The following is a 72,089-nucleotide window of genomic DNA, read 5'->3' on the forward strand; positions in this document are numbered from 1 at the left end:
TTAATTAGTTCATATAGTATAGGTTGCATATTTCACATGTCCATTATTTAGTTGCATATAGTTAGTTCTTGCATTCATGCATAGTCACTAATGACCAATCCTATTCCTTTTTTCACTAGAAATAGTGCTCAAATCGGTTTGGGGAGGTTTGACCATAGGTGACCATAGCTTAATAGAGAACATGCATTACCTAGTGTAGTTTAGATTGCATTCACTTGTTATATATGACATATAGAATTGCGTTTAGTTAGAACATGCATTCATTCATATCATATCATTGCATTTGCATTTGTACTTCATTTCCATAAAACTTTAAAAATCCAAAAACATGTATTTCTTTTTTATTCCTACTCCTACATGTAAATTGAGGACAATGTCCAAAATAATGTGGGGGATGAGAATTTATATTCCAAAATACATAAAAATTGAAAAATTTCGAAAAACTCAAAAATATGTTATTTAATTTCATAAAAATTTGAAAATTTTAAAAAATTCCAAAAACATGTTCTTTCCTTTGTAGTGTAGAATTTTATATATTTTATATATTTGTTTGTTTGTTTGTCACTCTTATCACATTGGGTCGACTTTGCCATATTCGTGGCACGAAGGAAATAGAAGACGGAATGGTATGATCTTTCCAAATATCCTTCCACCTTTTTATATGTTAATGACATTGTGGCTACATTTTGATTGATGTGGTATGAACCAATGTGTTACTAAGAGTTTGCATCTAGATTATTTGGCATTTTAGTTGATAGAAGCATATGCATTAGAATTGTATATATGTTAGTTGCATCATGGCATGTAGTTTTCATGGTTAGAAATTTTTTGTGTAAATGCCTATATGGGCAGCTTGACAAGTGTATATAAGACCCTTATAGATAATTTTTCTCTTTGAGACTTTGTTTGCTAGAATACCCTCAAGACACCCTAGGATGTGTCATACTAGTATCCGTTGACCCATAGACTACAACCTAGTCATGAGTACCTTGTGGTGTGATAACTCCATGGCTACCGTTTATTCCAAGGTGACCTTTAATGCCAACCGTCCTTTCATTTCTATCATCATGTTTTGTCAACAAAAAGGAAATGGGCACAAAAATCTCCAATTTGAGTTCAAGTACCAAAGTGAAAGTGAAAAAAGTTTGCAAAAATTGCATCAATAAAAAGAGGAGCAAAATTGACTCCTATGCTTCAACAAAAGTACCCTTGCTACAAAATGGGGTTACTTTGAAAATGTTCAAAAATAATGCAAAATTGAAAAGAATTGCGAAGTATCAAAATGCCAAACATAAAAAATGGCAAGAAATATCCTTCAATGACAAATGCCACAAGAAATTGGGGGGAAAAACAAATCAAAAGCAAACTACCATTGTGAAACTCCAAGTATATTGACCTTTTATCCATTGATCTCATTTTTATTGCATGGTGCAGAGGGGACGACCCTTCTTCTTGTCTAGGCAAGAGGGGAATTCCGCGATCCTACCGTATTTCTAACACCATAGGGAGTCTACTCTTGACGAAAGCATCTAGCGATTGTGGACAAAAGTACCCTAGTTTGACACAACTTGGAGGTGATTTGTTGGTATCCTCTTAGGCTTAGTAACTTGGAGAAACAATATCTATAATGGAGTGTGTACCCTTACATTGCGTCTCTTTTAGATGATTTCTGCCACTTAAATGATGAAAGTGGCTATTCTTTTGTAGATGCATCCTTTTATTTATTTATGTGCTTAATGTTTGGATGCATCGCCAATTTGGCAAGCCCCACCTTGCCTTGCAACAAGGCATCTTACCTCATAGATGTCTTGTTGAGAGTTGAAGGGGCGGAGTGAGACCCGCTAATTATCTCACATGGGCTATATTATTAGGATAGTTTAAATAAGAGTCTTAGCCTTACTCACCTCTTTACTCAGGACGAGCAAAGGTTCGGTTTGGGGATATTTGATGTGACTTGTATTTACGCACATTTAGTCTCCTAACTAGCCTAGTTCCTGTGCTTTTTAGTATATATTAGGGTTGTTTCTTGTCTTTAACTTCCTATTATGCATGTTCTATAAGGTTTTCTATCCTTTGTAGGGGAGGAGCACTAACCTTGCCTAAACAGAGTGAAACGAAGCTAAATTGATAATATCCAATGATCAAGCATCAAATAAAATAAGGGATACTAAAGGCCTAAGTCAATAAAACAAGTAATTGGACAATGACTACGGATCCCCATGACCCACGAAGGATCCCCACGAATTAGAAGAGAGCCATTACAAGAGGAAATTGCTTGGAACCAAACCAAGACTTGCTTTTTTGGCTTTGAAAATATTCTAGATGAAACGACGTCGATAAATCAAGTGGTCTAGGCTTTTGAATCACTCCAATAAGAGTCCGGATGAGGAAATGACGTCTGTTTTACAATCCGACCTGAAACAGACAAGCTACCCATCGGGACGCTTGACCCCACTCCAGGTCGCCCGGATAGTCATGCAGGGAGATTTTCTCAATCATGGAGTCGTGGCGTTCCTCCTCGGAATTGCAAGGCTCTAATCCTCTTTTAAGGGGCTTAATCGTCATTTAAGCCCAACCTAATCCTTGTACTACTATATACACTCCATTTGTAATAATCAAGAGATTAAGCTTTCTTAGATTAGATTAGGAGTTGATTAGTATATATTAATCTTAATCATTCCACAAATTGCACTTTAACCTTTCCTTAATTATTGTTCAAGATTTCTTATTGGATAATTGAAGATTATTGGGTTATTATTTGGAGAATTGACAACTCTTCATCAATCAATCAAGTTCTCTTCTATTATTCTTTCTTTTCCATTTGTTCATCTTAAGATTGGTATAATTCTTTTACTCTTTACTTTATTGCTTATTGTTTTACTCTTCTATCATGTTTATACTTGTTAAGATGATTGACACCATTGTTAACATGTTTTACATGATAATTAGTGAGTAGTTTCCTAACTAGGGATTACTGGGGGATTAGGGGAGTTTATCATGTGAAAGATTTATGCTTAATGAGATCATATGAATGCTTGCTTATTATTTTCCAACTTATGCACATGTCATGTTTGATGAAATGCTTGATTGACAACCTAGCATGTTTCTAATATCCTTTCAACAAGACTTGTAAGACATAAACCAACTCAAGGCTTGTTAGACCATGCATATAGTTGATTAGGAAGAATTAAGTCGATTGTAGGTGTTATAAAGTCTTGACCGACTCGGCTCCGGGACCCAAACCTTACTAGAACTCATTTATGTTATATCACCATGAATAGGGAAAACCAATTCGACTTGTAGGTGTTGTAGAGTCTTGACCGACTCGGCTCCGAGACCTAAGTTTCCCCTAGAAATCATAAGATATACACTAAATTGATTCCAACAATAATAATTGCTTACATCTATAAAACTTGTTTGTTTGATCTCACCATGTTTCCCCTATGATCCCATGATTCCCTAGTATTGTTTTATTGTTGTTTACTTTTCATTGCTCTTATTAGTTTAGAATCATAAACCCAACCAATTGTGATAAACGTAGTACAACTACAATTAGATTGAACAATTTGAGTACCCCTGTCCTTTGGGTTCGACCCCGACTTGCTTGTTATGCTAGTAGTTGGGTATAAATATGTTTCAGAACGTACAATGAAACGCTCATCACTTGGGTCAAGGGAGACCACGGTGGTGGCCACTGGTGGTCGTGGGGTGGTGTAAGGAGGCGAGTGTGAGTGTTGTGTTGGTGATGTAAAACAACCACCAATCTGATGAAGACCGAGTTGTTTGATAAGGGCCTGATTTCACGAAGTATTGTGAGTGATATTTTTGTGTTTTTAGAGTTTAAATTGCAGCGGAAAATGTTAAGTAAAATGGATATGGATTAGCTAAGAAACCTCGCAAGATAACTCAACTAAAACTGAAATCTCCAACCAAGACCACACAGGAACATGGAGGGAAACAAAGGATATTTCAACCAAGAACACACAGTAAACAAGGTTGAAATATGGCGCCGACCTCGCAAGGAAGACAAGAACACTCGCAAGCGTTCAAAGTTTGAGAGAAAATCTCTACACTTGGGTTTATATTTCTGAAATTGGATGATTACAAATGAGGATTTTCGCCCCTTATATAGCAAATATGTGCTTGGGCTCCAAGGCAACATTAAATGCTAAAAACTATTTCCTAGGCATGCTTGGGCACCAAGGCATTATTTAAAATTATATAGAAAAAATATGCTAGATTTTTGTAAAAACTAGGTGAGGAAAACTAGGTGAGGAAGACTAAAATCATCCTCTAACTTGGGCGGCACTCTCCTTGGGCGGCACTCCTTGGATTAGCTAGAGCTCGATGTCCAACTTATCATTGTGACATAACTCGCATTTCTTTTAGCACCAAAATAAGGACTCGGATCAGCGTTAAGTAAGAGTGCGCTAGAGCTCGACATTGCTCCCGCATCATTCTCTCCTTCTTCAAAAGAATTTGTCCTCAAATTTTCATCATCCAAGTATGGAGATAGATCACCAATATTGAAAGTAGCACTTACACCACCATATTCATCAGGGAGTTCAATTTTGTAAGCACTTTCACCGTAGCGTTCAAGCACTCGAAATGGACCATCGGCCCTTGGCATTAACTTGTTCTTTCGCTTAGAGGGAAACCTCTCCTTGCGAAGATGTAACCAAACAAGATCTCCCACCTTGAATGTAGGCTGTTTTCGATGCTTATTAGCTTTCTCCTTGTATCTTGCATTAGCCTTCTCAATTTGAGCTTTGATTTGCTCACAAGTACGCAAGAATGCAGCTTGTCTTTCCTTAGCTTCAAAACTTACCGTCTCCTTCTTTGGAATAGGAATAAGATCAATAGGGAGATAAGGATTTATCCCATAAACGATCTCGAATGGTGCACGGCCAGTAGTCATAGACGGTGTACGATTATAGGCAAACTCAGCATGTGCCAACTTTACATCCCAATCCTTTGTGCTCTTACTCACTAAACCTCGTAACAAACTTCCAAGAGTTCGATTTGTCACCTCCGTTTGACCATCAGTTTGGGGATGGTGAGAAGTACTAAACAACAGCTTAGTACCAACCAAACGCCACAACGTCTTCCAGAAGTAGCTTAAAAACTTAGTGTCTCGATCGGAAACAATAGTTTTAGGAATGCCATGTAGACGAACAACTTCCTTGTAATACAACTCAAAGAACTTTAGAAGCATCATCAGTTTTGTGACATGGTATGAAATGAGCCATTTTTTAGAATCGATCAACCACCACCATGATTGAATCTTTACCTCTTTGAGTTCGCGGCAACCCAACAATAAAATCCATGCTTACCTCGTCCCATGGTTGTGTAGGAACTGGTAAGGGAGTGTAAAGCCCCTTAGTGAATGAACTTTTCGATACTTGGCATGTAGCACACCTTGCTATCACATCTTGCACATCCTTGAGCATCTTAGGCCAATAGAAGTGCTCTCCAAGGATATCATAAGTTTTATTGACGCCAAAGTGTCCAGCCAACGCTCCTCCATGCGCTTCTCTAACCAATAGCTCTCGAATTGAGCTCTTAGGAATACAAAGCTTGTTTCCTTTGAACAAATATCCTTCTTGCACCGAGAACAAATTAGTAGGACTAATAAGTTCATTTGAGAAATCAGGATCATCTTTGTATAATTCTTTCAATTGCTCAAATCCAAGTAACCTCGCATCAAGTGCAACAAGCAAACAATGCCTCCTTGAAAGCGCATCAGCCACAACATTAGAGTTTCCCATTTTATACTTTGAAGAAAAGGTAAAGGATTGTAGGAACTCTACCCATCTGGCATGTCTTGCATTCAACTTTTGTTGCCCATGAATGTGCTTTAGAGCCTCGTGATCAGAATGCAGAACAAATGGTTTTGGGCGAAGATAATGAGCCCAATGATCCAGTGCTCGCACAATCACATAGAACTCTTTGTCATAGGTGGAATACTTTAGCCTTGCTCCACCCAATTTCTCACTAAAGAATGCAATAGGTCGTTTCTCTTGGATTAGAACAACTCCAACTCCGCTAGCGTCGCATTCAACTTCGAACAATTTGTCAAAGTTGGGCAAAGCTAGAATAGGTGCTGAACACAACTTATCTTTGATCTCATCAAATGCCTTTTGTGCACTTGGATTCCACACAAACTCTCCTTTCTTTGTTAGCTCTGTGATAGGTGCAACAATAGAGCTAAAATTCTGAATGAACCTTCGATAAAACGAAGCCAATCCATGAAAACTTCTAACTTCAGTAGTTGTTTTAGGAATAGGCCACGATTGAATTGCTTCCACTTTTGAAGGATCAACGCTCACCCCTTCTTCTCCAACGATATAACCAAGAAAGGTTACACTAGGCACCATGAACATACATTTCTCGAGCTTTCCATAAAGCTTCTGTTCTCTTAGCTTCTCAAATACCTTCCTCAAATCCTCCAAGTGTTGTTCCTTATTTTTGCTGTAAATAAGAATGTCGTCAAGATAAACAACAACAAACTTATTAAGAAATGGCCTTAGGACCTCATTCATCAGCCGCATGAAAGAACTAGGAGCATTGCATAACCCAAATGGGATAACAAGCCACTCATACAACCCTTGCTTTGTTTTGAAGGCTGTTTTCCATTCGTCACCTTCTCGAATCCTCATTTGATGATAACCACTTCGAAGATCAATTTTCGAGAACACACGAGCTCCATTCAACTCATCAAGCATATCATCTAGCCTCGGCATAGGAAAGCGATATTTGATTGTAATATTGTTCACCGCTCGGCTATCAATACACATACGCCATGTCCCATCCTTCTTGGGTACCAAAAGAGCAGGTACGGCACAAGGACTAAGACTCTCTTGCACATAGCCTCGATCAATCAGTTCTTGCACTTGTCTTTGCAACTCTTTAGCCTCTTCTGGATTGCATCGATAGGCTGGTTTGTTTGGAAGTGTAGCTCCTGGAATAAGATCAATTTGGTGCTCTATGCCACGCTTAGGAGGTAATCCAAGTGGCAACTCTTCCGGGAACACATCACCAAACTCATTCAACAACATTTGGACAGTCTCGTCATGAACTCCAATTCCCTCTTCCACATCTCGAACCATAAGAACATAAGCTTGTTCCCCTTGTTCTAATGCTTCAACAAATTCTTTAGCATTCATAAACAAATTCTTATTTTTCTTCTTTACTTTGTTAGGTGACAAGGGTTTCAAGTGGAATCTGTTTTTACCCTGACTAACAATGTAAATGTTATCCCTTCCTTGATGAACAACTTCTCTATCAAACTGCCATGGTCGTCCCAATAGAATATGACACGCACTCATGGGTAACACGACACACCATACTTCATCTTCATAGGGACCCATAACAAATGAAAGCAAAGCTTGTTTCTTGACTTTAATCCCACTGTTTTCATTCAACCAATGCAGCATGTATGGTTTATGGTGATTACGAGTCTCAAGCTTAAAGGAATCCACCAATTCAGTAGCAACCGCATTTGTGCAAGACCCACTATCAATAATCAAATTGCAAGTCTTACCACGCACCTTACAACGAGCATGGAAAATATGCTCACGTTGCTCCATTTCAATCGTGGTGGATTGAATATGCAAGTTTCTCACCACGAACATCTCCTTATCGGTGTCATATGATGGTTCGACAATATGAGTGTGAACCTCATCATCTTCTTCATCTCCATCGTTCTGGACAGAATTGACCTCCGTCTCATTTGTCACCACGAAACATGGAGTAATCTCACCTAACTCTTGAAGAGTAAGCGCTCTCTTTTGGGGACATTCGTTAGCGATGTGTCCATAACCTTGGCATTTAAAGCATCTCCTAGCACCCATATTTTTAAAATCAGTAGCAACTCCTTTGCCTTTGTCTTTGGGTTCTTCCTTTTTGGCTTCCTTATTGAACGATGATGTAGCGCTTGACTTATAAAAAGGATTAACACCCTTAGAACCATCACGAGCAACCAGGGGTTTCTTTCCTTTGTCCTGCTTTTCAAACTTAAGAGCAAGCTTACACACATCATTAAAATCAAGGAAATTCTGAACTTCAACTCGTTGGGCCAATGAAGGACTCAAACCCTTAATGAACCGAGCAATTTGCATCTCCTCCCGTTCCTCAAGGTCACACACCATAATTAGTCTTTCAAACTCCTTAATGTAATCAGTCACACTTAAATTACCTTGAGAAAGAGATGTAAGCATCAATCACGCTCTTGTTCATAGTCTCTTGGCACGAAGCGTTTTTGCAAGTGCTTCTTCAACTTATCCCAAGTCTCAATCTTACTCTTTCTTTCACGCCTTCTTTGCTTCTTAAGGTTCTCATACCACAAGGATGCATACTTGGTCATTTTCAAGGTAGCAACCTTGAATTGCTTGTGTTCATCATAGCCTTTATATTCAAAGACTCTCTCTACTTGTCTCACCCAATCTAGGAATTTTTCAGCATCAAGTTCCCCTTCAAACTCCGGGATATCAAGTTTTAATCCACGATCATCATCATTATTCCTCCTTGGTTCAGGAATGGAATGATGGCTCTCATCGGAATCTGAACTTTCAACATGCCTTTTCCCCTTCTTTCTAAGAGTATGATTACAAATCTGATCAATCTTGTAATTCATTTGTGCCATTTGTTTTGTTAAGTCATCCATACGTTCCTCCCATGGTTCTTGATATGAACCATCATAAGACATCTTTTTTTTTTTTTTTTTTTTTTTCACGGGTGAACAGTACCAGACGTGAACAGTAAGATTTTTTTTTTTTTTTTCTTTTGATTATGCTTTTCCCAAGACAAACTTGTTAAGAAACAAATTTGAACAAAGCTCTGATAACCAATTTGATGTAAAACAACCACCAATCTGATGAAGACCGAGTTGTTTGATAAGGGCCTGATTTCACGAAGTATTGTGAGTGATATTTTTGTGTTTTTAGAGTTTAAATTGCAGCGGAAAATGTTAAGTAAAATGGATATGGATTAGCTAAGAAACCTCGCAAGATAACTCAACTAAAACTGAAATCTCCAACCAAGACCACACAGGAACAAGGAGGGAAACAAATGATATTTCAACCAAGAACACACAGTAAACAAGGTTGAAATATGGCGCCGACCTCGCAAGGAAGACAAGAACACTCGCAAGCGTTCAAAGTTTGAGAGAAAATCTCTACACTTGGGTTTATATTTCTGAAATTGGATGATTACAAATGAGGATTTTCGCCCCTTATATAGCAAATATGTGCTTGGGCTCCAAGGCAACATTAAATGCTAAAAACTATTTCCTAGGCATGCTTGGGCACCAAGGCATTATTTAAAATTATATAGAAAAAATATGCTAGATTTTTGTAAAAACTAGGTGAGGAAAACTAGGTGAGGAAGACTAAAATCATCCTCTAACTTGGGCGGCACTCTCCTTGGGCGGCACTCCTTGGATTAGCTAGAGCTCGATGTCCAACTTATCATTGTGACATAACTCGCATTTCTTTTAGCACCAAAATAAGGACTCGGATCAGCGTTAAGTAAGAGTGCGCTAGAGCTCGACATTGCTCCCGCATCAGTTGGTGGTGGTGCTAGGGCACGGTGGGGGACAGTAGTGGTCGGTAGTGGTGTTGGTGGTCGTGAATAGTGGTTGAAACCGTGAGTTGGTATAAGCATGCGGATTTGATTAAAGTGTGTTGGCATGTATGTGGGAGGCGTAATTATAATTAACATGTGAAGTTTTACGGAAAATGCGTGAAATTGTGAAGAATGTGATTTGGTTGATTTCTCGAAATTTTACCCTTGATTTCTTTGGCTGCCAATTACTGCCGGTTTAATATCTTTGCACAAATTTTATATGTGTGATAGCTTTGTGAGTTACCATTCATATGCCGCTGGTTTCTTGCTTAAATAATATACGGTTTAGGCGAAATAAATATTTTAGTGGACAGTGGTCATAATATTCCTGTACAGTCATGTTTTCGTCCCATGACTTTGTAAAAATTGCCATTTAAACGTTACTTATTGTTTAGGTATGATTCTAACTCCACTGTTTAAAAGATTCGTACATGTTTCTAAATTATTAAGTCATGTTGAAATATAATATTTTGACGATTCATAGTGATTTTTACAAGTTGACCTAAGATTCTGACAAGTTGCTACAAAATTTCCGTTTCGACCAATTAATTTGTAAAATTCATTATAAATTGATCTCATGAGCTGTGGCCTTGATTCTTTCTCCCATGAATTATCAACTCTCTGTATTTTCTGAAAGTATAAGTTCTCAAGAGGTAATTATGTTATTAAATATTTATGATTTTTGGAATTTGTAACATGTTTTCTTACCCTTGAAAATGTAAGTATGTTAAAAGTTTATAAGGAATTGTTTCTTGTCTCTTTCATCTTGGCATTTTGATGTTGTAAATTATTTGAAGTAGAATAACATGTCTAGTGATATGCGAAATGTATTGCCCTAAGCCTATATATATGTTCACATTAATTGCATCCATGTTTAAGTTAGACGTCGTTGGTAAGATGTTAAACGGACAAATAATAATCTAAATCAAACAAAAAGGAAGGGTGGGTAATACCTCATTGACTTAGGTGATCTTTATACTAAACCAATAGTTGTCTTATGATACAATGGGTATTACATGTTCTTGAAAGATAAATGGTTTATCTATTTCCGTTGTTTGTTATCTCGAACTTTGAGGACGAAGTTAATTCTTAGGGCGATAGAATGTGATACTACAAATGTTTCGAGTTATTATTATGACATCATGTGATAATATTGGTGTATTTGATAATAATAACTGGATAATTATGTTACCACAAGTTGGAATGGTGTTCAGTTGTGTGGATGTTTATATATATTGTTATAGTATGTATGGCGAACTTCAGGACGAAGTTCATTTTAAGGGGGGAAGACTGTAATACCCCGTAATTTAATAATGATTTTTGAGAATAATTTATGTAATTTAAATAATTAATTAATGGCATTTATAATAATAATTGCAAATAAGACGTTAATTAAGTAATAAAGTAAGTAAGCAAGACGGGAATTGGATTTATCTAGTAATAAGGCCTTGGGCCGTGTAATAAGATAAGTGGGTCGATTACATTAGACTTAGTATGAGTATTGGTCGGGATTTGAAGCGGGATTTAATAATAATAATAACAATACTAATAATACTAATAATAATACTAATAATAATACTAATAATAATACTAATAATAATAATAATAATAATAATAATAATAATAATAATAATAATAATAATAATAATAATAATAATAATAATAATAATAATAAGAAGAAGAAGAAGAAGAAGAAGAAGAAGAAGAAGAAGAAGAAGAAGAAGAAGAAGAAGAAGAAGAAGAAGTATAATAATTAATGGTAATTCCTATAATAATAAAGATAAGGCAATAGTTTCCTTATTGGCATCATATCATCTCTAAACCTAGACTATAAATACTAAGATATCTGAAAAATGATTCACAATGATAGAAGAAGGAGATTTAAGAGACGGAAGGAGCACTTAACGATAAAAGGTAAAGTTTGTCGTAATTTATGTTTATATCGTCTTAATAACTAAATCTATCGATTATACACCGTATTGACCACCGTGAACAATGCGGTTGACCATAAAATTTACCCTTTACAATAGTGTTTCTTGTGGGACCAACCGTGACCTTCGTTGATGACCATGGGTGGCTGAATTGGTGTCTAAAGGGGCGGTTGTCGTGGGATGTAAGACGGAACTTATAGCTTGCATGGTTGTCAAGTGTGGTGGTTGTTGCGTGTTGTGTTGTTTATATGGCTCTTGTGTTTTGCATGGGTGGTCGTGGGTTATCGTGTAGGGTCGTGGCTAGTGGTGGGACCCCCGTGGGTCAAGGGATACCACGGTGGTGGCCACTGGTGGTTGTGGGGTGGTGCAAGGAGGCGAGTGTGAGTGTTGTTTTTGTGACAACCCCATATACCAAGGAGCCTTAAGAAGACCTTCCCTAGCATATAAGGGCATTACCATCTCGGTTGCCCGAGGAAAATAATCATCAAAAGTCGAAATAAGAACATTTATAATTATTTTACAAGTGATATAACCAAACTAATGATACAACCAATACAACTCATCAAACACTATGAAGACTACTCCTGTCATGACTCGTGAAGACTCATCCCGCCAAGATCCAGCTACCATCCAAGACATCACCTGCTAAGACTAACTGCTCACCATAACGGATCACGGCAGACACAACAGAAACAAACAAGAAACAACCACACAAGGTCAGCAACTGAGGCAAGACACAACAACAACTATCCACATACTACACACACAACCAAGAATACACACAAACCATAACCACTCCAGCCAATCATCGTCACCGACTGTCCACTGGACCAACCCTTCCAGTAGGGGACCGCAGCCATTCCCACCTAAGCCCCGCTCATCATACCGAGCGATAACCCTGTCCCATTAATGTGCACATCCTCTCCCGTGGCGGGTTCCACGGAGGGCGAAACTAGGGCGTGAAGCCACTCCCGCAAGTGACTCCACTCAGCCGGGGACGCACCTCGAGAACCACAGACAGTCAATCACAATCTGCTGCACTACAATAACAACCAACGAAACAGCACAACACCAACCAATTACCACAATCAATCACAGTGACACTACAAGCAATACAATGACCGTCAAACTAAACAACCAACAGAAACTGAGTAGACGAACCTACCTATAGCCAACCGCGGCGATTTCTCATTCAACCACATGACATCAACAAAGCAAGCAAAACCCCTATACCAACAGTACAAACACCTATTATTACCACTACAATCCTATAAGGAACAACAAAGACAAAGATGATATTGATGACATACCTACGCATCGTATATCGGCATTAAGACCACTACCCGACTCAAGCAAACCATCCTCAAGGCACTAGCATCCTCAAAAGCTCCCATGGAAGGAATTATGGTGAAGGGAAAGGAGGAAGGCGACATCTAGGTTTGAAGGAAGGAGGCGGAAATGATATGCAGTTTTATCAAAACACGATTATAAATCCCCGCTGTAAAGACGCTACTCGATCGAGTAACCAACTTACTCGATCGAGTGGCCCCTACTCGATCGAGTATCCAAGCTACTCGATCGAGTAGCCTCTACTCTATCGAGTACCACTCATCCCCAAAGTCTAACAAGCCACAAGGCATCTCTGGCACGCATTCCTAAAGGCTAACACCTGCTCCAAAGGTCGGTCAATGTTCGTCAACGGGTCCCTAAAAGGACGGGTATTATAGTCTTCCCCCCTTAAAAAGAACTTCGTCCCCGAAGTTCGACTCATCCTCCCCCAAAAACCCACGACAAGAAACCAAGGTTGACACCACCGTTCACCCGACACAGGTCAATAACTCTCTAGAAGCATTATCCCACTACGTATGTCCATCAAACATCATCATCGTCATTTTCCCAACACACAGCACACACTCAAGTCTCGAAGAACCACTTCTTGAATTGCCGAGCACACAACATGTACCAACACGACCAAACTCAGCTATCGTTTATACTACTACCTCGAACTACTCAGACTCGCATTAACGCAGCTACAAGACTATATTTTCACTGGCAAACAATTTCCAACACAAAACATGTAACACAACGGCCCCGTCCCAGATTCACAACAATAGATGATAACACGGTCCTATCACAGATTCCCAATGAGGTATGATAACATACGAATGATTACTGAAAATAAGGTATAACGACATGTCATCTTGTTTGACAACTACCGACAATTATTCATTCTCGTCCAATTATACAATTCCTACAATAAACTAATAAAACAATTATAAACTCATATTTTAAATATAACAGAAATACTATAAAACGTCGCAAACATACTGCAAAATTGCTATAATTGCGGCATTTTCTTTTGCGACATTACTCTTCCCCTCTAAAAAGGAACTTCGTCCCCGAAGTTCACCATCAAACGACTTCCCAGTCCCTTAACCCGACTCCCATAGCATTCTATCGACATTACTCACTAATCATGAATAACATTAACTTATACCCACCCGCTACTTTATGAGAATGATTATCAACAGCCATGAAGGACATGCAAACCTTACTAGGCAAAGTCCATGAAGGAAATAAAAAATCTTTTTGGTAATAAATAAATGAGGCTCTCTTGTAGACGTTGAGGAAGTAAAATGAATGCAATAAGAACCAACTAATATTTTTCACTTCTGTGATTATTTCAACGTAGGACTCAGTCATACTGAAACAATTGGAAAATTATAAATATATTACTCGATTAATCACGACAGATGTTACGCGCATACAGACTAAAAGGTATACAAATACTATTAAACTGCGTGAATTGTTAAAAATTCTTGTCCCTCCATGATACCTGACACAATATAACTGCTACTCACAAGATAACGTTATGTATACATACAAAAATATGAATTTAAATAACATTACTTGCATGTCAAGTTCCCGTAACAACATGGTTATTGTCCCGTCACACCTATATCGCACAAATTTCACTTAAAATTCAAGCACAACCCAAAACATGTCTAGCAATGAGACCAAAACATGATACTAACCATCAACGACTAAAGCTAGTATAGAAATATTCAAAACAAAAGCATTTGAACAATTTAATTTTTCGAAAAGTTCCTGTAACAGTGATACTCGATCGAGTGGGTTAGACACTCGATCGAGCTGGGCTTACTCGATCGAGTATCTTAGCTACTCGATCGAGTAGCTTCAGGTCAATGGCTACTCAAAATTTTCCAGACACGATATATATATAGTCACACCTCCACAAGTCAGAATGATAATCCGACCGCAAATCCTGTAGAACAAGTCCGAAAAAGCAAGTACGGCCTTATGGCCACCAATAAAAATCAACTACGAAAAGTACGACTCAAAACAACTAACATCCAACACAACCGATAATCATAACGAAAGAAAAGGAGTATCACTCATGTTGCTGCTGCTCATCCATGACATCATACTCATATCCACCACCACCCGAGGTGCCTGCTCCTGACGTACCAACACCCGTATCACCACCGGCTCCAGCATTTGGCCTCACATTCCAAGGAGTCAAGACGCCGTAAGGGTATGACTAAGGTGCACCCCATGTGGACATATCCACCCCTTAGGAGTGGAAAACCCCGCTGTAATCTCCGACTCCCCTCCGCCAAACCGAATGCGGTCCTGAGGTCCCAATGCCCTGAGTATTTGACATTTCATGCATATTCCAGAGCGTCAAGATAGAGGACACTCTCTCGGTCAGGTAGCTCTCATGCGTCTCCGGGGTGTACAGAAAATGGTAGCTGGGAAACGGGTACTGTGGTGGTGGTGCTGCTGGCTGTGGCTGCGTCTCAGCCATCCTCTATCTCACTCTGCGCGGCCCTCTCCCTATCCTGGGTCGATCCTCCTCAGCTCTCACGTTCTCCCCCTTCCTCGGCTTAGGCATGACTCGGAGGATCTCTGGGTCGATAAAGTACGTATGCCTCATAGGACGTGCACCCTCATCCTCCTCCTCGTCAGAATCGGCAGCTACCACTGCCGCGGGTAAAGGCTCCGTCGGTGGGAGATGCTCAGGATCAGATATCTTCATCCCACTCATGCCCCACACTCTCCATGCTAAACTACCGTCCTCCAAAGTTCTCAACCATTTCAGGTCGAGGAAATAAGCTCTGTCCATGGTAGGTACCGGGGTAGCTAGAGGGGTGTACTCCGAGGAAGCCTCAAAGGAAGTTAGCTTCTCAGCTAAGCGGGTGGTAATAGCACCATAACTCAGGATCCTAGTGTTAGACGAGGGCATCAAGGCAAGGCTGGCACACACCATAACGGGAGCACTGAAGGTCACTCTCTCAGTCCGCTCCGGGTCAAGGGATACCACGGTGGTGGCCAATGGTGGTCGTGAGGTGGTGTAAGGAGGCGAGTGTGAGTGTTGTTTTGGTGGTGTCGTAGGATGTTGTTGTTGCTTTTCGCTGTTGTAGTTGTTAGGAAGGACCTGAGAGGTGTCGTGGGCGTTTGTTGGTGGTGCTAGGGCACGGTGGGGGACAGTGGTGGTCTGTGGTGGTGTTGGTGGTCAAGATAAGTGGTTGAAACCGTGAGTTGGTACAAGTTGCGTCGGGTTCGTATAGTGTTGATGTTGTTGGTATTATGTGCAAGAGCTCGCTTTGGCAGTCATGTGGGGTTGTTGTAGCTGGTGGTACGACAATGTCTGGGTTGTGGGCAAAGAAGGCTTAAGGTAAGGCAGGTGGCAGATATGGTTGTGTCGGGTTTAGTTATATTAAATGAGTTGTTTGGGGTGTATGTGGGGGTGTTTGTGATGGGTTTTACACGGGTTAGATGGGGGAGTTGTTCATGGGTTACATGGGTATTGTGAGTTGAATTTTTCAATTTTTAAGACGGGTTTTTACGCAATAATAATTCGGACGTAAAATAATTACTATAATTAAATTATAATCGAATAAACTAATATAATGAATTGAATAATGAATAAATAATAATTAAATTATAATATTTATGTTTGGTGACGATTTGTGAAGAATTTATAATCGGGTTCGTCTGCTTTAATTATTTGGAGCGCCTTGAGCTACTTAATTGGATATGTTTTCAAGGTAGGATAACTACTCAACTCGTCTTATCTTTGTTGATTTGTGAAATTTATAGAAGTGTTGAGGAATTGGATGGATTAATTGATGTGGATTACATATTGTTGGATTGTTTATTATTGGATTATTATATTGGAATTTCGTTTTCATTGGATACCTCAGTCGCGTGTCTGAGTTGACTTTTATAATTGGCATAGTGTATAATTGAATACCTCAACTTCGGTTGGGATGGTGAATACCTCAACTTCGGTTGGGATGGTGAAAACCTCAAATTCAGTTGGGATGGTGAATACTTCAACTTTGGTTGGAATGATGAATACCCCGGGCTAGAGATTGGCGGGAAGAACGGGTGTTTCGGGTGATGAGTTCAGTTGTATTTGCATTATATCATATCATTTCGCTTTATATTGTTGTTGGTTATACCTACTCAACCTCGTGGTTGACAGTGTATTCGTGAACACCTGTGATGAACCAAAAATGGGGAGTACACTTGCAAGTGGATCTTATGGGGATGCGTGAGGACTCGGCCAGTTATCTATAAGTCTAGACCATTTAGCTAATTAATCACTTTGTTTATTTCCGCTGGGAGTTGTAATTAATGTTAATTAGTATTGGTTAATTGTAATAAACCTTTATTCGCTAAATTTTAATCCAAAGTACTTTGGTTTATTCTACTTCACTACCTCGGACAACCGAGATGGGAACAGTCTCACTTATCTAAGAAGGCCTAGTTAAGGCTCTTAGATAAATGGGGGTTTAACAAATTATGATTAATTTGAATTGTGTAGGCTTCGAAACATTGTATATTATCATTGCTAGGGAAACTGATAAAGATGGTGGCTTCAGCGTTGGTGTACATGTCACGTAATGGTGTAGACACCTCGTTTCTGCACCTCCCGCCAACCATCCAGTGATGATTAGGCCGCATATTTGATTATGTGGAGCGATTTATGACATTTCGTAAGTTCGTTGACACGTGATAGCTCAAACAGCCGAGTCAACCTCATGGTCGTTTTGACAGTAATTAGAGTACATTTGGAGTCTAGGTCAAAAATTGTTTCCATTTTCTAAACCGTCTAAAACCCGAGTTGGAATATTCTGGAGTTTTCCGGAGTAATAATCCTAAATTTTATCTTTTATCACAGAAATATCTACCTTGCGGAATAAGAAAGCTCACATCTTCCCTAATTCCTAAAATCAACCACGAAAATCTTTCTTGCTAAGGAGAAAACTACTCAAGAGAGAACGCAACATGTGTTGCGCCTCTTGGAAAGGTCGCAGTTCATGCTCGCCTCTTCCTCGGCTGCTTTTTCTCCAGTTTCCGGATTTCTTTCGGATTCCTTTCCTAATTTTACCTTTACCATAATTCCTCCATGTGATTAGTATAAATAGAGGCCTCCGCCTCTGTAGATACCCGTATCCGTCGATATTGGAATTTACAGAAATCCCGACAAAACACCCGATGATGATAGGACACATGGTTACTTACATCGCTTGTTAGCGGATTCCGTTTTGTGATGCAGGACAAGCGTTAATTGACGGTTTTATAATTTAAATGAAATTTAAATTATTTCGAAATAAATGAAATTTATTTCATCGGTTTTCATATTTTCGAGTATATTTAAAATTTTAAACTTTTATAATTTATTTGAAAAATAAATTATTCTTCAAAGTTTTTATTTTGAATTTATTTTAAATGAAAAGTATGACGGTTTCGAGTTTTATCGCTTTATTTTAAATCGAAGAATTGTTTTTTTCAAGCGGTTTTAAACAAGGTTTTTGAGATGGTTTTAAGCTCGTTTTTTGAACGTTTTTGAGCATGAGAATCGAGGTGTAGCTTTGACACATCCCACCCCCCATTGGTCATGGGTTCGAACCCCCCATGCACGCACCCATTCCCTTCCTTCTTTTTCCCGCCGAAACCACGACTCAAACACCGCCCAACCAAGCCCAACCACCCCTGTTTTAGAGGCCCAAACACCACCACCACCAGCCAGCCATCCATCCTCCCACCACCAGCCCATAACCTAACACCTATCCTAACCCAAACCCGTGGCAATAACCAAGCACAAACCAGCAGCCAAACCCACGGCCCAAGCCCCTGTTTTTGCGAGTCAAAACAGGGAGCTTTTGGTCCCCTTTTCGAGCCCCCATCGAAAAAAATCCCCTCCTCTATTTCTCTTGCTTATTACCCAAGAATAAGGAGATATTTTCACCATCCAAACAGCTCACAATCCCCTCAAAACAGAAATAGAATATTCTTCCATTACCTTTTCCATAACCGACATATTCCTCTTCACTCTCCATATTTCGACCAATTTCATTTACTCTATCTCTAAGAAAGCTATCCTACCCTCATATGCAGCCAACAACTGAGCCCTTAGAACCCTAGAAGCACCCCCTTCCCTTCTCCTATAAATACCTTCTTTCATACATGATATGGTGACTTTTTTTCGCACCCTTTTTTCGACCGAATTCTAGAGCCATACTCACTCAAAACTCACGTTAAAAAGCAGCCCTATCATCCTATCAAACCCATAAATAAAGAACATAGTTCATACAAAGGATTAGACAAGCATTAGAGCATCGATTTTCTCTTTTGTTTGTGTTTTCTCGCGTTTTGGACTGCCTCTGTTCACGTCCAATTCTCGTCATTTTACCATCTTTTTGGTCTGACTTTTTGTTAAAAATCAAACCTTTGGAGTCTAAGGATTCCATAACATCTTTCGGATTTCAATTTGAGTAAGAAACGAAGTGACAATCTTCATTTGAAAATCGCTGCGCGAAGTGCCTTTTACGCGAGAAATATGTTTTTGTTTTCGAAATAGATTTTGTTAAATTGTTTAAATATTTGTTTCAAAATCGTCGAAGACGCGCCGTTTAAGCAACACTTGCATACGGTATCCCAAGTGGTGTCCAAGTCTACATGTAAGTTGAGGGTGCACAAAAGTCCCGACTCTTTCTTTCTCCTTTTTCTCACGTATGCCACGGGCTAAGGCTTTTTGTTTTGTTTTTTGCATCATTCGTTAATTATTGTCTCATGTTAGTTAATTATGTTTTGTAATTATAATGCTAGTAATGGTTTAATTGCATTTTAGATTAATAGTATGTTAATCATATGTTTGTTTTTCAATTTATGACGATAACATGTTTAATTAGAATAACTGCGTGTTTAAATTTTAAAATGAATCAACTTGCTTTAGATTTAAATAAAATGAAATTTTGATTAGTTTAATTATATTCACATGTTTTAATGACTCGTTTTTATTTTAGCTATGAAATAGTTAGAATTAAATCGCATGTTTAGTTCGTTTTATTTTAATTTATGATGCATGTATGTTGAATTGTGCATGATTAGCATCCGATTCATGACACTCGATGACTAGAATAGTCAATTTTGACCTCCTATTGGCCGTGTTTTTGGCCGTGTGATGCCTCGACCTTCATGCCATTTTTTGGTTTGGTTTGGTTGGTTTTGTTTAATTATTTCGGTTTTATTTCAATTGTTATTGTGATTTAATCGTTGTAGTTATTGTAGTTCGTTTAAGCAATGTAATTTGTACTTTAAATATGGGTCAAGTTAGTCCTTTATTTTGAGTCAAAATGATTTTACAAAACCTTTGCTTTAGTTTGTTAAATTGAAGTATTTAGCTAATTAAATCAACGCAAGTACGCAAAACGATGATGAGGCAAAGGACGAAGTCCTATGTGAGCCGTGGCCTCACCATATGGCACATATTTCAATACGCCTAAGTAGGCTAGTTCGTGTCGTGTGTCGTGTGTCATGTTCAGCAATTGTATTTAGATCGAGTTGTACCTTTAATTCAATTGTTTGCAATTCGAATCGACGAGAATCGTCTCGGTTGTAATAGGTAGTGTCCCAATTGCTTCCCTTCCCCCAAGCCATGTTTGTGAATGCTTGTTAGCATAGTTCAAATCAACCTTGCATGCTAAATCACTTGGACAAAGTAGATTAGATGCATTAAACGATTAGAAACCAAGCTCACATGTTAGGATCAAAATGGTGTTTTGCTCTCTTATACAATGATTGTAGTCTTATCCGATTACCCATCATAGTCCCAAGTAGAGGCCGTTATTGCAACATGCGGGGGTGGGTGTTTTATTAACGAACATCCCATCACGTACTTTCAACAACGAACTCAAATCTCATTTTCAAAAATGGTTCCCAAATTTCCTTAAATTTGGTGGCGACTCCAAGACGATTTTCAACCTCGTGGATAATACCTCCATTTTCCCACATCCACATTTTGGCGACTTCGTTGGGGAGTTGTAACTTGAAAAGGAAAATGATTGCTAATAGGACTAACACTATGATTTGTTTTGCATACACACATCACCCATTTGAGACTTTAGAAGGACCACCTCACCCATTGGGTCGATTTCAATGGTTAGCAGGTGACGTCCACTATGCCTATTTAAATATCAAGATGGTACCGCCAAGATCTTTAAATACTTGCTCTTACCATATTGCAGACTTCTGCTTATGGGAGGTTTGACTTCCTTTGATAAGGTGGATCATTGAGAACCGACCGAATGCTTATGTGCTAAGTGATCATCCTCCATGCTTTTTCTAAATTCTCAACTATTTTGTCAAAACCGTTTTTTCAAAAACCGCCTTCAAATCAATCATCTTTTCAAACTCGAAATGCTGCCGAAATAAATATAGCTTTTTCGACCAAAATGAGCTTCTTATAGCCGGCATGCTAGCCATTTAAAATCTCATTTTCAAATCATCCATTTTACAAATCAATTCCGAAATGATTTCTCACCTTTCCCGAGCATAGAATATGTTTCGAGTCAAGTCTAGTCATGTTAAGAGTTCAAGTGAACCGTTTCTAGTACACGATCCTAGTGGATCACCCAAATTAGCCTTGGGTCCAAGTCAAGCGTGTCGACCATTTGGTCAAAGTCAAACCACCAAAACGTCCATCCTAGACCACCTAGGACGTTTTTTATGAGCCCATGAACCATGCTTGGTTCAGTCACGGGTTAGTCACACCAAGTCGAGTCATAGCCCTTGTTAGGTCTTTACCCCTCTCCCATGTGACCCTTTTACAAGTGAGCCACTTAGCTCATTTTGTGGGTCTAGTTCTGTCAAGTTTGAGTTAAAGGTAAAGTCTGTGAGTCGAGTTCTTATTTGTGCAAGGAATTTTGATTCAAGTATTGATTGGTTCGGGGTTTTTCTTGTAGAAAGGCCGCCTCAAAGCCGAAGAAAAGCAATGGAAGCCGCCGTCACTAAGCTGGTGAGACTTTGGAGATGATGATGATTCGATTAGGAGTCATTGAGGCTACGATCAATGGGGAAAACAATGTGTATTTCCCACCATAAATGACTGAATTAGAAAAACGGTTCAAGATTATTGAAGATCAACTGAAGCTCTCTCATGGAGAGAGCATCCATTATGAGAACTCCAGGACCTATGCTCCAGTCCAAGATAAAATTCCTAAGAGCTGTGTGCTCTATTACATCCCAAAGTTTAAAGGAACGGAGGACCCTTTCTAACATATTCGGTCCTACAAAGAGCACCTTTGATGTGACTCATATTTGAGCACATTTAGTCGTCGAATTAATCCCGTTCCTATGTTTTATAGCACTTATTTGGGTCATTTACTATCTTTAGTTTCCTATTTTGCATATTCTTTGAGGTTTTGTCTCCTTGGTAGGAAAGGATTGCTAACATTGTAATTATGAGGCGAAATGGAGCTAAATGGATCGCATCTAATGACCAAGCATCAAAGAGAAGACCAACACTATAGGCCTAAGTAGATAATAAAGTGAAATGGGCAATGATGAAAGGTTCCTTGCATCCCCGACATGGTCCTTGCGGATTGTTATGGAGCAAAAGAAGAGAAGCTCTTTGTCCAGGAAACCGAGCGGATCAAGCATGATCCGAGCGTTTCAGAACACCAGGAGCCGAGCGTCTTGTTCCCAGGACGAGCGGCCTGTGCAACAATTATCCGAGCGTCTTCCCTAGGATCCGAGCGGATCACAAGGCAGAACAGCCCGTGCCATACCACGGGACTAGCGGACCGAGGCAGGACTAGCAAGGAGGATCCGCTCATTTCCCTCGGGAGTAGCATTTCCTCAACTTTTCTTAAGGTCTTAATAGTCATTTAAGCCCTTAGTAACCCTAATCCTTGTACCTAATCTTTAGTATAAATACCCCTTGTACTACCTAGATTAGAATGATCTCTCGTAATCATATCTTAACCATCTCTTAATGAATTTGTAATCCTCTCTTAATCTCATCTTAATTAGTCTTAATTTAGTTGTAATACATTTCTTAATATTAATAACATCTTAATCTTTTCTTAATTTCTCTATTGTTCTTCCTTTATTTTGGGTAATTAGAAGATTATTTGGGTTTATTTGGAGGATTGACAACCTTCCATCAATCATCAAGTACATCTATTATTGTTTGCTTTATTATTTTGGAATCATCTTCATGGGTATATTTCTCTCTTAATCTTGTTTAATTATTGTTAATCCTTTCATTCATTCATCAGGTTTTTCTTTGTTGGTATGATTGACAACATTATTAGCATGCTAAACTTGATCATGAGTGAGTAGTTTCCTTAGCTAGGGTTAATGGAGAATTAGGGGAAACAAACATGGGGATTGATTCATGCTTAATCTAATATGTTTTCATAGTTAATTTCCTTGCTTGTTGTGATTTCAACTTATGCACATGTTATGTTTGATGAAATGCGAGCCTATGAATCCTTGCATTTTTTTACATATCTCTTATCTCTTCAATGAGGCTTGTAAGGTTATAAACCAACTTGAGCCTCATTAGACCATGCATAGAGTTGAATAGGAAGGATTAATTCGACTTGTAGGTGTTGTACAATCTAATTGATTCGGCTCTGGGACCCAAACCTTCTTAGGGATTGTAAGATATACACTAACTCGATCCCATCACAACAATAAGTGCTTGCATCTAGTTGAGAACATGTTTGTATGATCAACTCCCATGGATCCCCTATGAACCCATGACACCCTAGTACCTTTAATCAATTGTTTACAACCCCTTAATTGCTATTACTTTGCTTTTATTCATCTTGTTGATTAGTTTAGTTTATCTCCTATCTCAACCCAAATTGTGACACCCTTAGACATAGCTACTTGCAATTTAGAATCCTACATCAATACCCGTCCCTTGGGATCCGACCTTTATTTACCTCTTTACTAAGAGTAGTTTGTGAAGTTATAAATTTTGTTTTGGTTGGTAGCTTTTGACGACGAGTTTAAACCCACACCAAAAATGGCGCCGTTGCCGGGGACGGTGTTAAATTGATTTGATTTTCGTTAATTGTTTTTAGTTGTGTCTTTCTTTGCCTTAAGGGAGAGCATTTCCTCAAGGTACCTCTCACCTTTTACTCTTAGTGTACTTTTAGTTGTGTCTTTCTTTGCCTTGAGGGAGAGCATTTCTTCAAGGTACCTCTCATCTTTTACTCTTAGTGTACTTTTCAAGATGGATATTATAGATTGTTGTGTAGAGGACCATATGAGTACTACTCTCATCAAAGACCCTTTGCAAGCATTGAAAGCCTTAGAAGCAAGTGAGGCCAAAAACAAGCATTGGGAATTGGAAGTAGATCTCCTAGAAGCCTCTCTAGCCAACAAATAGCTCACCTATGAGCAATCCATGTTGATAAATAACATTCTCGAGGAAGCATCACAATCCACTAAAGAAGAACAAGTAACCACTAATATGTCATGCAATTTGAGTATGAGGAGCTTGAGGAACAAGTCGAATATGCCATGAGAATGGAATGTATAATGGAGATGGAGCATGTCCTTAGTGAACCTTCAATGGTAGAAAGTGAGGTACAAACTCCAACTCTAAAACCCCTTCCTCCAAATTTGATGTATGCTTACCTTGATGAATCTAAAACCAAACCCGTGATTGTTAATGAAAAACTTGATGAGAATCAATTGGAAAGTTTGCTTAATGTGTTAAAAGAACATGGAAAGGCTATAGTTTATAGTCTAGATGACCTTAAGGGGATAAGCCTTAATTTTTGCATGCGTATAATTCATCTAGAAGAAAACCATAAGCCTACCATCGAAGCCCAAAGGAGACTAAACCCCCATATGCAAAACGTTTTAAAAGTGGAGGTTATGAAACTACTTGATGCGGTAATCATATATCCTATATCGGATTCTTTGTGGGTTAGCCCCGTCCAAGTGCTACCCAATAAAGGAGGTACCACGGTGGTGACAAACGATAAGAACGAGCTAATACCCACAACGAAGATCACCAGTTGGCGTATGTGTATTGACTATTGTAAATTGAATTCCGCAACAAGAAAGGATCATTTCCCCCTACCATTCATTGACCAAATGCTTGAGAGGTTAGCCTCTAACAAATTCTTTTGCTACCTTGATGGGTACTCGGGATTCTTCCAAATTCCGATACACCCGGATGACCAACACAAGACTACTTTCACATGTTCCTACTGTACTTTTGCATATAGGAGAATGCCTTTCGGACTATGTAATGCCCCCGCTACTTTCCAAAGATGCATGATGAGTGTCTTCTCCGATTATCTAAAAACCATAATGGAAATTTTTATGGATGATTTTAGCGTTTATGGAAAAGATTTTGACTCTTGCTTGCATAACCTTTCTCTTGTATTGCAAAAATGTGAAGATGTTAGTCTTGTCTTGAATTGGGAAAAGTGTCACTTTATGGTCAACGAAGATATTATTTTGGGTCATTTAATCTCAGAAAAGGGTATCGAAGTTGACAATGCTAAAGTTGAGGTGATAGAGAAACTCCCACCTCCCGTGAATGTTAGAGGAGTGAGGAGCTTTCTCGATCACGCGGGTTTCTATCCCCGTTTTATAAAGATTTCTTCAAAATTGCGAAACCCCTCACTCAACTTTTGCTTAAAGATGCCCAATTCCAATTCACTAATGAGTGTGTTGAAGCCTTTCATAGAATCAAGGAAGCATTGATCTCGGCACCGATCATCCAACCACCAAATTGGGAACTACCATTTGAGATCATGTGTGATGCAAGTATCTATGCCATTGGAGCGGTTCGTGGCCAACGGGTAGGAAAGGCCTTGCATACTATCTATTACATAAGAAAGACTCTTGATGCCACCCAAGTGAACTATGACTGTAATACTCCGTATTTATAAGTCTTGGGGTACTCTATCGAGTAGCCCTTACTCTGTCGAGTAAGGGCAAGTTGCGAAATAAAATAGTTTCTGACCTGTTGGGTACTCGATCGAGTAGGGGGGTACTCGATCGAGTACCTTGGGTACTCGATCGAGTGTCCGGTTTTACGGGGGAGTTTTCTCGGGTTTTGTTAATTACGCGATTAAGGTATTTAAACCAATTCGTCTTTGTTCTAAATCACTTTTTACAAAACCTAAAACCTGTTTAAGAGAGAAAGCAACTAGTTCTTCTTCCTAATCGCGTTCTTGACAATTCCCGGAGTTCAGACGGTCGGTTTGCATCGTAGTTTGTGTCGTTGGATTCCTTGCGTCGAGGGTAAGCTTTTAATGTAATTTATATAATGTTTTGTTAAGATTAGTGAAACCCTAATTTAGGAATTGGGGGTTTTTATGAATAGTAATTGAATAGTAGTATCTATGTGTTGTATGGTAGGAGGAGAGTTCATAGAAGAGGCGTTTTGAGACAGCTGTAGATACCGTCTGCGTGTTGTGCTATCCAGGTAGGATTTCCTACTCAGTATTAGTCCCATAATGGGATATTGGTGATGTGCTGTAGTTAGTTGATTGATATGATGATTGTAATTGTAATTGTGATTGTGATTATGGTTGTGTTTGTGATGGTTCTCGAGATGCGTTCTCGGCTGAGTGGGGTCACTTGCGGGAGTGATCTCACGCCCTAGTTTCGCCCTTCGTGGAACCCGCCACGAAAGGGGATGTGCACATTAATGGGACAGGGTTATCGCTCGTATGATGAGCGGGGCTTAGGTGGGAACGGCTGCGGTCCCCCATCGGCGTGTGGGTCCAGTGGACGGTCGTATTGAGACGATGGGAGTTGGTGTGTGTGTGTGTGTGTGTGATTCAAATTGTATCTGTTTATCTTATTGTTGATATATGTATTGAATTGTGTGATTAGTATTGACCCCGTTTAAATGTTTTAAAAACTGTGGTGATCCATTCGGGGTGGTGAGCAGTTATTGAGCGGGTATGATATGACGCGTATGGGATAGCTGGGATGAGTCATCACGTGGCGGTTAGAAGTCTTCACTGTGTGTCGACGAAGTCTAGTAGCTTTGATAGTTTTAGTTGTAGACCGTATGAGAACCTTGTAATTCCTTTTGTTAGCTTTGGTTTTATAATGTAATCACTTAAACTTATTTAATAAAGTATGTTTCTTCATTGTCTTATGATTATCATGCCTCGGGTAACCGAGATGGTGGCATCCTTATACCTGAGTGGTCCTGGTAAGGCACTTGGAGTATGGGGGTGTTACAAATGGTATCAGAGCGACGATCTTGGAACCTGTAACAAATGAACATAATGAACATAGGGAGTCTAATAAAATGAACCTGGTGTATGTGTAATGGGAGCCCCGGCTGATGCTAGGTTTTGGGTGAGTAGGCGCCCTCACTTCAAAATCTTGGCCCCATGATACTTAAGCCAGTCACATGGTATGGGAACGTGGAGTCCGTGTGTAGATGTGTGACGTGTATGTTAATTGTGTTGTATATGGTTTGTTGAAAGTATGTTGCATGATAGTTGGTTGACATGTTGGTTGGAATCGTTGAAAAAGTATATGAGAATGATGAATGATATGGTAGAAAAAGAATGTAGTTCGTATATGATGATGTGTGATGAAGTGGATTTGTAATGTTGTTGTATTAGCAACATGGAAATAGGATTTGTAGTGTATGGGTGTGGTTTGTGTTATGAGAAGTTATGAAAATTTAAAACATGCGAGTAATACATGATTGAAAGTTGAATGTTATATGAGCATGATAGATGGTAATGTTTGACTTTTGGTAAGTAGTAACATGAAGAATAGAGGTTCAATGATATGTGTTTTGTATAACGAATTGGATGAAAAGCATGATGGTTGTTTATAACGTGGCACTTAATAACACGAAGTAGATTATTTTGTTGATTGTATGAGGAGTCGCGCAGATTTGAATGCGTAGTTGTAATCATAATGTTGAAATAATAATGAATGCATAGTACGTTAGGGTATGTGAGATAACATGCGGGTAGTATTCACGAGTCTGCATGACTCGATCGAGTGGGTTTGATTCGATCGAGTGGGTACTTGTCGTTATTTTGACCAGAATCGTGTTTCTGGGCACTCGATCGAGTACCTCGGGCACTCGATCGAGTATGGGGTCACTCGATCGAGTAGCCGGGCTACTCGGTCGAGTAAGTCAGAGATCAGAAGGTCTATTTGGGATCTGGAGTCGGGGCACTCGATCGAGCATGTTGGGCACTCGATCGAGTAGCCTCAACTCGATCGAGTAGGTTCTGGTACTCGATCGAGTGGGGTCTGTACAGGTCATATGCGTATTTCGGGTCGTATGTTTGTCTTTTGACATTCGTTGCATATTACGTTTAATTCAAAGGTGTTGTATTACTTCTTTATGCAATCAGCATTTTACGTATGTGTTGGTCTGGCGTAAGTTACCCAATCTTATGATGTAAAGAGTGGCACTATGATGAGTATGAGTTCGGTGGGGAGGACATGAATTATGAGTGATTATGATAGATGGTGGAAAAAGAAAAGGAAGATTGGTATAGTTTATTGAGGCAAGGCGCACGTTTTGCGAGACGGGATGAGTGATATGATTGTGTGTTGAGTAATGTAGAAATAAGTGAATATAGACAAGGGATAATGTGAGTATAATGAACGTGAGAATGAAAAGATTGAAAGTAAGAATGTGGATAGTGGCAGCTTGAGATGTGTAAAGAGTTAAGGAGGGAAATGGTTAGGAGTCGTGTGGGTTATGGATTTAGGTAGTGAAAGTTCGTTTAAAGGGGTTGAGAAGAGTAATATATATAGTGAACTTTGTGGAGACATGTCGCGAGGTGTATTTATAGACAGTGAGTGAGTTTGGGAGGTTTATTAAAAGATGAAACTACTGTGTGAGTTCCTTGGGTAATTGGCGGTATGAAAGGAATTTTGATTTCTAGAGATGTAAGAAGGGAGATGCAATTGTTGAACAGTAAACGTTGATTCTATGGATGTATTAGTGGCAAGGGTGATTGATGACATAATAAGAGAATATTTGTGGTAAGAAAGAGGGAGATGATATCGATATAAAATAATGGGATTTGAGTTTTGGAGCGATGAGAAGGTAATTGGTGCACAAAAGGGTTAGATAGAAGTAATAAGGAGTTGAGCTATTAAATTGGTATTATTGAGTGTAAAGAGAAAAGAAGGATAAAAGTAAGCTGAGGAAAATGTTCACCGGAGTTATGTGATGTAAAGGTAAGGAATCATCGAAATGTGTGATAGTATCACGAAGATGTTAGCTGAAGGTTATATAGGAGTTTCAAGACAACATGATTGATAATGAGTTTCGAGGAATTAAGGAAAGTAAGAAGTTAGAAGAATATCTGCATAATATGAGATTTTGGTGGAGAAATGGACGATGATTCAATTAAGGAAAATATTGGGAAGAACGTTGAGATAATTTTGTTCATGGATTCGATGTTCGTTGTTTGGGATGTTAACCAAAGATAGAAAAGAAATCATGATATTTAGAGATGAGTGAAGAGGTTTGATGTCCGGACAGTGGTAGTGTTATGGTCTTTGACTAGTGGTTAAGGGAAAGTGTATATTAGAAAAGTGGCAATTCTAAAGAGGCTGACTTTGTAAAGACTGAATTGATAAAAGTATGGTTGTCAGGAAGTATAAGACATAGTCTTAGGAGGTGGTTTCTCATAATGAGTGTTAGCTGTATGGTTATGTATGGCAGAAGGTGCTGTTGATGCGAAGGGAAGAATGTTATAAGGGGCATATGAGTTAAACTCGGGCGGCAGGTAACCTTTGTTGAGTGGTAACTTACGTGGTCAGGATTGACTAGTTGGTTGTGATTACGGGTCTATGATATGTGTAAATGTTTGTGTGAGGTTCTGACCTCACAAGAAGTGGTACGGTGTGATAATTATAAAGCTATTTTATGAATGTTCTGTAATATATATATGTTGGACACGGTAGTTTAATTGAATAATATCCAAAAAGGTAATAATTTGATTAATTTGACATGGCTAGTTATAATTTTATGTGTATTAATAACACACGTGTATTCCGTGAAATGGTAGAGATGATGTTCATGAGATGCTTATCTGTTATTTCATATAATATGTTGCGTTGTGATAGAGTAAAGTGGATTGGAGTAAGTTTCCTTGTCCGAAAGGTTATTTCCGAGGCAGTATTTATGGAATCGTATGTAGTTGTGATGTCTATCGATGTGGTTGTGGTGCCTCGGGTGGTGATCCGGGCTCGATATTTAGTGTTGTGATGCGGGTATTTTCGCACTACGGTGTGGCTGTTGGTGGCGGTGTTGTGATGCCGTCACCGGTTGTGGTGGAGTAGGCGGGATGTTTATGATACGAGTTTTCGAAAGTGCATACCGATTATACATGGATTGTTGTTTTGTTTGATGTTGCTCTCTACGAGTTTCGGATTTGTCTTTGATAGACAGTTGTCTTGCTTATTTATGTTTTCGTTACTAGGTTAAGTTGGGAATGAGGTAGAGTATGATGTGAAATAGAGTTGTATATGTTTCGTTGTTGTCATGGGATAGTGATAATCTGGTGATGGGACACGGTTGTGAGAGGTTGTTACGGTAATGTTGATCTTGTTTTCAGATGAGACATCGGTAGACATGGTAATGGGAAGTGATTCGTGGATCATGTGTTGTAATGAGCTGAAAGCGGCAGGTAGTTCATAATCTTTTGTTGAGACAAAGTGAGTGTGGGGTGTTGGGGAAATTAGTGTCATGTTAAGTTGTGTATGAATTTTGCGGTAATGAAAGAAAGAACTTGAGGATCTAGTGTGCGTGTACGTAACGAGTGCGGATCGTGAGTTATGCTTACGGAAGATAAGTGCTTTACATAGCGAGGTATCTTTGGTTTGCGGTGATAATGGAGAGTTAGTATGGTGATTTTGCTACGAGCCTTATGGTATAGGTTAGGGGTGTGCAGATTGATTTGAAGTATGAGAACTGTTGAAGTAAGAGAGCCTTGAGAAATAGGAGTGATTATGGAAATGAGGTTATAGGCGATTATCTTTGACATAGGGTGGTGATGAGGATAATGAGATAATATAGCTAAGGGTTTAGTATTAGCGAGTTACGAGGACGTAACATTTGTCTTAAGAGGAGTAGGATGCAATAAAAGAGAGTTTCATGGTGGTGCATGCGGTAATATAATTGGAAGTAGAGTGTTAGCGTAGCGTAAAGGAGGGATTTGTTTTGTGGACAATACTTATAAAAGGCCATGGCCGTGCTCGTAGTAGTGTGATGCTTCAGAGTGGGGGAATATTTTATATAATGTTGACAGTTGGAGGATGATGTTATGAGTGTGAGTAAACTTCGAGGACGAAGTTCCTTTTAAGGGTGGTGGAATGTAACATTCCGTTTGATGTCTATGAGTGTCTTGGTATTGGATTTGATAGTTGATGATATTATGGAGCTAGCAGCATTAGAGGATGGTAGTTGGTTATGTATGGAGTTGGTGTCGTGAAAGATATATATGTGGTAGATACGATATAGTGAGTCATGTTGTGGAAGTAAACATAGCTGGTAGAATGGGGGTTAAGAGTTCATGTTGTATGTTCGGTCGAGTTCTCGAGTCCTTAGCTAAGTTGTTGTGTCTTGGTCGAGTCGGTATGGTTGTTTTTATGTATGGGTTGAACTTCGGGGACGAAGTTCCTTTTAAGGAGGGAAGACCGTAATACTCCGTATTTATAAGTCTTGGGGTACTCTATCGAGTAGCCCTTACTCTGTCGAGTAAGGGCAAGTTGCGAAATAAAATAGTTTCGACTGTTGGGTACTCGATCGAGTAGTGGGGTACTCGATCGAGTAGGGGGTACTCGATCGAGTACCTTGGGTACTCGATCGAGTGTCCGGTTTTACGGGGAGTTTTCTCGGGTTTTGTTAATTACGCGATTAAGGTATTTAAACCAATTCGTCTTTGTTCTAAATCACTTTTTACAAAACCTAAAACCTGTTTAAGAGAGAAAGCAACTAGTTCTTCTTCCTAATCGCGTTCTTGACAATTCCGGAGTTCGACGGTCGGTTTGCATCGTAGTTTGTGTCGTTGGATTCCTTGCGTCGAGGGTAAGCTTTTAATGTAATTTATATAATGTTTTGTTAAGATTAGTGAAACCCTAATTTAGGAATTGGGGGTTTTTATGAATAGTAATTGAATAGTAGTATCTATGTGTTGTATGGTAGGAGGAGAGTTCATAGAAGAGGCGTTTTGAGACATCTGTAGATACCGTCTGCGTGTTGTGCTATCCGGTAGGATTTCCTACTCGTATTAGTCCCATAATGGGATATTGGTGATGTCTTGTAGTTAGTTGATTGATATGATGATTGTAATTGTAATTGTGATTGTGATTATGGTTGTGTTTGTGATGGTTCTCGAGATGCGTTCTACCGAGTGGGGTCACTTGCGGGAGTGATCTCACGCCCTAGTTTCGCCCTTCGTGGAACCCGCCACGAAAGGGGATGTGCACATTAATGGGACAGGGTTATCGCTCGTACGATGAGCGGGGCTTAGGTGGGAACGGCAGCTGCGGTCCCCCATGGTGTGGTGGTCCGGTGGGACGGTCAAGATTGAGACGATGGGAGTTGGTGTGTGTGTGTGTGTGTGTGTGACATTCATTTGTCTGTTTATCTTATTGTTGATATATGTATTGAATTGTGTGATTAGTATCGACCCGTTTAAATGTTTTAAAACTGTGGTGATCCATTCGGGGTGGTGAGCGATTATTGAGCGGGTGTGATATGACGCGTATGGGATAGCCGGGATGAGTCATCACGTGGCAGTTAGAAGTCTTCCATTTGTGTCGACGAAGTCTAGTAGCTTTGATAGTTTTAGTTGTAGACCGTATGAGAACCTTGTAATTCCTTTTGTTAGCTTTGGTTTTATAATGTAATCACTTAAACTTATTTAATAAAGTATGTTTCTTCATTGTCTTATGATTATCATGCCTCGGGTAACCGAGATGGTGGCATCCTTATACCTGAGTGGTCCTGGTAAGGCACTTGGAGTATGGGGGTGTTACAATGACACTACCGAGAAGGAACTCCTTGCCATTGTCTATGCACTAGAGAAGTTCCGTTCCTATTTGCTTGGATAAAAAGTGATTGTTTTCTCGGATCTTCGTGCTCTTAGACATCCCTTGATAAAGAAAGAAGCAAAACCAAGATTGTTGAGATGGATTTTGCTACTCCAAGAATTTGATTTGGAAATAAGAGATAAAAAGGGAGCCGAGAATGTGGTAGCGGATCACTTGTCAAGAATTCGATTCCACAATGATGAGGGAGAGACACTGATCAATGACTCCTTCCCCAATGATATCTTGATGGCCATCCATTCACAACTTGAGAGGCACACCACACCATGGTTCTCCGACTATGCTAATTACATTGTTGGAGGAGTTCTTCCTCCAAACTTGAACTATAATCAAAGAAAGAGATTCTTGTTTGAAGTGAAGAGATATTTTTCGGACGATCCAAATCCTTACAAGGAATGTAGTAATGGACTTTACCGAAGATGCATACCCCAATGGGAAGTTCAAGGTGTTTTAGAAGGATGCCATTCATCACCTTATGGAGGACACCGTGGAGCACGAAGAACAATTGCTAAAGTACTTCAATCGGGTTTCATTTGGCTTACCATATTTGAGGATGCTAGAGAATTTATTCTCCGTTGTGATCCTTGCCAAAGAACCGGGAACATTTCTTGGAGAAATGAATGCCACAACGAGGAATATTGGAGGTAGAAATTTTCGATGTATGGGGAATTGACTACCAAGGACCATTTTTATCATCTCAAGGAAACAAGTATATTCTTGTAGCCATCGATTATGTATCAAAGTGGGTAGAAGCAATTGCTACTCTAACTGATGATGCCAAAACGGTTACTAAGCTTCTCAAGAAAGTAATCTTCCCAATATTCGGAGTCCCTAGAGCAATCATTAGTGATGGAGGAACACACTTTCATGAAAAGAAGCTCACCTCTCTTTTGACAAAATATGGAGTTCAACATAGAACCGGTTTGGGATACCATCCTCAAACAAGTGGTCAAGTTGAAGTTTCAAATAGAGAGATCAAATAAATTCTTTAGAAGGTTGTTAGCAAGACTCATAAGGATTGGAGTATGAAGCTTGATGACACTCTTTGGGCTTATAGGATGGCCTATAAGACTCCCATAGGAGCCTCCCCTTACAAGCTAGTTTATGGAAAGGCATGCCATTTGCCAATTGAGCAAGAGTACAAAGCCTTTTGGGAAATCAAAGCTCTCAACCTTGACCTAGAGTTAAGTGGTCAAAAGAGGATAATGCAAATTCAAGAGTTGGAGGAATTCCGACTACAATCCTATAAAAACGCAAAGATCTACAAGGAAAGGCCAAAATTGTTTCATGACAAGAGAATCAAGCAAAATGCCTTACACAAGGGAGACAAAATCCTTCTATTTAACTCCCGATATCGACTCTTTCCCAGGAATTTAAATTCAAGATGGATGGGGCCTTATGTAATCACCGAAGTACGAAAATATGGCGACTTTGAAATAAAGTCGGAGGATGGAAACAAATTCAAAGTCAACGGCCAAAGGTTGAAGCCATATTATGAAGGAGCATTCATCAAAGAAGTAGAGGTCATCCGCCTCGAGCCTCTCCTGCCATGAAAAGACCATCAATGAGAGAGTTTGGTGGAGTTCTCTCCAAAACACCATTTGTAAATATACTAACTCTTCTCACTTGTATTTTTAGCTTTATTGCATTAACATTATATTTCTATAAAAGCATGATTTTGACATGAGAGTTGGAGAGGGAGTGTTACTAACCCATTTGATGAATGAAGGATTTAGCAATTCAAGTGTGGGGAAGCACTCTTATCAATGAGTGAAACAAGGAAGAACAAAAAGGAGGAAACTCCCAGGGGCAGAGTTGAGCCCGTGGGAACTGCAGACGATCCGGGCGTCCCAAAGGAGAATCCGAGCGTGCTGGCCATGGGACGCGGGTCCTGGGAGAGCTAGGATTAAATAAAGCATACTGCCTCAGAATCTGCACAGATCATATTCAAGACGCTCGTCCCAGGCCTTGAGTCGGCCGTCTTGAGACAAATTCGAGCGTCCTAGTATGCATCAGAATTATGATCTCACGCTGTTTGTAAATCTGCACGTCCCCTAGAGGATCCGAGCGTCCCCAAAAGGAATCCGCTCGTCCTGAGCAGAATTCGTGCATCCCGGTATGGGTTGGAATTTCCAGAGTGCACTGACCGAAGATCCGAGCGTCCTGAGCTCGATCCGCCCGTCCTCATCTGCTCATATGATTTTTTTGCAAAGCACAGATCCGCCCGTCCCGAGCACGGCTTGCGCGTCTTTTTCCCGTGCTGCTCTTCTATTTTCGACATATGCATCTTCCTACCCACCACCCATGTTATGACACCTTATCCTTCTTTCCTCTATAAAACATAAAATCACCTCCCATATGACTCAAATCACACTAAAAACACTCATTCACCTCTCTAAATTAAAACCCCAAAAACCTAGGGTTTCAAGAAGGATCCTAATTGCAAAGAATATCTTCATCTTCAACAACCCAAATTTCAAGATCTACTTTTAAAGATGAAAACAAGAGGGTCCTTACCTAGAGAAAGAAGAAGAACAAGAGTAATTGGAACCTCCTCAACATCTCACCTCAACACATTGAGGAGAGAGAATGAAGAAATAGTTGATTTCTCAAGACTTAATGAGTTCTCCAACATAGAATTTGTCAATGATGCCCAAAGACTCGTCTTTCATCGTCTCCTTGGTAAGAACATTCTTCCTACTAAATTCATGTGCCATGAGACATTAAGGAAACTAGGCATTTATCATCAAACCGAGGCGTTCTTTGAATTATTTGGTCTTTCAACCATGTTCAACATGCCTGAGCTCACTTATCGGCCCTTAGTCCTTGAATTCTTGAGTTTTCTAAAGATTTCTACCTTGAAAAAGACAATTTGTGTGGAGTTTAGACTAGATAACACAACTCGAACGATGACTCTTGTGGACTTTGCTAGTGTGTTGGGTCTTGATGTATCGCCTACCCGTACATCAAAACCTCGGAATTATAGCATAAAACCTCTATGGCGAGCCTTGACGGGTCACCATTTCTCTTTCATTAAGGAATGCTCGGGCTCTTACATTCAAAACCCCATCATTCGACTCACTTAACAATTTATCAGAAGCACTCTCATAGCCCGCCGTGATCCCGCGGTTGTGAATGAACCCGATCTAGTTTTTATGGAGTCCTACCTAAAGATACAAGGGAGGAGCGGTTATCACTTCAACGCCCCCTTATTACTTCTTGAAAGATGGGCAAAGTTCCGGAATGGAGATGATGATGGTATGATCCACATTGTCAATGGGGGATTAATAACAAGGCATGCAAAATACTTCAATCCCAATTTCAACAACAACAATGCCTATATACCTCTTCCGGGCAACACCAAGATTGATGAGATGTTGATTTTCCGACAACACCATTGGATCACCCTTAACGGCTATGAGGGAAAGATTAAGTGGCTCACCAAAGGGAGCACCCCCATATTTCTTCCAATGGAAGGTTTAACAAGGATATCACCTCGAAGGGGTCCCCTCTCACAAGTACTATCCTACCTTATCCCAACTCGTTCCAACCAAGAAAATCAAACTCCAGCTCCTACTCAACCTCAACGACATGAACCTCAAACAAATGAAAAAGAGAAAGTTGCTATCCCGCCTTACCCATTTCCATATCAACCTTATAATCACCCGAATCCCTTCATCCTTCCTAGAGATGACCTTGTCACGGGTCTACTCCAAGACATGCACCAAAGGCAATATGTAGCAAGAGTGGATAATTACTATGCTCTCTATCCACAATTTCACCGGTTGGCCCATCAAGGGCATATTACTGAAGAGGGAATGCTTCCCTCTTGGGCTCAAATGGATATCCTTTTTCCAAACTCGAAGCATTCCAACGGTGGGACACATGGAGAAGGAGAAGGAGAAAAGTCAAGTGGCGGTGATACGGCGGAGGTCAATAGCGAGGGAGACGAATTTATGGATTTCTATGAAAGTTACGAATCGTGGGCACAATGGGATAGTGATCTTTGAGGGGATGACGGTAACTAATGAAGATGTTCATGAGCTAGGTAGGGTTGGCATGAGCTACCCACTATGGCCAAGGTGAAACTCTTCTTTACCCCTCATTTTTCTTGTCAAAAGCTTCATGCTTTACTAACTTGTTTTACAATTGTTTGTTTCGATTTCTAGTGCTGTCCTTGTAAAAGTTAAGGACTATTATTCCACCTTGGAAACATCTAGGTGATGATAAATTTATTGTTCCCACTTTTGAAAATGCAAAATGCCAATTAGTTACATGCATTGCATACTTGTGCATGAACTCCCCCATTTTTACACTAGAAATAGTGTCTTACTCGGTTTGGGGAAGTTCAAACACAAGCATTGGGAGTTAATCTAAATTAGCTCTCCAACCAATAAATTCAGGCATCATATAGTGTAGTTTAGAATGCATCACTTGTATATATGTCATATAGTTTGCATAATAGTGTAGAAATCATGCATTCTCATTTAGCTTGCATAATTTCCTATCGTATTTGCCATTAAGGACAATGCCCATACTAGTGTGGGGATGGGAAATTCAAACTTGACTTTTAAATCAAAAATGATAAAAATTGAATTTTTTTGAAAAATACAAAAACATGTTCCTTTATTTTCAACAAAACAAAAACCATAAAAATTTAAAAAATTGAAAAACCAAAAACATGTTCATTCCTTTATAGTGTAGAATTGTATATTTTGTATATACTTGTTTGTTTATTTGTTTATCCTTCTATCATATTGATCGATTACGCAACATCCGAGGCATGAGGATTATGAAGACCACATGGTATGATCTTTCCAATCTCCTTTTTCCTCTCTATGTTAATGACTATGTGATTTTATTTTGATTGATGCGGTATACACCAATGTGATTCTAGGAGTTACATTTAGCTTATATGGCATACTAGTTGATAGAAGCATGTACATTAGGTTGTATAAATGATAGTTTCATCATGGCATGTAGTTTCATTTTAGGAAAATTTTTGTGAAAACATCTATTTGGGAAGCTTGACAAGTGTATATAAGGCCCTTGTAGATACTTTTTCTTCTTACGACTTTGCTCATTAGAATGCTTCAAAAACACCCTAGGATGTGTCATGCTAGTATCCTTTGACCCATGGATTAAGGCGTAGTCAAGAGTACCTTGTGGTGTGATAACTCTTTGGCTACCGTTTATTCCAAGGTGACCCTTGAAACCATGCCACCATCTTCCAAATCTATCACAATTTGTCAACAAAAAGGGAATGGGCAAAAAAAACTATCAAATTGTGTTCAAGCATTGAAATGAAAGTCAAAAAGTTTGCAATTTGCATCAAAGAAAAGAGGAGTACAAAAATAAGAACTCCTATGCTTTAATAAAAGCACCCTTGTTACAAATTGGGGTGGCTTTGAAAATGTTCAAAAGAACATGCAAAAGTTGAAAATTGTCAAGTATCAAAATGTCAAACATGAAAGAAATGGCAAAAAGAAAGTGTTCTCAAAAATGTCAAATGCCACAAGAAATTTGGGGGGGGGGGGGGGGGGGAATAACTACAACATCAAAAGCAAACTCCCATATGAAACTCAAAACACATTGATCCCTTTATCCATCGAATCCACTTTTGTGCATTGTGGAGAGGGGACGACCCTTCTTCTTGTCTAGGCAAGAAGAGGAATTCTGCGATCCTCCAGTGTTTCTAACACCATAGGGAGACTACTCTTGACGAAAGCATTTAACAATTGAGCGTAAAGGTACCCTAGCTTGACACAACTTGGAGGTGATTTATTGATATCCTTCAAGGCTTAGTAGTTTGAAGAAACCGTATCTATGATGGAGTGTGTACCCTTAGATTGCTTCCCTTTTCGATAATTTTCGCCGCTTAGATGAGGAAAGTGGCTATTCATTTTTGTAGATGCATCCATTACTTGCTTTTGTGTGCTTAATGCTTGGATGTATCGCCATTTTGGCAAGCCCCACCTTGCCTTGCAAGAAGGCATCCTACCTCACGGTTGTCTTGTTGTGAGTTGAAGGGGCGGAGTGAGACCCGCTAATTATCTCATATCGGCTATATTAGTAGGTTAGTTTAAATAAAGGTCCTAGTTTTAGTCACCTCTTTACTCGGGACGAGCAAGGGTTCGGTTTGGGGATATTTGATGTGACTCATATCTAAGCATATTTAGTCCCCGAATTAACCTCGTTCCTATGCTTTATAGCACTTATTTGGGTCATTTACCATCTTTAGTTTCCTATTTTGCATATTTTTTGAGGTTTTGTCTCCTTGGTAGGAAAGGATTGCTAACCTTGCATTTATGAGGCGAAATGGAGCTAACTGGATCGCATCCAATGACCATGCATCAAAGAGAAGACCAACACTAGAGGCCTAAGTATATAATAAAGTAAAATGGGCAATGATGAAAGGATCCTTGTATCCCCGACATGATCCTTGCGGATTGTTAAGGAGAAAAAGAAGAGAAGCTCTCTGTCCAGGAAAGCGAGTGGATCAAGCACGATCCGAGCGTCTCAGAACATCAGGAGCCGAGTGTCTTGTTCCCAGGACGAGCGGCCTATGCAGTAATGATCCGAGCGTCTTCCCCAGGATCCGAGCGGATCACAAGGCAGAATAGCCCATGCCATACCACGGGACGAGCGGACCGAGGCAGGACTAGCAAGGAGGATCCGCTGATTTCCCTTGAGAGTAGCATTTCCTCAACTTTTCTTAGGGTCTTAATAGTCATTTAAGCCCTTAGTAACCCTAATCCTAGTACCTAATCTTTAGTATAAATACCCCTTGTATTACCTAGATTAGAATGATCTCTCTTAATCATATCTTAACCATTTCTTAATCAAGTTGTAATCCTCTCTTAATCTCATCTTAATTAGTCTTAATTTAGTTGTAATACATTTCTCAATATTAATCACATCTTAATCTTTCCTTAATTTCTCTATTGTTCTTCCTTTATTTTGGGTAATTAGAAGGTTATTTAGGTTTATTTGGAGGATTGAAAACCTTCTATCAATCATCAAATACTTCTATTATTCTTTGCTTTATTATTTTGGAATAATCTTCATAGGTATATTTCTCGCTTAATCTTGTTTAATTATTGTTAATCACTTTCATTCATTCATCATGTTTTGCTTTGTTGGTATGATTGACAACCTTATTAGCATGATAAACTTGATCATGAGTGAGTAGTTTCCTTAGCTAGGGTTACTGGGGAATTAGGGGAAACAAACATGGGGATTGATTCATGCTTAATCTAATATGTTTTCATAGTTAATTTGCATGCTTGTTGTGATTTCAACTTATGTTTGATGAAATGCGAGCCTATGAATCCTTGCATTTTCTACCCATCTATTATCTTTTCAATGAGGCTTGTAAGCTTATAAACCAACTCGAGCCTCATTAGACCATGCATAGATTTGACTAAGAAGGATTAAGTCGACTTGTAGGTGTTGTACAATCTAATTGATTCGGCTCCGGGACCCAAACCTTCTACGGGATTGTAAGATCTACACTAACTCAATCTCATCACAATAATAAGTGCTTGCATCTAGTTGAGAACATGATTGTATGATCAACTCCAATGGATCCCCTATGAATTGTAACACCCACATACTCCAAGTGCCTTACCGGGACCACTTAAGGTATGAGAATGCTACCATCTCGTTTACCCAAGGCAATGATAATCAAATGGACAATAACGAAACGTACTTCAATAGCAAAAAGTTTAAAGTGATACAACCAACTCCAAAACTGTGAAAAGAAATACAAAGGTTCTCAAAACTGCCAACTACTAAACAACTAAAAAGCAACTAGCTAGTTCGAAACACAGCGGGAGACTCTAGACCACGTGATGACTCCATCCCAGCTATCCCTCGCGTTAGCCATCATACCTGCTCAACAACTGCTCACCATCCCTGAATGGATCACCACAATTTTTAAAACAATTAACGGGGTTAGTACTGATTACACAAAACGACAGCTGCAACACATAAACAATCCTGCAAACAAACAAGCTCAAAACTCCATCCCATCTCCACACATCTGACTACACACTAAAGTGTGTAGCCCTGCCAGAGTACCCATCGCAACAAGTACTCCTCGCCGCCAGTGGGGGACCACATCCGTTCCCACCTAAGCCCCGCTCATCTCTATCGAGTGATAAACCCATGTTCATTAATATACACATCCCTTCTCTGGCGGGTCCACAGAAGGCAAATTAAGGGCGTGAAGCCACTCCTGCAAGTGACTCCACTCAGCCAGGGACGCACCCCGAAGATCATAGACAGTTATACAACGATAATCACATTACACTACCAACAATCACCAATTCAGAATCCAATGCCAATAAGATATACAACAATAGCAACAATTACCAACAACACTTATGTAACCAATACTGAGTGGGGAAACCCTACCTGCAATGCAAAGACCACAGACGGTCTTAGCAGCTAATCAGAATCTCTCCTAAACAAAACCTTCTCCTATAACATGCATACATACAATTACTACCAAAACCATTCAAATCACCCAAAACCCCCAATATTACCCAATTAGGGTTTAACCAATCTTAACGAAACATTATAAAAATTATATAAAAAGCTTACCCTCGACACAACGATCACAACGGGGTAAAGAACGAGATGATCCGACACTCCTAGCCTTGGGGATTTGTTAACAATGCGAAGAACAAACCTTACGTAACGTATTTTCTTCTCAAAAAGGTTTTTAGAATGATAAAAGAGTTTAAGGAAAAGTGACGAATCCTTTTTATATTAGTCTCGCATTATTAAAAAAACCCGTCAAACACAGCCCGTAAAACACACTTACTCGATCGAGTAAGTGACTTACTCGATCGAGTGGCCCTTACTCGATCGAGTCCCCAACTTACTTGATCGAGTACCCTACAGGCAGACTACTGTTTTGCATAAAAAACTACTTACTTGACAGAGTAAGCCCCACTCGATAGAGTACCCAAAGGCACATAAAACCGTAGTATTACAGTCTTCCCTCCTTAAAAAGAACTTCTGCCCCGAAGTTCAACCCATAAACCAAAAACAAAACACACTAACACCTTACCGACGCAACAACATAATCAAAACTCAAAACAAAACTCAAAACACACCTCCCAAAACAACACTCAACCCGACTCAAGACAACAACTAACTATACTAAACCAACATAAAACATACAAAAACTCTATGCGACCAACTCCTACCCCCCTAAAAGAAAAATGGTTACGTCCCCGTAACCACACATACCTGATCAAAAAGAGACGGATACCGCTCTCTCATAACCTCCTTCGCCTCCCAAGTAGCCGCCTCAACCTCATGGTTAGACCAAAGAACCTTAAGCAAGACCGTTTCCCCATGCCTAGTTTTCCTAACCTTGCGATCAAGAATCTGTTTCGGCACCTCAAGATAAGACAAGGACTCATGAAGCTCGATGTTCTCTACATCTAACACATGTGAAGGATCACTCACATACTTCCGCAGCGGAGACACATGAAACACATTATGCACTCTATCCAAATGTAGCTGGTAAAGCTAACCGGTAAGCAACCTCACCCACACGATCCAAAATCTCATATGGTCCTATAAACTTCTGACCCAGCTTCCCTTTTTCCCCAAATCTCATGACCAGACACATAGGAGACACTTTCAAAAGAACCTTGTCCCCAACCTGAAACTCTATGTCACGACGATGTAAATCTGCATAACTCTTTTGTCGATCCTGGGCCGCTTTCATCTTTTGTCTGATCAGCTTGTGGTCCTCGCTGCTCCCTTTTAACTCTCTGACATGTCAAAAAACGAGCCACGAACTCAGCTATTTCCTTCTTCATCCCAGGCCACCAGAAAGTCTTCTTCAAATCTATATACAACTTATCACCGCCTGGATGCACCGAGTATAGTGTGCAATGAGTCTCTGTCATGATCATCTTTTTCAACTTCTCATTACTAGGAACACGCCATCTCCCATCAAATCTCACACTGCTATCTGTATGAATAGAGAATCTAGACACTGTCCCTTTCTCTACTCCAGCTATTCACTCCTCAATCTTGGGATCTAAAGCTTATTTCCTGCGAATATCATCATAAAGGTCTGGCGCCACTGTCAAATCCCCTCTAGCATCCCCTCTCTGTAACATATGTATCTCCATCTTACCTACCTCATCTCTCAACCTCATCAAAGACATAGTTGTGCAAAGAGAATGCACACTCTTGCTGCTCAAGGCATCTGCAACCACATTAGCTTTCCCTTCTTGGTATATAATATCCATGTCATAATCCCCAATCAGCTCCATCCACCTCCTCTGTCTCATGTTCAACTCCTTTTGAGTGAAGATGTACTTGAGAATCTTGTGATCTGAAAACACCTTAAAGGTCGCCCCATAAAGATAGTGCCTCCAAATCTTGAGAGCAAACACAACCGCACCCAACTCTAGATCATGCGTTGGATAATTCTCCTCATAAAGCTTCAATTGCCTTGAAGCATAGCAATCACATTTCTTGTCTGCACTGAAGGAAATCTATATCTCATTACTTAACATATTCTTATATGTTTCAAATTTATTTAGTCATAAAATAAATTCTAGATCTTATGTATGCAAACTAAAATAAAAGGAGATAAGAAAATCAATTTCTCACCAAATAAATTTCGGTCATATTGGGCACCAACAAGATCTCCTTCTTGTTAGTTCTTGAGCTTTCCATATTGGATGAATATACATGACCTCAAAATAGAAGCCCTCCAATTAGTTTCACCCAAGACAATCCCTTAAACCCACAAATAAACATGTACTAGATGTTTGTAATATAGTTTACCTTAAAATCTATTACTAATACTCATATACTACTTTTAGTATTATTAGTGTTTGATTTAAACAAATTAGATTCACAAAAATGAATTTTGTGAAGAACAAGAGAGAAGTTTTTCTGTTTTCTTAGAACATTAGAAAGTGAATGAAAAATTGAGAAAAAACTCTCTAATTAAGCTCACAAAACCGGTGGCCTCTAGGTAAAATAGACCATAATTCTTTTTCTTTTTGTCTTCACAAGACAACTAGGTGTAAGTCTTTTCCATTGTCATGTCACTATCATGCAATTTGGACAAATGAATAAGACAAATGGAAAAAGACAAAACATCTCACAATGCCCACCAATTTCGGTTTTATGTGTGTAATATGGAGTCCATTTTATTTTTGTCAATTGTACAATTGTATGTCATATGACATGTGACATGTCTTATGTCATGTTTTAATTTAAAATGCATATTTAACAAATTAAATATCATTTACAAATTAAATAAATCATATTTAACAAATTGACTACTAATATAAAATTACTTTCTCATAAAATGGTCATTTAATTACTAGTTAGTATAATTCACAATATCTTGTAATTATAACTAACTTATCATTCTCATCTCGCGTGTTTCGCAAACACCGATTAATTTTAGTAATATAACTTCTTAAATTACTAAATAAAATCTCATTTAATCACATTATAATAAGATGTCATTTTCTCTCTTAAGATAATAATTTGTTCAATTTTAAGGAATTAATTAATCTGTATCAGCATACAATTAATTAACCTTTTCAATTAAGGGAATCGTCCTTTAGGTGTGACCTCAAGGGATCAACTGATCACCACCGTCGCACGACAGTAATGTCAAACTCTAGCTAGCCAATCATTACCGATATGTGTGGACCAGTTGACTATATATATGGAATGTATCATCCCTTTCGTATTCTTATAATGAGATTTAAACAATGATATTTAGATCATGTGATCGCACTATTGTTGAGGACACATTTCCCAACAATCTCCCACTTGTCCTCGACAAGTGTGCGTCACCAATTCTCTTGTCCTATTACTATCTCCCACTCAATGCAAGGTGTCTTTCGGGTCGTACTTGCATGTGATCATATCGAGAGTGGTTTCCTCGATCTGGAGAATAACTGATTGACCGGATTTATCCACCATGGATTCATTCCGAGCGTGGCCACGTATTTCCAGTTCATTACTCCTCGAGTGGCCCTGAGATATTGTTTTAACCCTCACAAGGGGGTGGACAATTCCTATCGCACTTATTCCCTTCGACTAGCCACAACCATCATAACCCAAAATATGCCCATTTGACCCCATTTACGAAGGTCGTAGTAACACAAATCAAAGTTAATCTGAAACTGTGTCATCTTAGGCGAACAGTCTTTAGTCAAAAGAATCGACTCATTAGAATACTATAGTAGCTCTCGCCACGACCAGGCTATATAAATTTGCCAGAACTCTATAAGCGGTCACTGCCCGACAAAGTGTTCCTAACAGTCTGCCTATGTGATCGACTAGTCATCTTACATGACTCTATGGCACTTGAACTTGCCATCAATCGTATCACACTCTAGTCACTTCGAGACGTCACCTCATACAAGCGGCTATGGGCTAGTACTATGTTAATCCGGGTTCACTTTAACGGGGTTCAATGTTGTCTATACAACCCGTTTGGATGTAACAAAGTATAACAAAAGAGTTTTAAAGTAAAACTCGAACGACAAATGCGATTATCACATATGAATAGTCAATGCCTGATTACTATTTCATGTTCTATAATCTAATTTGATCTTGTATGTAGTTGTTCATTTCAATTCAATTGAAATGACATGACTCATCATGTTTAGCCTTTGAGAAGGCTTTGGTTAGTAGGTTTTATCAACTTCTTGTACCTTACCCAACCTTAATACATACTCGTTTTCCTTTGTAATGTACACATTTGCATTACAAAACTTTCTGAGTACGTGTCGAGATCCAATCAAGACATAGGCCCTCTAGCCTAAGAATAGCTCCCACTGTTTTCACAGTGTGCGGGACTTATCCTTCTTGCACATGTCATGATTGCAAGTATACTCAATTTCCGTTATAAATATCTCTCATTGTTCTTTATTGCCTAGAACGATTCTAGAAAATCTACTTCTTAATTAACATTGCCACAATGGTATCTTAACCATCCTAATGTGTTTTGATTATGGTTTTGTCGGAAACCATGCGCAATCTCAATTGTCAATTGTCACTTGTGTAACACCCTTACACAAAAGTGCATCATAAACACTTTGCTTTACTTCCTTAATGCTTCTGCAAGCAATTAAGGGTAATCTTTATGGCTTACTTGGTAAAGATTACTTATATTCAATTTTGAAAATAATTCATCATACTCAAAGTATACGAAGTGTTATACATCATTACTTATTTAATTGATCCGGCAGCGGAAGCAAATGAAATCAATTAAATAAGTTTAATTTAATTGAACTAGTCATGAATCTTATCAACGTAAGACTTCTTATTGACGCCAATATCATGTGGATTTATCTTCATAAATCCGGATATTAAAGATGTATTATAATACTCCAAAAGTCTTAAATCATTCTCAATGATCAATATGTCATCCATATATAAGACTAATTAAATTTCCGTAACTCCCACTAAACTCCATGTATAAACACAACTTCTCGACTTATCGAGAAAAGTTTTATAACACGATCAAAACATTGATTCTAACTCATTGATGTCCTACTTAAGACCATCTCTTAAGTTGCACATTATCTTAGGATTGCAAGAATCTATAAAACTCATGACATGTATTGAATACATTCCTTCTTTTGAAGAAGTGGGTTTTAGATTCACATGCTGTATGCGTATCCTCATAATGAAACACAATCCCTAAGAAGATCCAAATAGACTTAAGTATTTCAATTAGTGCAAAACACTTTGCCACCAATCAAGCTTTGAAATCTCTCTTTATTAGTGCAAAACCCTTTGTCACTAATCAAGTCTTTTTATTTCGGATTTTCATTGCTCTAAGCCTTGTATTGAGTTGTGACTTAAACACTCTCATGTCTTATGTAAGTCATATGTTCATTACTTTCCAGAAGTAATCAACTTGAATCAAACGATTTATTTTGTAAGTTATAAGCTCTTTACTTTCTCAAAAGTAGCATGAATTCATCATCTTTAACAAGTGACGAATTTAACCTCCTAGGTTTTGAAGAAACAATGTCTTACACAAAACGTCTCATGTAGCCAAGAAAGACCAGTTTCTTGCGACATAACATTCTCTGTGGCTCTTGAATAATTTCTCCCACTCTGTCTTCTAAAATAAACTTGTATTTTAGAAAGACAGCTTCACGAGCCGCAAACCCGTCGTACTCGTGATAATTGAAGAGGGAAAAATGAGCATTTGTTTCTTGTGAAAACTTACAAACATGGTACCCTTACCATTTCATATCTCATATGATTCGATTTAGTGGAAAAAATAATTTAGACAAAAATGATAAAATCCCCAAAAGGAACAAGTAACTCAAAGTAACTTGATTGAAGTCCAAACCATATCGAATAGCGTTTGATTTCTTATCCAACCACACATTATTCCATAATGCGTGCTAAGAGAGATTAACTTGTGATACTATATCACATTTCCTTTGGCTTATATCAAAGTCTTCACTTTGATAATCCCATCACGACTAAATCGTGCTTCTTTGAACTTTTGAACTTCTTCAAAGATTTCTCTATTTACCTTATTAAGTTAACACATTAGTGTCAATCCTAAATCGTTGGTAAAAGAAAATGATAAACCTATTTTGGATCAATGATTTACAACCTCGATCTCCTTTTCAACCAAAAGGCACGAGATATCTTGCTTTGAATACAAGATACGCATATACCATTAACAATCTAATGGTTTCAAGAGTACTCGATAATTCTTTGCGTTCATCATTCCAAAATTTAAGGTTTAATCTTGGGTTACCAATTTGAATCTTACATCATCTACATGATATATCATTCTAGTTTGGTTTAGAATATAATCACCTTGATAATGGGCTAGCCATATATCAAATCGTGATGTATAGGGTCACAAAAGTGAAAACCTCTTTTGTATCTTAACAAGTTTATATTCTTATTTAGAGTTTATGCACTTAATAGTCATAATTAAGTACAACTTTAAATCCAAAAACTAGATTGAGTACACAATTACTCTATCTCTCGACATTATTGTTGCTAGTCGTCATATTCTAATCATCTTATGTGTCGAATACAATGATGAAAACCTCCACTGGTTTCTAATATTGACGAAGTGGTACTAGCAAAATTTATGTTTAATCAAATAAACATTTAAAGAAGAAGGTCTCATTAGTTGTCCCACAACTTAACTTGTTGATTCTTCAATAATTTGGGGTAGTTTCCTTTCCCGTGTCCAACATTTAAGACAATGGAAACTTTATCGGTCGGGATTGATAGGTTTAGTATCGTCATTCTCAACAACTTTACCTTTAACATTACCTTGTATCAATTCAATTATAATCTTTACTTCTTGAACCTCGTCCTCATCTTAACGGTTTAAGAGAATGCTCCCACTTATTTCAATGAGTCTTTGCTTTGAGAAGAAAAATTGAATTCATGAAGATCACTCTTCATTTGTTAGTTTTAGTCTTAAAACATTCATTGAAGTGGTTGCATTATTTTGGTCAATTACGAATTCTTGACAAAACTAATTACCAAAACAATTTATCGCTTCAAGGTACTTAATTCATTTAAGTACATGAAAAACAATCCATTGTAAGTATATGTGTTAGTCTAGAATCAAAAACCTGTTTGATAATGAGTAACTTTAATCTATACTTTTTGCAAGAGATCCTTAGCAATGGTTAATTCGAGGTCTTTAGAAGAAAATTCAAATTTTGTCTTTAGTTACGATGTTTTAATGGAGTTTTGAATCAAAAACAAAATGATATCGTATATGAATTGTGGTAAAGAAATAGAACAATATAACAACGGAATAGTGGAAAACTTAACATTTATCGTTTTATTAATACTTGTAAACAACAAGTAAAGCATTTACATAGTGACCTCTACCCAACTATGATAAATGATTCCAAGATCCAAATTCATATTAACTTGGGCACGGTGTGGCCGATACATCCCTTATCAATATAACTCGGTGGATTAACTCTTTAATCGATTCTACTTTTAGAACTCTTAGTCGATAAAATTACATTAACATTTATCTTTAGCCCAAAACACATTCAACAAGGGGACGGTGTGGCCGATAAAACCCTTATCGAAAAACTTTTGTTGAGTTCAATCCAAATTTCGAATAAATGTGTCCATGATCCAAATCCACATCAACTTGGGCACGGTGTGGCCGATACATCTCTTATCAACATGAATTCGGTGGATAGACATTTATCACCCACTTCCCCTACGTAACAAGGTTTGTACCCCGGTGTGGCCGAGTGCACTCCCTCACGAAATAGGTTTTCATGGTTTCTACTATTTGGTAAGGCTAAGTCTCAATTGTTTATTTTAGCGAGAGGTCATGTCAATTTATTATCTATCACGTTTTAAGTGAACTAAAGCGGTGAACTACGATAATTATAATTGACACGGTCGATATACTCGATTAAAAGATGATGCATGTTTTAGTTATGGCGATTTAGCGATGCATGCGACATATAAATAAAATGCAAAGCATAAAAAATAAATCCTAGTATGGCCTTCCTAAAATAGAAAAACTATTTAACTATTACATATTCGGAAACCAACTCAATTGGTCCCTTGAACTTCAGTTGTGGCACGCATCTCGAGGTAACACCATCTTTATGTATTGTCATCTTGAAGAAATCCGTCTTTGGGAACTCCGAAATGAATAAAATTACATAATAAATTACATAATTTCCTATTATACATTTGTAACTAAAATAAAATAAATCTATTAAATTACAAAACGATGATACGAGATCACAATAAATTACAACCGAATCGATATTCCCATACATTTCGGGTAATACCAATTTAAAAACTAAGGCCATACTAAGTAAAATTACATAATTCAAAAATTACATAAAATAAAATTATGACAATCATAAATAAAATGCAGCATTATAATATGTATGAACATGCCCAATTTTATGCTAAATCGCCTTTAAGGAGCCAATATCGTATATTACACGGTTTTTACGGATTTGCGTGATTCAACGTTTTATAATCACAAAAATTACATAAATTCATATTTATGCACAAGTTAATTACTCTAACCTCTTAGGACTCAAAATTAGTCTTCACTAATTACTTGACCATAACTAACTCATATTTCTTAATATTGTTCATAAAAGGACTCAAAATTACAATAAAATGCTATAAACTTCAAATAAATCACAAAAATTACAAATATATTCAAAATTTGAAATTTTAACTCATGAACATTCTGGAAAAATACCATGACACTCATAATATTCAAAAACTTAGGTTAAAAATTTCGAAAGTTATCGGGAAAAACAATGTTGCGGTTTATCGGATTTATCAATAAAAATCATAAAAACATGAGAAAAATTATATTCATCAACTTTTAAATTTTAGATCTGAAAAAGATAATAAAATGCAACATGTGACGTTTTTCCTTAGTCATGAAGTATGTTTTAGCAATTTTCACTAATTAAGTCACTATTTATGCTATTTTTCATCAAAAATCCATAAATCATGCATGAAGACTTCATTATAGCCTATTATTTTACACACATCTTGTAACATTGCATGTGATAACATACTAAAGTTTTATGACCAGATTCGAAATATTTCTCATATTAACCTATTTTTCATCTAAATCCGATTTTTATTATGAAAAATCCATTTTTCGAGCATAAGAACTCATAAAATTATGAAAATTTCCAGATCATCTAAAAATAATATATGTGAAAACATATCCAAAAACCACCTGAAAATTCAAAGTTTAGCTAATTTTCGTCCAAAAATGACATTTTTATCATAAAAATCACATTTTAATGCCAATATTATATAAAATGAACAATAAAATCCATAAATTAACCAAAATATCCTAAATACATTTTAGGATCAGAAACTTTAACATGCATAAATTATTTTCGTGATATATCATAATATCACAAATTTATAAGTTTTGTTTGTTAATCATATAACTCGGAAAAACAATAACCGATTTGCATGCAAACAACCTTGTGCTCTTGATACCGATTGAAGGAAATCTATATCTCATTACTTAACATATTCTTATATGTTTCAAATTTATTTAGTCATAAAATAAATTCTAGATCTTATGCATGCAAACTAAAACAAAAGGAGATAAGAAAATCAATTTCTCACCAAATAAATTTCGGTCATATTGGGCACCAACAAGATCTCCTTCTTGTTAGTTCTTGAGCTTTCCATATTGGATGAATATACATGACCTCAAAATAGAAGCCCTCCAATTAGTTGCACCCAAGACAATCCCTTAAACCCACAAATAAACATGTACTAGATGTTTGTAATATAGTTTACCTTAAAATCTATTACTAATACTCATATACTACTTTTAGTATTATTAGTGTTTGATTTAAACAAATTAGATTCACAAAAATGAATTTTGTGAAGAACAAGAGAGAAGTTTTTCTGTTTTCTTTTCTTTTTTTTTTTTTGACAGCCGTAAAGAAAGGTTTACACAGTGATCAGCCGACTCTCCGAGTCAGACTTTATTAATACATTATTAGCAAAGGAAATTAAACTAAGAGTGGGGTTATCAACTAGAAAAAGCTTCTTGAAGGGGCGATCTGAGTCTCCCAAATGAGTGAAAGTTTCTTTTCTCTTCTTTATCAATTGGGCTTCGGAGGAGTACCTGCAACAAGACACACTTACGCCTCTAGGACGTAGAAATTTACGAGAGAAAGACCTACTTGTAGAAAAAGTAGATACATTGTGTCTTGGAGATTCTTCCCCTTGGCTTTGATTCTTCTTGGAATTATTAATTCTCTTTGTCTCACTCACTTGTCGATTAGGAGGATACCTGCAAAATCTACGTGAGGGGTACCTGCAAAGCCTACGTGTAGGCGAGGCACGTGACATTTTACCAAAAGAATGACTCTTGTACTTCTTAGAACCAGCTGAAAAAAGGAAAGGCTGATGATGATCAGTTGAATCATTATGGGCTTGGAAGCAAACAGAAGTGTTGGTCGTGTCATTCGTCAAAGAAACAGGTAAGCAGAAATTAGAGGCGACAACCGTAGGGTCTCCTTGGAGAATTTGAGTACCAGAGAGAGACAAGTTGTCACAAAAAAAGAAAGAACTCGAGCTAACGCCACAAATTGAGGACTCCCTCGAAATAATACCATGAACCCCATCGATGGCACCCGAACAGGAAACCGTGTCATCATTTACCATCACCGTCTTCATTTTTTGCTTTTTAGAACGTCTTCTTCTCTTCTTTCTCTTTTTTCTCTTATAATGATCTCTTGTAATTCCTCCCTCCTTGGTGACCTTGATGGTAAGGATCCGAATTGTCATAGTAGACAAGTCTCTTTTATTATAAAAGCTCACCATACTACCTTGGAGCATTTTTTGATAAGCTTGTCCAGAAATCTTTAGCTTTGAATTTCCTCCACCTTTTCTTGAGAACTCGAGACTCGAGTTTTTAGGAAAATGCTCATTATCACCCATTTGAGAGTCTTTTTGATTGTGTGCCAAATCAAAATTAGGAGAAGAAATTTCTTCGAGATTTATAGGAGTGCCATCATCCGAAATACATGTATCCATGACAGTGGAGTCAGAAAGTGGAGTAACGCAAGAGCCACAAGAAGATCCCCCGTTATCGTTTACCGAGATGTCCCCAGTATTATCATCAGGGATAGGTCTTTTACTTTCCCTAGTCACCTCACATAAGAACTGGTCATCAATCCTTCTTTTACCGTTATGATTAATAGCCCGTAGACTCTTAACAACATTCAGTTATCTAAGGATATCTTTATTCTTAGGTTCAAGCATTGACGCAGTTTCAAGATTAGTTTGCGCTTCCATGAGCATATTAGTCTTCATACAAGCTACAGCTCTACGAAATAGAGCTTTAGCATTTTTAGGGTAGGACGACAAGACCAAAGAGCAGAAGTTTATGGCCGCCTCATACTCATGGAGCTTATTAGCGCAAGCCGCTAAATTCAAGTTTAAAGAAATTGCTAATTGCAAGACAGATTCAACGTCGTAGCCCTCCATGGATTCCAAAACTAAACATAAGAGCCGACATGCCATTTCATAGCAGCCGCCAGCCGATTCAAATAGATTTTGCTTAAAGAAGTCATTACCCCTCTCCTTAAGGAATTTAACCTTATTCAAATGGGTTTCTTCCATTGGTAAGAAAGAACTAAACAGTGACCAATCATCATCCTTAAGCTCACCATTTCCATGTGCAATAACAAAGTGCTTTAGAAAAATTTTATCAATAGAAATGGTAGCCATAACGTTTCACAAAACAACCCCAACTCGAAAAAACTAAGATAGAGCAGAATTGATTACTATTCTAAATACTCTTCTAAGAGTATATTACTATGGGAAAACGAGAACCAAGAAAAGCTTATAAATTGAGAAAGCTTATAGAGCAGAATTGATTACTATTCTGTTTTCTTAGAACATTAGAAAGTGAATGAAAAATTGAGAGAAAACTCTCTAATTAAGCTCACAAAACCGGTGGCCTCTAGGTAAAATAGACCATAATTCTTTTTCTTTTTGTCTTCACAAGACAACTAGGTGTAAGTCTTTTCCATTGTCATGTCACTATCATGCAATTTGGACAAATGAATAAGACAAATGGAAAAAGACAAAACATCTCACAATGCCCACCAATTTCGGTTTTATGTGTGTAATATGGAGTCCATTTTCTTTTTGTCAATTGTACAATTGTATGTCATGTGACATGTGACATGTCTTATGTCATGTTTTAATTTAAAATGCATATTTAACAAATTAAATATCATTTACAAATTAAATAAATCATATTTAACAAATTGACTAGTAATATAAAATTACTTTCTCATAAAATGGTCATTTAATTAGTAGTTAGTATAATTCACAATATCTTGTAATTATAACTAACTTATCATTCTCATCTCGCGTGTTTCGCAAACACCGATTAATTTTAGTAATATAACTTCTTAAATTACTAAATAAAATCTCATTTAATCACATTATAATAAGATGTCATTTTCTCTCTTAAGATAATAATTTGTTCAATTTTAAGGAATTAATTAATCCGTATCAGCATACAATTAATTAACCTTTTCAATTAAGGGAATCGTCCTTTAGGTGTGACCTCAAGGGATCAACTGATCACCACCGTCGCACGACAGTAATGTCAAACTCTAGCCAGCCAATCATTACCGATATGTGTGGACCAGTTGATTATATATATGTAATGTATCATCCCTTTCGTATTCTTATAATGAGATTTAAACAATGATATTTAGATCATGTGATCGCACTATTGTTGAGGACCCATTTCCCAACATGCACCAACACAGAACCCAACCCATTCTTTGAAGCATCTGTATACACCTCAAAGTTCTCACTCCCTTCAGGTAATGCTAAGATTAGAGCTGTGGTCAAACGCTCCTTTAAGGTTTGGAACGCCGTCTCACAACTTTCATCCCAACGAAACCTGTTTTCTTTCCTCATCAAAGCTGTCATCGGTCTGCCTATCTTGGAAAGACTTTCACGAACCGTCGATAGTACCCTGCCAAACCCAAGAAACTCCTGATCTCAGCCACATTCTTCGGTGCTTCCCACCGAGCAACTGCTTCTATCTTTGCAGGATCCACAACAACACCCTTCTTTGAAAACACATGCCCCATAAAAGCTACTTCCTCTAACCATAACTGACACTTAGACAACTTCGCATACATCTAATTGTCTCGCAAAGTCTGCCACACTGCCCTCAAATGCTCCTCATGCTCCTCCTTAGTCTTAGAGTAGACTAAGATATCATTGATAAAGACCACCACAAACCGATCCAGGAACTGACTGAAGACCCGGTTCATCAAATCCATAAACACTAACGGCATCACAACATACTCATAGTGACCATACCTCGATGTAAAAGCTGTCTTTGGTATGTCCTCCTCCCGAATATTCACCTGATGATAACCCTACCTCAAATAGATCTTAAAAAAGACCGTTGCACCGTTCAACTGATCAAACAAATCATCTATCCTCGGCAAAGGATACTTGTTTTTCACTGTAACTCTGTTCAGCTCCCTATAATCGATGCATAACCTCAAACTCCCATCTTTCTTTTTCACAAATAACACAGGTGCTCCCCACGGTGATACACTAGGTCTAATGTATCCCTTTTCAATTAGATCGTCCAGCTGTTTCTTCAGCTCCTCCAACTCCTTAAGACCCATGCGGTACGGTGCCTTAGTGATTGGCCCCATCCCCGGTTTCAACTCAACACTGAAATCTATCTCCCTCATCGGTAGCAAACCCGATATCTCATTTGGAAAGACATCTGGAAACTCTCCCACCACTGGTATCTGCTCAACTGTCGGACTCTCTATACAATGGTCTCTCACATGACATAAGATCAACGGACACCCCTTCCTCAGATAAGACTTCAAGGTCACTGCTGCAATCAATTTAACTTTGGGTTTGACAACAAACCCACGGTAAGACACACTAATCCCCTTTGGACCTCTCAAAGAAACCCTTTTTTGATGACAATATATCTTAGCCTTGTACTTACCCTACCAGTCCATACCAACTATCATTTCAAAACCCTCTAAAGGAAACTCTAACAAGTCCACTGGTAGGTCAACCTGCCCAACTATCATAGACACACCTCTATACAACCGCCCAAAAGATACAGATTCGCCCGACGGTATAAAAACTTCCTCTTTTACAAACTCATACTCACTCAAACCCAACACCTTAGCATGACTCGATGATACAAACGACTGTGACGCTCCCGAATCAAACAAAACAAAGGTAAAGACTCAATTAACAAAAAAAGTACCAGTGATAACGTGAGCATCATCCTCAGTTGCTTTCTTCTCCATCAAGAACAGCTTACCACTGGTCTTCTGTCCACCTCCCTGGACAGTACTAGCTGAGGTAGACGGCTTAGCACCCGACCCCTGGTTGTTGTTGTTCGTCGTCGGTCTCTGATATGAATTACTGCCATTGCGGTTGGCCCCACCATTGTTGTTACTCTAACCACCCCGGTTATTCCACGACCCAGCCGGCCTATTACTAGCATAACTTTGCGACGGACCCTGAGAGAAGCTCCCATGTAACGGTCTCTGGAAACCCACACTCACAGCACTGGTACACTCATGTAAAACAAGACAAACCCGAACTGCTGCTACCACCACCACGGCCACGCCCGTAAGAAGCTCCAGCGCTAAACCCCAAACCTGAAGAGTACACTCTCACCTGGCTATGGACGCCCCTCTTGTAACTAGACTGACCACTACCCTCACTCTCAGTCTTCCTCTTCTCAGAAGCTCTCTCTCGGTTCTCTTTGGTCATCTCTACCATCCTCTCAGCTCTCCCTGCATTATCATACACCTTCTTAACATCAGTAAGGACTCCTACCGGTAACTTCTACATGATCTTAGGTGTCAACCCCTTCTCAAATCTCAATGCCAGCTCTCTTGGCTCAACCCCATATCCTCAGGATACCCCGATTTCTCGTTGAACTTATGGTAGTACTCAGCAACTGTCATATCTGAAGTCATCTTAAAATCATCAAACTCCTCTCTCAGCTTGCTACGCACATGTTCTGGTACAAACTCTAGCCTTATAGCTTTCTTAAACTCATCACATGGTATCGCAGGTAACCCCTGTTTCACATATAAATCCAAAGCACTCACCTTTACCTTGTCCCACCACTCACCAGCTGCCTCCCTCAAGTAGAACGCAACATGTTCCACTCGAAGGTCCTCTGGGCAATGAAACAGATTGAGTATATTCTCCATCTCTCTATGCTAATTATCCAGCAGAATTGGCGCCCCAGTTCCCAAGTACTCCTTAGGATTAAATCTCGCTATATGTACACTTATTTTGGAGTGATCTTGGTGCTCCAACATCTTAACAATCTCGTCCACACTCATGTTTTCGGCCCTAGCATACAAAGCGTTTCTTTTCGGCGACATCTTGAAATTATATAAGAAAAGGTAAACATGAACACACATCCCATATCTCAAAACACGAAAGCGACCTGAGCAAAACCCACTCGATCGAGTACAACAACCTACTCGATCGAGTTGCCCACCAACTCGATCAAGTGCCTCGACTCCAGAACCTGACCAGAAATCTCCCAAAAACGTACTCGATCGAGCTAACCTCTCACTCAATCGAGTTGACCCCACTCGATCGAGTGCCCTATCTTACTCGATCGAGTGCCCAAAAACAGACTTCTGCCCAGAAACGGAAAACCACCTACTCGATCGAGTTACACCCACTCGATCGAGTCACTCACCTACTCGATCCAGTGCCCCCCACTCGACCGAGTCATGCAGACTCGTATACTACTCGCATGTTCAAACTCACACTTCCACCTATCTATACTTTTATACAAAACGACAAACGAAACATATATATACATATCTTTTGTATACTCAAACAACAGTTCTTCCCTTCCATGTTTCTAATATGCCACATTATAAATCAACTATCATATGATTCACGTATTCAATAAACGACATATATTATCATATAATCATCATCCTTCACCACACCTCTCCCATCCTCCACATGCATGCATCCACCGATTCATACCACACATTACTATATAGATACATAACACACAAGGTAAACACATAGCGATCCCGACTCACACCCCATGGTGACCGGTTCAAAATTATAGGTAGAGTTCGCGACTTTATGACGTCTACCAAGTCTTTGCATTAGCTCCTACAACTCCTACCCAGGTTCATTTTAATTTGACTCCCTATGTTCATTAGGTTCATTGGTTACAGGTTTCGAGATCATCGCTATGATACCACTTTGTAACACCCCCATACTCCATGTGCCTTATCAGGACTACTTAAGGTATGAGAATGTTACCATCTCGGTTACCAGAGGCAATGATAATCAAATGGACAATAACGAAACGTACTTAAATAGCAATAAAGTTTAAAGTGATACAACCAACTCCAAAACAGTTAAAAGAAATACAAAGGTTCTCAAAACTGTCAACTACTAAACAACTAAAAAGCAAATAGCTAGTTCGAAACACAGCGGAAAACTCTAGACCACGTGATGACTCCATCCCAGCTATCCCTCGTGTAAGCCATCATACCTGCGCAACAACTGCTCACCATCCCCGAATGGATCACCACAGTTTTTAAAACAATTAACGGGGTCAGTACTGATTACACAAAACAACAGCTGCAATAGAAAAACAATCCTGCAAACAAACAACCTCCAAACTCCATCCCATCTCCACACATCTAACTACACACTAAAGTGTGTAGCCTTGCCAGAGTACCCATCACAACAAGTACTCCTCGCCGCCAGTGGGGGACCGCAATCGTTCCCACCTAAGCCCCACTCATCTCCATCGAGCGATAAACCCATGTTCATTAATGTGCACATCCCTTCTGTGGTGGGTTCCACAGAAGGCGAATCAAGGGCGTGAAACCACTCCCTCAAGTGACTCCACTCAGCCAGGGACGCACCCCGAAGATCAAAGACAGTTATACAACGATAATCACATTACACTACCAATAATTACCAATTCAGAATCCAATGCAAATACGATATACTACAACAACAACAATTACCAACAACACTTATGTAACCAATACTGAGTAGGGAAACCCTACCTGGAATGCAAACACCACAAACAGTCTTAGCAGCTAATCAAAATCTCTCCTCAACGAAACCTCCTCCTATACATACATACATAGAATTACTACCACAACCATACAAATCACCCAAAACCCCCAATATTACCCAATTAGGGTTTAACCAATCTTAACGAAACATTATAAAAATTATATAAAAAGCTTACTCTCGACACAATGATCACAACAACGTAAAGAACGAGATGATCCGACACTCCTAGCCTTGGGGATTTGTTAACAATGTGAAGAACACAACTTACCTAACTTCTTTTCTTCTCAAAAAGGTTTTTAGAATGATAAAAGAGCTTAAGGAAAAGTGACGAATCCTTTTTATATTAATCTCGCATTATTAACAAAAACCCTTCAAACACAGCCCATAAAACACACTTACTCGATCGAGTAAGTGACTTACTCGATCGAGTCCCCAACTTACTCGATCGAGTACCCTACAGGCAGACTACTGTTTTGCGTAAAAAGCTACTTACTCGACAAAGTAAGCCCTACTCGATAGAGTACCCAAAGACACATAAAACCGTAGTATTACATGAACCCTTGACACCCTAGTGCCTTTAATCAATTATTTACAACCCCTTAATTGCTATTACTTTGCTTTTATTCATCTTGTTGATTAGTTTAGTTTATCTTCTATCTCAACCCAAATTGTGACACCCTTAGACATAGCTACTTGCAATTGAGAATCCTACATCAACACACGTCCATTGGGATCCGACCTTTATTTACCTCTTTACTAACAGTAGTTTGTGAAGTTATAAATATTGTTTTGGTTAGTAGCTTTTGATGACGAGTTTAAACCCACACCAACCTTGCCCTGAAAGGTGTACCTGCAAGTATGCTCTGTGCCATCTTTGCTCAGCCTTTGGGGGAACACCCAAGGGCCTGGTTCTATAACCTTGAACCTTGAACTACCCCACGTTTGAGGACATTACCATGGAATTTTGCAAACATTACGCTAATAACGTAGAGATCCAAACAACTATGAGGACTCTGGAAGTTATGACTCTAAATGAAAAGGAAGGGTTCACTGATTTCCTGGCCCGATGGCGCGCAAAGAGCGTAAAGATAGCCAAAAAACCCGAATAAATAGAAATGGTAGACAAGCTTGTGAAGAATTTCCGACTCGTCTACCGTGATGTATTGAAGTATCAAAACTTTAGCACTTTCAATGAATTGACAAGGTGTGGGAGGAAAATCGAAGATGACCTCCGATCTGTTGAGATAGAGAAGCCAAAGGGGTACTGGGGCCTCCTCCTCAAAATCAAAGGCACATGCTAGTGCCAACTATATTCAAGCTATTAGCCTTACGGGAGGAACTTCCAAAAGCCCTCAACGCTCTAGTCCAAGAGCAGTTACTGACATAGGGTGTACCTACACATATACCTTAGAAAGACTCATGGCCCAAGGGAAATTGAACACCATTGGCCCAACTCCTGAACCACCGTTGGAACAACGAAGTAAATGGTACAAGCGTGACGTATATTGTGCATACGATCAACACAAAAGACATGACACCGAAAACCGTTTCCGTCTCAAACATGAAATACAAGATATGATCGAGGGTGGAACACTCCTGATCTCGACGGTCAAACCCAACAATGTGACCAACCCATTTGTTGATCACGCGAATGGGTTTCTTTGTAGGAAAAGAACTTCATTGAATATTCAAAGTACCTTCCAAGCCCGAAGAACGAAGTTCAATTTGGGGATTTCGGTATCGACTGAACACCATACATTCTCCGGAGTGGGAATGAAATCCATGGAATTTTGGACGATAATGAAGATGATATTTATCTTACCAAAGGAGCGATTGTCCCACGAACCCAAGATGAAATCTTAAAGCAAAAGAAGGATGTCTTTGAGTCTAATCATTTGACTCGATCTGGGCGCCCCTACCAAGTCGAGAAGGCAAGATACACTTCTATACCCAAGCATGTTCCAGATAAGGGATCCTCAAAAGAACCTACTTTAGTCGAGGCACTTAGTGAAGGGTCGACCTCAGAGGCTTCTCTCATTAAGCAGCTCCAAAAGACTAAGGCCAATGTCTCCATTTGGCAACTACTCTTAAGCTCATTTGAACACCATCAAGCCTTGTTGCAAGCGCTAATGAACATGACTGTATCCTCAAGTACTACTCCAGATGTTATGGTCACCTACGTCGCCCAAAGCGAACCACGGCTCACTAATGCCGTGACGTTTTCAGATGAAGACTTACCTCCATTCGGGCCAAAGCACTGGTTGGCCCTGCATATTGCGGTGCTATGCCTCCTAAAACACATCCCAATGACCCTTGTCAACGACGGGTCAGCTGTCAATGTCCTACCATTAAGAACTCCTACGTGTTAGGCCTAGACAGGAAATATTTCATTTCAACTACCCATACGGTTTGGGCATTTGACGGGACAATCCTGATACCGTCGTCAAGTACCAAAAATAAATACCTAGATACAACTAACAGAAGTTAGCAGCAAGTAGGGTCGATCTCCACAGGGAGATGGGAAAATGTCAGCCTTAATTAAGTCTGTCTATGTAACCAATTCTGGGGGTTTGAAAGGGTTGTTCTAACCTAATGAGATCAGTAAAGAGAGAAGAGATAAAGGAGTAAATATTAAGCAAACAGAGAGAAAACGGCTAAGACAGTCGGTTCACCATGATTCTTCAGTCATGCAATCTAGGTCTCAGGTCAATGCAAGTATGGTCTATGGGGCAGTGAATATCTCCTTCCGGTCTCAATTCGCCCTAAAGCACAGATAGCTTAGCTTCCGCCCTCACTACGTGCCCTAATGTTCGCTACAAGTCTCACCCTTTCCAATCTTCCGATCTAGGTCAGGGTTTACTGCGGTTTAATGACTAACTGCGTCGACTCAATTAGGCAGAAACAATTAAATGTAGCGATTAACAACATAAACTAAACTAGCATTAAACCTAATAAGTCAATTTACAAATCCCTTAAAATCATGGCTCCCCTATGTCCTAGCGAAGGATTTAGCTATGCATTATTATTGGAATAGCAACAATCATACATAAACAAGAAGGATTAAACATGGTAGCGAGCAACAAAAGATTGATGATAACAAATGTAAATAAAGAGAGAAAGAATTAAAGAGAAGCAAAAGATAAAGATTAAGATTAAAGAAAGAGATACCGATTACAAGTTTTTCGATCCAAGCAATAGTTTTCCAGTAAGAGTATGAGAGAGTAGAGAGGGAGAGAGAGAACGTCCCCGGTCTAACTAATGAAGAAGAAGTAGTGTCACGTACTACTTAACCTAATTAAATCCTAATTACAAAGCCCACTCGAAATAAGGCAAAAACACGTATACAATGATAAAACCTCTCGATCGAGTGAAATTAAACCACTCGATCGAGATTAATTCCAGCACTTCCTCTTGATCGAACAGAAAAACCATTCGATCGAGTACTTCTCGTTTCAGCCCTATCGATCGAGTATCAAAACAACTCGATCGAGTGAATCTTCAATAGATAAAGCATTCGATTGACTGAAAAGTGGTCGATCGAGCTATATTAGCACGTAGGACTTCTTGACACCTTCCGAGGTCAGCTCACGCGTCTTTTAAGTGATAGATTCCAAGCTCCGATTCCTTATTCTCCACAAATGCATGCAAATGAGACAAATTTAGGCTCGATTTATCTTCTTTCTGGTATGTACCTGCAATTTTCATAAGACAAACCCAAAATAGACTATTCGGGGGTATTTGTAGCTAGATGCTACATAAATAGCATAGAAATATGTGTAAAAATGAGGTAAAACCTAATATAAAATAGACGCATCAAATCTCCCCAAACCAAACCTTTGCTTGTCCCCAAGCAAACTATGAATGCAACTAAGAACGAATAGTGGAACGGGACCAACTCATCAGCTACAAATCATCCACCCAAACCAGTTTAATGCAACAACTAACAAAGTGGTAAATGATAAGTGCAAACGAATTAAATCAATGTCTCAAACTTACTAAACCGTCGACCCTGCAAGACTCAAAGATATGAGACTCTCACGGGTCGCTCACCACTCAAATTAGGCACAGGGTGAGTATATAAGTGAAAGATAGAATGAAGTACATACACTCACCTAACTCGATCTATAAGAGCATGCATGTTGTTTAACATGAACAAAATCTCTACAACCGTACATATGCATTCCCACCAACAAATGACCAAGACACATGCCAAGGACTTATATTTGGGTAAATGAGGTACTGGGTAAGAAGGGGCTAAGATGAATTTGGATATGTGGAGTTAGCAGCCAGGCTAGCAACAACGAGTCCAAACTAGAGATATATCCCAACTTCAAACTCAAAAAATCAATACAAACCAGTGCAAAATGGATGCACTCAACTCCCAAAACACCATAAACTTGTTGACTCCCCATGAGATACAAATAGAACATGGGAGAAAATCACAACATATTAAACATCAGCTCATGATTTTTCATAATTTTTTCTTCCTTTCTTTTTTTCTTTTTCAATTCTTTTTCTATTTTTTTTCTTTTCCCACGCAATTTTTCTTTTCGTATTTTTCTTCTTTCCATTCCCTTCAACATTTCCACCAACTTCTTTAAATCGGATATATAACCAAACCGCAATGAAACATTCCCATTAGCTACTGATTACTAGCTCGGCTAGGGTAGGCAAAATTAAAGATTGTAGCTAAACATGACAAATAAGGCAATTTGGCTATGTGAGGCTCATGGGTAGAATGAAATAAAGGGAACTGCCTCTCCTAACATGTGTCGCCATCCACAGATCGAATGCATACAGGTATTAAGAAGACTAAATTCATGCTTATGCAAATTGATGTTACATGCCTTATAGAGAGTACTACTCACATCCTATATGAAACTGGTCATGAATGACACCAGTTTATAAAGCTCTAACCTCAGAATGTAATGTAGCTTGCCAATACGTGAGTCAAGTCTATTCATTCAGATAAGAGAGAAACAAAAACTCGTAGATTATGCACATTACCATGCCAACAAAATGTCAAGATATGCAAGGCAAGGGTAAGGACTCAAAGTAGCGTCAAAGTTCAAGCGTTCCGACTCGAAATAAATGTGAAAATTTTGTTTGAATTTTATGTGATTTTTCGACTTAAAAACAACGATGCATGCGAAAATGAATAAACTTGCAAACGGAAATGCAAGAAAACATGCAGACACAGATATAGATGCATACCTCCCCAAACCAAACCGTACAATGCCCTAATTGTACCAAAAATAGGGAGAGAAATGCAAACGAAGGAGAAAAGGATATCGGGAGTCGGAAAACTTACAAGACGGCGTAAGGAGGGACCTCCCCAAACCGACCATGAACAAGGGAGGTCATGGGTAGCAACGCAACAACTCAAAGGACGAAAAACATCAGCTGGACCACGTAACTGCTCGATCGAACAGAGTAAAGAGGTTCGATCGAGTGGAATGGGTGTCAAAATTGCTCGATCGAGAAGATGGTATACTCGATCGAGAGAGGGGGATTTGCAGCATTTCGATCGAGAACAGCAGACGCTCGATCGAGTAATATTTCAGCAAAAAAAGGTTCGATTGAGTAGAAAAACCGCTCGATCGACCTAAATCACCTGCAAAACGCATAAAAGAAGTATAAGAAAGACGAGAAACGCATAGTTCAAAGTTCAAAGTTCCAACACACAACAAAAAGAAGGAAAATAAGTTTAAACTAAAGTACAACAAAACAGTCCGGGTTGCCTCCCGGAAAGCGTAGGTTTAAGAGGTCCCGCACGACCTTTCTGGATTCAACTAGCTGGCTCATCAAGCTCGTCGAAGTACAAGACTTCAACACGGTTGTCTGCATCGTTTGCTTTGTGGTAATGCTTCACATACTGCCCATTCACTTTGAACCTATTTCCCTCGGAACCTTCTAGCTCAACAGACCCAAATTTAGTGACAGCTGTCACTGTATAAGGACCACTCCAATTGGACTTCAGCTTGCCAGGAAATAATCGCAGTCGGGCGTTAAATAGCAACACCTTCTGCCCGACATGAAATTCTCGAGGTAAGATCCTTTTGTCATGCCATCTCTTCGTCTTCTCCTTGTAGACGCGTGAGCTATCATAGGCATTGAGTCTAAACTCCTCCAGTTCATCTAGCTGCAATAGACGGTTCTGACCACACAACTTAGGATCAAAGTTAAGTTCACGAATTGCCCACCAAGCTTTACTTTCTAACTCAACAGGTAAATGACATGACTTCCCAGAAACTAACCGATAAGGTGATGTACCAATCGGTGTCTTAAAGGCAGTCCTATAAGCCCATAACGTGTCCTCCAGTTTAAGACACCAGTCCTTCCGTGATTTAGAAACTACTTTAGCTAAGATCTCTTTAATCTCGCGATTAGAGACCTCAACTTGACCACTAGTTTGGGGGTGATACCCCAAACCACGCCGGTGTTGAACACCAACCTTAGACAAAATGGAAGTTAGTTTCTTCTCCTGAAAGTGCATTCCCTCATCACTAATGACGACCCTAGGGACACCAAATCGGGGAAATATAATCTTTTTAAACATTTTTATCACGGTCTTGGCATCACAATGGGGTGAAGCAATTGCCTCCACCCACTTAGACACATAGTCTACATCTACTAAGATATACCTGTTACCTTTACTAGATGGGAAGGGTCCTTAGAAATCAATGCCCCCGACATCAAAAACATTGACCTCTAGGATACCATTTTGTGGCATCTCGTGTCTCTTTGAAATGTTCCCAGAGTGTTGGCAAGCATCACAAGCTGAAACAAAAGCTTTAGCATCAGCAAACAAAGTGGGCCAGTAGAAACCAGACTGAAGTACCTTAGCCACGGTACGCGATGGACCGTGGTGACCACCATAGGAGGATAAGTGACAACCTTCCAAGATCACATTGGTCTCCCACTGCAGAATACACCGTCTGTAGAGACCGTCTGCACACTCCTTAAATAAATAAGGGTCATCCCAGAAGTACTGCTTAGCGTTATACAGAAAACGCTTCCTCTGCTAATGAGAAAGGTCAGGCGGCAGCGTGCCACTGACAACGTAGTTAGCTAAATCTGCATACCAAGGATCTTGGTTAATAATTGAAGAAAAAATAGCAAACAAAGAGTCATCAGGAAAAGAATCATCAATAGGTAAAGAATCTTCTCCCTCTTGCTGTGACAGTCTTGATAGATGATCAGCTACAACGTTCTTAGCACCTTTCTTATCTTTAATCTGTAAATCAAACTCGTGAAGAAGGAGTATCCATATTAATAGTCATGGTTTAGCTTCTTTCTTAGCAAGAAGGTGTCTCAGCGCTGCATGGATAGTAAAAATAGTAACTTCTGACCCTATCAGATAAGAACAAAATTTTTCTAAAGCATAAACCACAGCTAGAAGCTCTTTCTCAATGGTGGTGTACTTCACTTGAGCCTCATCCAGAGTTTGGCTCCCAGAGTAAATTGCATTCAAAGCTTTGTCTCTCCTTTGGACTGGCACTGCTCCTAGTGCATAGTCACTAGCCTCATCAAGGCCTGCTTTAACCTGTTAAAAGCAGAAAGACACTCATCAGAAAATAGAAAAGGGACGTCTTTAAGTAGCAGCTGTGTGAGTGGTTTAGCAATTTTTGAAAAGTCCTTGATGAACCGGCGATAAAAGCCAGCATGACCAAGGAAATTCCTCACTCCCTTGACAGTAAAAGGAAGAGGTAATTGCTGAATCACTTCCACTTTTGCTTTGTCAACTTTTATACCTCTGTCAGAAACTAAGTTCCCTAAGACAACTCCCTCGTTGACCATAAAGTGGCACTTCTCCCAATTTAGAATAAGATTAACCTCAATGCAACACTACAACACTTTATCAAGGTTAGATAAACAGTTAGAAAAATTACTTCCATAGACACTGAAAGGTGAAACTGAAATCGTCCATAAAGACTTCCATAATAGACTCAATGTACTTAGAAAATATACCCATCATGCACCTTTGAAAGGTGGCAGGGGCATTACACAGACCAAAAGGCATCCTGCGATAAGCAAAAACGCCCTGAGGACAAGTAAAAGTAGTCTTAGCTTGATCATCTGGATGAATAGGGATCTGAAAGAACCCTGAGTACCCATCTAGATAACAGAAAAAATTATGAGAAGCTAACCTTTCTACCATCTGATCAATGAAAGGAAGGGGAAAGTGATCTTTCTTGGTGGCAGCGTTCAGCTGTCTGTAGTCTATACACATCCGCCAGCCAGTTACTACTCTAGTAGGTATTAACTCGTTTCTGTCATTCGTGACCACTGTAGTCCCTCATTTCTTAGGAACTACCTGAACTGGACTCACCCACTTAGAATGACCAATAGAATAGATTATACCTGCGTCAAGTAGCTTCATTACCTCAGCCATCACAACATCTTGCATCTTCTGGTTCAGCCGGCGCTGGCCCTGTGTGCAAGATTTGTGATCTTCCTCCAGCTCAATCCTGTGTATACAAATATCGGAACTAATCCCTTTGATGTCGTCCAAAGAATAACCCATAACTTTCCTGTTTTTCTGAAGCACAGCAAACAAAGCAGTCAGCTGATCATCATCAAGTTCAACACTAACAATGACTGGATATTGCACGGTATCATCTAAGAAAGCATATTTAAGATGAGAAGGGAGAGGCTTACGCTCAGGTACCGATACGAACCAAGCTAATGACCATGACTCGGAGTTGGGTAATGAGCTGGACGAGTTAGTTGTGAACACTCAAGGTGAAGGTCTGATGTTGGCTCATAATTTTCAACAGATGGGTTCCAATTATCCTTCCTTTGTTGCGTTGCTAAGTATGGTTTAGAGGAGCTGATGGTGGCACGTTTATCAAGGAGAGGACGGACCAATTTCACGTTTTAGCTTTACATTTCAGATTATGTTTTACAATAAAATGTTAGTCTAATTTATGGTTGTCTAAGTTCATTGAACTAGGAGTTTTAATGATTGTAATTAAGTGAAGAGTGAATGACTAACTCTTCACTTTGCTAGCCTTTTGCACGGCTCAATGGGGCTATATAATGCCTTCATTTGCTTGAATAAAACATCTAAGAAATTTCAGGAAAACTTGTGTTTACAAAATCGTTTCTTGCTTAGAAACAAAACTGGTTTTGATTAGGACGCGATTCTAATTAAAATTCTCGAGTTGTTGATCAATAGGTATTGATCTCACTCACTTTGATCAAGTAATAGGTCTTACTTGTTCAAAACACTATCCTTTATTCACAAAAACCAGAACGGGTCGTACCTAGTACGTTCGGTTCGCCAAAAACAGTCCGTTAATTTTTATCTTTTGTTCTTTAAATTGATCAGTTTCAGGTCTGCACGTACCTAGTACGAACAGTCCTCAGCACTGTCCAAATCGTTCTAAAATCCGCTGCTCTATTCGTATCATTTGTGGTATCAGAGCTTCGGCTCTTGATCCTTATTTATCTATGGATTTTGATAACCCTAACTTTTTGCAGCAACTCCGTGATGCCATGAGAAACGTACAAGAAAGGGATGATAGGTGGCAGCCAAGGCGTTTTGAAAGGGTGGCTGAACCGTTCAAAGTTAACGAACTACCTGAGTTCATTGAAGGGGCTGATCCCGAGGCCTATTTGGAGTGGGAACGGAAGATAAATCGTATGTTTGATTTCAAGGAATTGGATGATGAGAAAAGGTGCAAGTATGCAATTCTGAAATTAAGCAAAGGATCATCTCTTTGGTTTGAAGGGTTGAAGGCCAAGAGGGTGCGCGCGGGGAAGGAAAAGATAGATTCTTGGGAGTCTCTAAAACGTAAACTTCGTAAAAGGTATGTGCCAATGACCCATAGGTTAGCTACATATCGTAAGATTGCTGATTTGAGACAAGGAAAATTAAGTGTTAGTGAATATATCGATGAATTTGAAAACTTATGCTTGATGGGTGAATTAGAGGAGGTAGAAGAGCAGAAAATGTCGAGATTTTTGCGTGGATTAAATTACAATATTGCTAGTTCCGTTGAGTTATACCCATATTCTGATTTTGATACTCTTTGTGGTCTTTGTTTGAAAGTGGAGTCACAAGGGAAGTCTAAATATGGGGGAGGGTCGAGTTCAGATTCGGGAAAGAACAAATCATGGACCAAAACTGAAACAAACCCCAAAACCGAAACACCTAGTAGTTCGTTTATGAGTCCTAGCAAAGCCACGGCATCTTCAAATGCTACCCCTAGGACCACGGCCAAGGAGACTAATCTGTCCAAAGTCTGTTGTTTCAAATGTCAAGGTTTCGGTCATTTTCAAAGTGCGTGTCCAAACAAAAGAGTCGTGACCTTGAAAGAGGCGGTAGAGTGTAAGGATGAGTTGTTGGCTGAGGAAGAACAATTGGGTGAAATGTTTAGTTTCAATATAGGGGAGGAAGAGGACGAGTTAGTAGAGGACTATGAGGCACCAATTTATGACATAAATCTGGTTTTGCGAACCTTGCAAGTAAAGACTATACCTAGTGATTCGGAACAAAGAAATCAAATGTTTCATACCAAGTGTCGGGTAAATGATAAGTGGTGTAGTCTAATTATCGATGGGGGTAGTTGTACCAACGCGGCCTCTACTGAAATGGTGTCAAAATTGGGTCTTGTGACTACTAAGCACCCACACCCATATGAGTTGCATTGGTTAGATAACGGTAGCAGCGTTAAGGTGACAAAACAGGCCCGGGTTGGTTTGGTTATGGGTTCCTATGTCGATGAGGTGTTGTGTGACGTTATTCCCATGGATGCTTGTCATATTTTGTTGGGACGACCATGGCAATATGACCGGGATAGACAAAGGGAAACGAATTGTGCTTAAACCCATGTCACCACAAGCTGTCCGTGCTCTAGGGTCAAAACCGAAAGCAAAGGCCCATGCTGCTATGTTGATTGGAGAACGGGATGTGGAGCGTGCCATTTATCATAGAGAGCAAGTTTATTTGCTTGTTGCTAAAGAAAATTCGAGTGCTAATGCTGTTTTGCAGGATCATAAGCCAATTGACGATTTGCTTGAAGAGTTTGGGGATGTGTTTCCCGATGAATTACCCGCTGGTTTGCCTCCTATTCGAGGCATTGAACATCAAATTGATCTTATTACGGGCTCAACTCTTCCAAACAAGGCTGCTTATCGATGTAATCCGGAAGAAACAAAAGAACTCCAAAAGCAAATTGATGAATTGATGGAGAGGGGCTATGTGCGTGAGAGTATGAGTCCTTGTGCTGTTCCGGTGTTACTCGTACCAAAGAAAGATGGTTCATGGCGTATGTGTGTTGATAGCCGGGCTGTAAATAATATAACCATCAAATATCGCTTCCCAATACCGAGACTTGATGATATGCTTGACGAGCTTCATGGTTCGGTTATCTTCTCAAAAATCGACCTTAGAAGTGGTTACCATCAGATTCGGATGCGTGAGGGTGATGAATGGAAGACGGCTTTTAAAACGAAGTATGGATTGTATGAATGGACCGTCATGCCATTCGTCCTTACCAATGCTCCAAGTACCTTCATGAGATTGATGAATGAGGTACTTAAATCCTTCTTGGGCAGATTTGTTGTGGTTTATCTTGACGATATTTTGGTGTATATCAGGAGTATTGATGAGCATTTTGAACATTTAAGACAAGTGTTCGAAACCTTGCGAAATCAGAAACTTTATGGGAAGCGAGAGAAGTGCTCTTTTCTTGTGGAGAGCGTGGTGTTCTTGGGATACGTGGTGTCCAAGGATGGTGTCTCGATTGATCAATCAAAAATCGAAGCAATTCGATCATGGCCGGAGCCTAAAACAGTTAGTGAGGTACGATCTTTTCATGGGCTTGCTTCCTTTTATCGACGATTCATTCGTAATTTTAGCACCATAACCAGCCCTATTACGGAGTGTGTAAAGAAGGGCGGTTTTGAGTGGGGCGTGGCAGCTAAACAAGCTTTTGAACTGATTAAGGAACGGTTGTGTACCGCTCCTATCTTGGCGTTGCCCGATTTTTCTCAACCATTCGAGGTTGAGTGTGATGCTAGTGGTGTAGGTATAGGTGCTGTTTTGATTCAAGGGAAAAGACCTATAGCCTATTTTTCGGAGAAATTGGGTGGAGCTCGATTGAATTATTGCACTTATGATAAGGAATTTTATGCTATTGTCCGGGCTCTTGATCATTGGAGTCACTATCTCCGTCCTAACCATTTTATATTGCATTCCTATCAGGAATCCTTGAAGTATATTAATGGACCGCAGAAGTTGAATCATAGGCATGTGAAATGGGTTGAATTCTTACAATCATTTCACTTTTCATCCAAATATAAAGATGGGAAGAGTAATGTTGTAGCCGATGCCTTATCTCGTCGTTATACATTGCCGTCCACACTTGATGTTCGTCTTTTGGGCTTTGAAACTTTGAAAGATTACTATGTTGAAGATGGAGACTTTGGTGCAATATATCTTGAGTGCAGATCAGGAGCTAAGGGAGAGTATTTGATTCAAGATGGTTTCCTTTTTAAGGGAAATCGACTTTGTGTTCCTAAGCATCCTATCCGGGAACTACTTGTAAGGGAGGCTCACGGTGGAGGGTTAGCTGGCCATTTCGGCGTGGCAAAGACCGTGGAGATTTTGCAAGAACATTTCTTATGGACACGATTGCAAAAGGATGTTCACAATGTCGTGGGTAAGTGTGTTACTTGTCAAGTGTCGAAGAGCAAGTTCAAACCGGGCGAGTATACTCCTTTACCAATTCCGGTCAGACCTTGGGATGATGTTTCAATGGATTTCATTGTTGCTTTGCCACGCACTCAACGTGGTAAGGATGCTATCATGGTGGTGGTTGATCGTTTTTCCAAGATGGCTCATTTTGTTGCTTGCCATAAAACCGGTGATGCCTCTAATGTGGCTGATTTATACTATCGGGAAATTGTGAGGTTACATGGCATTCCAAGGACTATTGTGTCGGATTGGGATTCTAAATTCTTGAGCTACTTTTGGAATACATTATGGAGGAAAGTGGGTACCAAATTGCTGTTTAGTACCTCTCACCATCCTCAAACGGTTGGGCAAACCGAAGTCACAAATCGAACTTTGGGTACTTTGTTGCGTGGGCTTGTGAGCAAGACACAAAAAGATTGGGATCTCAAGCTTTCTCATGCCGAATTTGCTTATAACAGGTCGCCTACTCATGCTACGGGTCATTCGCCGTTTGAGATTGTATACGGTATTAATCCTTATCTTCCTTTGGATTTAATCCGTTGCCTAAAGATGAGTTGGTGCATAAAGATGCCGAGTTCAAGTTGAAAGCAATGTTGAAGCTCCATGAACAAGTCCGGGCCAGAATTGAGGCCGTGAATGCAGCCTATAAACGCAAGTCAAGCAAGAATAAGAAGCCAAGGGTGTTCGAGGTTGGAGACTTGGTTTGGGTGCATTTGAGAAAGGAGCGATTTCCAAGCAAGCGAAAGAATAAA

This window comes from Silene latifolia, chromosome 11 (genome assembly GCF_048544455.1).
Source record: "Silene latifolia isolate original U9 population chromosome 11, ASM4854445v1, whole genome shotgun sequence".
NCBI lineage: Eukaryota > Viridiplantae > Streptophyta > Magnoliopsida > Caryophyllales > Caryophyllaceae > Silene > Silene latifolia.